This window comes from Clavelina lepadiformis, chromosome 3, assembly GCF_947623445.1.
Source record: "Clavelina lepadiformis chromosome 3, kaClaLepa1.1, whole genome shotgun sequence".
In the NCBI taxonomy this organism is placed as follows: domain Eukaryota; kingdom Metazoa; phylum Chordata; class Ascidiacea; order Aplousobranchia; family Clavelinidae; genus Clavelina; species Clavelina lepadiformis.
In genome coordinates, this window is record NC_135242.1 from 15002572 (window position 1) to 15074660 (window position 72089).

Sequence of the window (72089 nt, forward strand, 5' to 3'; positions counted from 1 at the left end):
ACCATATGTACGAATCCCATACATTTAAAATTATTTGTCATAAATTTGCAATGCCCGCCCCCTTTTTCAGTCGTTATGTGTTGTTTTGGTTTTACGTCGTTATATTAAATGGCGGATATTTCGGTTAAATCCATTTTAGCATTATTTGTTTCTTTAAAGGCACATATATTTTGATTAACGTTTTCAGGAAAATACCACAATTGAACAAGTATGACTCCGCGTGGTTGCAATGACGTTTTGTTGGTTTTGTCAATACCAATCTAGCAATATGTCATACTAAGCCATTATACTGTATGGTGTTGATATTTGCATAAGTTTCCTTGTATTTAATGTTAGGAAATGTCATCATTTTTAAAAATATTTCTTGAAGTTTCCGTGTAGCCTATAGAAATTGAGCTCTTAATGCGCGATGGCTTGTGCAACCTCTCATGACACTAGGCAAGCCTATGACGTCATCGATGACACCAAAAGATCTTGCCCAGTTCAAATATATTTTATGCTTACGCGCATGAGTTTGGCTGTCACTATTTCACCGGTAAAAATCTCTCATTCAAAGTTATTTTTTATGATTTCTTGTTAACCTAACTTAAATGCTACAACATGGTGATCTAAATCCAAATTTTCCTTCTAAACTAAATCTAACTTTAATTCAACTCTAAATAGCTTAAATCTATTTTTGCATACCCATTTCTAACCGTCTATCTTTAACCATAGTCAATAGGCCTACATACCCATGTACAATACCCATACAATACAATACCTACTTAGGATGAAATAGCCACTCTCTATAAATTTAGGCCACTCTGCAATCATGTCAATATTTCACATGCATTGCATCTGGATATTATGCAGTTCCATAATAAACGAATCTGTGTTACAAGCACATTGAAGAAAACATATTACCGCAAAAACATTATGAGTCTAGTATGTAGGAATGGGCCGGTATGAACCCAAACCCGAATAGAATTGCCGAATATCGTCTTTGTCAAAGATTCGGGCGAACAGGAAAGTAACAATGGCGAAACCGAATACAAGATTAGTTATAAATTTACTGACTTTGGGAGAAAGTGATGATCTAGTTTCCCGGCGAAGCTAAAATAGCAGTACTTACAATGAAAGTCATTTTCCTAACGATTTTACTTCTGCAATCGTTTTCCAAACATTATTTTTTGAAACAAAGCGATATTTGTTTAACGATTACATCATGCTACAAACAAGACTTGACAATTTTTGGATGAAATTTTATTGTTTGGTCTTAATACAAACAGATTCATGATTCATTCATGTCGAATTTCATGATATTCGGGTTCGCACGAACCCAAATAATCTTCCTCGCAGCACATCCCTACTAGTATGCAAGTGCACAACCAGATGACGTCAAAATTTGGGTAGCTGAGGTCAAGTGTAGTGTTCACCATCCTGCTCGTTAGGTAGCGGCAGGACTCCATGTTTATTTGTCTGAAGAATTATTGCGTTTTTTCTCTTAATTCCCTGTTCGAATTTCCCATTCAGTTGTCTTTTTGACATAGAGGCAAAGAAACCTTCTTTTGAGACTATCTCCTCGTCAAGTTATGCCTGTGCTTCGGCACATGTTATTTGCTAATAAAATAATACCAATTTAGCCGCAGTCGTGTATCAGTAACAGCGCAACAGCACTGTGTAATGACATTCGTTGCGCTTTACTAGTAGCCTATTAATAGGCTTTCTGTGGTTGTGCACTTGAATTAGTTATATACAAATAGAAATATTATAGTAGTATGCATGAATGTATTACTTCCCTTCATTGATGAGGCTAATAAAACGGTATGCCGGAAAAGGAGATGAAAAAACTCTGCATTTAGAATTGGTTTAGACTACAGTATTGTGAAAAATAAGGACATAAGTCAAAACTAATGAGCTTTCTTAGAAATAAGGACAGTATTGAAGCCCTGCCTATAACCTTTGCCGAACTTGTCAGCAGACAGACGGGTTACGTGCCTGCGCCGCATCACTATTTGTCGTGAAGTTTTTATTGAAACTGTCAAAACAAGCAAGCAGATAGGAATTTTATGAAATCTTGAATAACGCAAAAATACTTTTCGAGTTAACACATGGCATTATTAAGAAACCAGGGACTACCTATAACATTACATGCGACTCTAACAGCTAGGCTGTTAGCTTGAAAAGGCTTTTGAAAGGATTGAGGACTGCAGTAACGCAGCAGCATGTGCAAAAAGTTAAGTTTGGCGGTAAGATGTGTTCCCATCGATTACCCTCACACCCATTTTAAAAGACAAAACTATGAAGACCTTGGCTATCAAGGCACTCAGCAATTTTTGGGAAAACTAGACACGGAATAATTAAGATGAAAGATGAACTAATGCAAGTAAACACAAAAAGAATAATCCTGAAAACCTACAATTGCCTTCATATATTTATTTTAAAAGCCTCCGCTTTAAGATTGAATATGAAGGACAAATGATTTCATGTTTATACTGTTCACATCACTCTACTCAAAGTTTAAAGATTGCCCCGAAAGTCTGTAATGAAATGGTTGTATGTCGTACCTTATCCTGTAAAGGCGACCAAATCACTACAACGTTTGTCGGTTGAAATGTTTATTGTCCTCGATGGTAAATGAGCCTCAAGGTCGTTGTTCTGCTTTTCTTAATCTTAGTAAATTAATTGTACACCTTGACAATTGTATATTCTGATTATATTGAAGCTTCTTTGAACAAATACATCAAGATAAAACATTGTCACAGCAACAGCATAAAGACATGTTGCGGCGTTGAACGTAATAGCAAGAAGAGACTGATAAGTGATAACTCGTAATGCACGCACAATAACAGGCAAGCAATCGATTACGTCACGCAGTGTTATGCTTCGCTGATTCGATAGATGAGAATTCTATGTCGTACATAATCTTATATTACATTAATTCATAATATTATCACAAGTCCATTAGGACACTGCAAAACCTAAAATGAATTAATCAATCTGAGATGCAAGCAAATCAAAGGGCAGAACATGAAGAACCTACAAGTTCAACCAGAGAAAACAAAAAAAAGAAGCGACAAGATGCAAGGGCTTAAATGCCAAACAAAACCCTTGAGCACCAAGAAAACAGATGAAAAAACAACCAACACAACCATAAGAACATCCTCTGAGTTGCACACTTAACCAAATCTCAGATAGATACAAGAAAGAAACATTAAGGAACAGCTGAAAACTGAAATCACTTTGGTATGTTGAGATATAAAGAAGACTGATACCAAAGAGACAAGTTTAAATTCAGTAGTTGAAAAATATGGAAGCATCTCAATAACAAATAAACTTTTTATAGGTTTTGGCGTAGGAAATGGAAATGTCAGTATGTTGAGATCTGAAAGACAAAAAAATGGATTTGATTTGATTATATGCTTTCTTTGTTAATCTTAGACTGTCAAGATAAGTTATGCACCAAAATGTGACGGTGGCAGTCGGTGGCTATGGCAGGAAATAAATCTTTGCAACAAATTGTGGAGCTTGTTAACCTTATTTACATAATGTTCATGGTGAAGTTTTTATCTCTATTTTTGTGTATTTATTTAGAATTAAACCTGTAGGATTATTTTGTAGCTAGGAATGCCTGATTTGCAATGTTTCATATTTCAAGTGGTATTTTGGCATCACGAAGAAAGTTTATTTTATGTTTGATTTTGTGTGTGTTGATGATGGTATCACTGAGAACATACTACAGTTCTTCTTTCAGAACACTTCCAAAATATACCAACTATAAAGATACAGCTTTAAGAAAACAGTATTCATCATTTCATTACACTGCTCCGTTCTTTCAACCCACTGTAAACTATTCTTCTACAAAAATTTCCAAATCTCAACCAATCGGAAAGTATAAAAAGAATGGAAAGGAGACTATACCGTATGAAAAAAATTTTGACATAAATGGTACTGATATCATTGTATTTTTGCATATGCAAAAGACTGGTGGGTCAACTTTTGGAAGACATTTAGTGTTTGACTTGCAACTAGAACGGAGATGTGAGAAGAAACTAATAAAGAAAAATAAAAAAACTAAAAAACGTACTTGCTTACGACCAAGTGATGATTCAGAATGGTTATTCAGTCGATTTACTACAGGTATATTTCAAACTTTATAAATTCACATAATTCTATGTCACATACAGTGGAACCTCAGCAAAAAAACCGTCCTTGGGACTAACAAAACTCGTCCCATTACTTGGATGGTCACTTTACCAGGATTATGTTTAAAGCAGGGTCGGTCATCTTGTCTCCAGGTGCGGTCGTTTACTATTAATTTTGTTTCGTATATTACACTTGCAAACTACACCTTGGGCAGCATGTTTGATATTTTTTGTCTTAATTACCTCCCAAAGCTTCTGTTTTCTTGATCAGTATTTAATAACAATTAAATTGATTGGTCATGTAAAAGATTAGGCAAGGTAAAACAATGTTTGGGACCGAGAATCAAGTAATTGCAGTCAGGACACTGAGGCTTTATTGAGATCAAATTGCATGAAAAAGTTGGAAAAATGGTGGGCCAAAAATAGTGATTTTGTAATATAATCATAGGGATTTTGTTATTAGGGCAGTCATAATGATCTGAGGCTTCACTGTGTTTTTTTATTCACATGTTTTTTATGTGCAAAGAAAAAATCTTTTGTAATTATAATAACTATTCTAGCTTTGTTGTTTTCTAGGTTGGGCTTGTGGTTTGCATGCTGATTGGACATCTTTAACAGAATGTGTGCCACAGTACTTTCCACTCACAAATATAACTAGGAGGTGATTAGTAAAGTTATTTTTTCAAACAACTGTTTGCATTGTTTTATACTTGTTAAATGATTCATACGATACCATTATGTCATGGTGCGGTATCGGAAACCTTTTAGCACTGAGAAAAGTTTTTGCAAGACTTGGCCATGAATCCTCATTGCTCAAACCGACTCGCTTGTCTATGCACAAGTTCAGGTTGACACACACCAACAATAGTATTGGGTTACGAACCCGGGTAGAGTAATTGTAAGCCTGGCACCCTTACCGCTCTACCACCCAACTTGGCTTCAATATTCTTTATTTATAATAATCAATATCACTTAGTTTAGTAGAGTTTGTTTTCAGTTCAGAAAGTTGTTTACAAACTTTTACAAAACTGTTTGATTTGTAACATAATATGAATTATGTTGTAATTAGTTCAGTTGGGTTATTAGAACGGTTGATTGTTAGATCTGTTAGTTGCTCTTTTTTCAAAGTAGAAGCAGAACCACGAGCGCTTAAAAGTTATTTGCTTCTCTCTGTTTATTTTGCACAGGCAATGCTGTAAAAGCACAAACCGGATACAAATGGTTGGATTAAAAAAACTATTACGTGTTTAGACTGCTGTAAGACTATAATTATATGGAGTGAATAAAATATGACTACTTTGAGACTAATTTCACTCACAATTTTGTTTTAGTAATGGCAAAAAATAAACAATACAATACGCAACACTAAGCACGTCAGAGCCATGTGAAGGCGATTGGGTATCCACGCTTTGTTTTTTTAGCTGATAGCAATGGTTAATGAGACTGTTGGCTTCTTTATATAAATTCTGTACTCTATGAAATAGGCTAATGCTGTAAAAACTATAAAATCATGCTTTGTTTGTCTTGGCATAAGTGAAACACAAGAGTGCCAACTTTTCAAAATTGTTGGGGTGTTGAGAAATTATTGAACATTTGCAGACGTGTTGTCAATAAAATCAAAGGGTTAAAAATAGCATCAGCTTGTGCACCAAAATAGTCTAGAGTAAAAAGAAACCGCAAAGTGCTGTACATGGCTACAAATTTAGTTACCCAATTTTTGTAACCTACTTAGATAAATAATTTTGTGAAAGTTTTTACTAAGGTCCACCTTATTTGATGCAATTAAATTTATTGTATCAATGTTGTTTTACGGCAGAAAATATTGACATCATAAAGATATGCTATCTATGTTGATTAGTATTCGTGTTACAAAATGTTCATCAAAACCACAAAAGCCGCTAGAACTTGTTCAGAGAAAAGTGGGCTGTTGTAAGCAATGTTCTGGTTAGATCTTGTTATGATTTTTAGTTAAGGTCTAGCAGTGGTTGCCAAACTTTTTTCAGTTGCAGAATCCTACCAGAATTTTTAACTCGAAACCCTTACCTGAACCCTGAACAGACCATAAAATTATACAGCAAAGTTGTTCATTAAAAATTCCAATTATATGTGATTTTTTGATTCGTAGAAAGTATTAACTAAATGCAAAAAAAAAAGTGCTCAAATATTTTGGCGTCACCAGGTTTGTCAAATCGAGATATAAGTTGTGTGGAATCGAAATACCCAGCGCAATCGTTGATTAAGCGAAAATGAGTCAGCAATCTTTGTCTTATAATTGTAGATGACCTAAGTATGACAAAACCAAAATTAAAAAATACAATTTAAAAGTGATAATACATAAGCTGACACCTCAAAACTAGTCTCTCTCTCTATAGTTGTGTATCGAGTATGGTGGGTGATAACTAATTTGACCTATATTTAACTGGTAAATAAGTGCAATATTATGCATCAAGTTTTGTTGGGATGTATCAGTCATTTTTTAACCTAATCTACGTTTCTATCTGGGTATAACTTTACAATGTGGACTGTGACTTACTTGCTTGCGAGACTTCATACAATATAATTTAATTAAGACAGTGGCTGTTTCATCTTAAGTTGGTCGTGTAATCCTTTCAGTTAGGTTAGGAGAATGGACTTTCAAACACAAGATTTTAGGTATTTAGGGTTTAATAGATGTTAGATTAGAAGGAATATTTATGCTACCAATATTATGAAAACCAAGTTAGGTTAACAAGAAACTGAAAGATGACATCAATTTTAAGATTTATGTACCATGAAGTGGTTACAGCTTCAATGAAATTGTGTGTAACCGTGTTATTCTTCATACTAGACATATTGTGGGAGATCACTGTGACAATGAATCTACTTCAGGTAGAATCATGCCATCAACTTTTACTTAAAATTTAATGCAACCACATGATGTACAGTCAAACCACAATTGTTCTGCCCTCATTTATCTGATCAGACAGCATATTGTTTTATCATAAGATGATAATTATGTTACACTGCAAAGTGCAGATGTTGTTTTTTGAAACACATAATTTCAGTAAGCTGCGCCAATGCAAGTCATATGCCCAGTGCAGATGCATTGTACATTTCAAACACATTACCATCCAGTGTAGATGGACTTAAGTGTTAGATTGTTAGTGTATTGTATGAGGATATATGTATGCAGAAACATGTTGTGTTGTAAACTTGGTTGACATGTTTGTATGCAAACTATTAATCAATTACTTGTAATACTATTCATTCTCTGGAAAAGCGATTTTGCAAAGACGCATAGCTTCAGTTTTGTTCCACCTGTTGTCTTTAACATAACCAATTGCATAAAGCTAAGCAAAAACTTACACTGTCCTCTTTTTATTAAAGATATTTTTATATTACAATGCTACGAGAACCTGTTGCTCGATATCTAAGTGAGTGGAAACATGTTGCTCGTGGGGCTACATGGGACACGTCGTATTTATTATGCAACGGAAAGAAGTATGATTACACCTTTTGCTGGGCAGGTAAGCAGCAGCATAACCTAGAAATGTTAAAGGGTTGCGTACACAGGATATGTTGTGCTAGTGTGTAGTTGTCACATTCTTTAATCTTCAGCATTATACACAGGTTAGAATCTATAAAGTTTTGTTTTCGTTATTGCATTATCATTTCACAATATTAAAAAACTTGTGTGGTGTGTTAACATATATTATGTTACATTCCAAAATTAGATATTTATTGTTACTACAGTATTACACTTTATCGTAAATAAGGTAATATATTTAATATCATACATTAATAATTAATATATATTTCACTGCTTGATACTGTAGCTTTTGCCTAAAATAAAATAGACTAATTAAAAGTAATAGCATGTTATTTCACATGCATTTAGTGTTCATTTACTACACTTATATGAAAATTGCTTTCTCATGATTCTTGAAGACACGTTTTATAGCTTTGCTTCTGGCTTTAATTCAATGTATTAAGATTTTGTTTGTTATTTTTTTAGGGGAGAATTGGTCTGGTGTACCTTTAAGTGAGTTTATGAATTGTTCTACAAATATGGCAAACAATAGGCAAACATACATGCTGGCTGACTTGAAAAAAATTGGTTGTGATGGCAGTGGAATGTCCTTTGCAACAGCTGGAAAGGTAATGCTGGAAAGTGCAAAGAAGAATCTTCAGGTAGTACAAGCAAAGGTGTAATTTTTATGGAAGATTATAAACTTGTTGTTTGACATTTACAGCGGAAGGTTATCAACTACAAGCTAAGGGCACTTATTAAAGCCTTTTCACTTATACATACTTGTTAAAATAAAACCATTGCTAAACAAATTTTACTGGGACCAGTTAAGTTACTTAAGGGTTATGTTAATGAGTTATCATTGTATTTTTATATTTATTAAACTTCTTTTCAATCTTGTATTCAAGTGCATTTTTAACTATCATTGCAGGAAATGGTATTTTTTGGATTGACCGAAAGGCAAAAAGCGACACAGTTTCTTTTCGAAAACTCTTTTAATTTGAAGTTCAACATAGATTTCTTCGACAGAAATGATACTTATGCTTCATCAGTGAATGAAACTGAAGACATTATACACAAAATAAGGCAGCTAAATGCTTTGGTGAGTAGAAAATAAATTTTTACTTTTCACACATAGCTAGATAATGCTATGTGAGACACGTAGCAACACCCCATACAAACAAAAAATGAAATGCTTCCAAATTTAAAGAATTTGGAATGTAAATATTTTGTCCTTTAGTTTGTCGTTATGAGATGAACAAATTAATTACGAGGAACACATTAATGCTGTAGTTTGTAAATGAGTTTAAGTGTACATTGTACAAGTCACGGCTATTCTAGGTACTGAAAAGCCAGTTCCTCTAAACCAGGGGTTCCCAACCTTTTTATGTTCTCGTACCACTTAGCCGCCACGGATTGTCAACACGTACCACTATTTTCAAATTAATTAATAACAATTAATAATAGTTAATTAATAATAGTGCATTGTATTAATAACAATGACAGCAGGGAGCAAGATCGACAAAAGTAGCTTACTGAGTGCAGAGAATTTAGTACGGAAAGAAATAAAAGTGTAGTTCGCATATTTTAGCAACTCAAAATTAAATTGTTATATTACTATACTATATATCGCATGCAACGGAGAGCTGCTCACGTACCACCTGAAAAGCTCTCGCGCACCACTAGTGGTACGCGTACCACCGGTTGGGAACCCCTGCTCTAAACCATAGGTCGGCAACCCGCTGCTCTCGAGCCGCGTGCGGCTCTTTCATCTCTGTAATTCGACTCCCGCGACTCAAAGCCAACGAGCTCATTTAGGAAAACTTAATGTGAATAAATCATGGTGTTTATTAGTGTCACTGTGTAAAATGCGTTTTTTCTGATTAATTATTATTCAGAATGTTTTATTCGGACGTGGAAAATCTTATATAAATACTACACAGTGATTTTCGCGGGCATAATCGTGGGTGGGTTTAAAGGTCCGAAGGTTGAATCGTCCGTGGGTTGAATCGTCATGGGTTGAATGGTCCATGGGTTGAATCGTCCGGGGTTGAATCGTTCTGGGTTGAATCGTTCTGGGTTGAATCGTCCGTGGGTTGAATCTCCTGTGGGTTGAATCGTTCTAGGTCGAAAGGTCCTGGGTTGAACCGTCCGCGGTTGAATCGTCCAACCACCACGCATGACTGCTTGCCACTCACTAAATCCTAAGCTTGTTTTTTTCGAGTTCGCATGTCTTGGATATTGGTCCTTGTTTGGTGACTATGTGGATTGTCATCGTTGTATTAAGAATTTTGTGAGGGTAACTACTGAAGTTTTTACATGTACTGTAAATGTAAAGCATTAGTTCGAATTATATATGTAGCGTTAGGTTTTTTGTTTTAAGTAGTCAATTAAGTGTTGTGGCTCAGAGTAGGTTTTAGTTTGGCGGAAACGAGACCAAAGGGATCTTTCAATGCTAAATGTTGCCGACCCGTGGTATAGAGACTCGGATTTTGTTGGGTTTTCAGGGCTCCCTGAAGCAAAGATTTTTCAAATGTTTTTGTTGAGCATGCAATTTTTTATCATTAAGTTCAAGAAATGTAAGAAAATATATGAAATCTAAGAAAAAACAATGAAACCAAGTGAACTCAGGGAATCCAAAGTACTTACGTGTACCCCTGAAAACCTACCCAGATATAATAGTTTTTTCTCAAAAAAGTATACCTGATAATTGCAAAAAAAAATGGAACTTTGTTATAGTTACATTACTTGCAAAAGTGCAAGTTCAACACGAAATTAAGTTAAGAGTTTATAAAGAAACGTAATTTAAATGTATATATATAGTACACCCACACATATTTCACCTCAAAGTTCATGTCGTTGGCAATTAAGTATGGAATTGCCAACCTTCTATCATTATAGCAACACTGTAGTGTAACACCCTGTTTGTTTTAAGCTCTCCAGGCTTAGCCACTTTTTGGATTTCATTGATTGTTTGTGAGCATTTTATCGTTTTATTATACTATAACATGAATAGTTATCACTACATTTTTTGCTTCAAACAGTCAATAGTGAAAAGTAAACGATTGGACGTTACGAACTTCACGTTACATATATTTTGTAATACTGTAGTAAGACTAATTTTAATGTTTTACTTGCACTTTAATCCCATACTTTTTTCAAGTTGTTGTATTTTCATCCTGCTTTTTTGAGATTTGTTTACTAAATTATATTATGGTATTTGGATATTGTGGAGGTATTCAATGTTTCCTGTGGTCTGACATGTAAGACACCGTTTATCCATTCAAATGTATTGGCTTAATCAAATGTATTAGCTTTCTGACTTCCTGTTTTAACAATTATAAAGTTTAAACTAATATGGAGTGGAAACTTGTCAGTTCAATTTTACTTAGCTTAGATTTCTTATTTCTTAAATTAGCCTGAATGGTTCAGGGAAGATGTGTAGATAGTAGAATCAGAATAGAAATTTTTAATAACAGAAATTTGAAGTGACAGAATAGGCCCCTTCAGCTTCGCATTAATGAGGCAAATGAGCTGCCACTGAACCATCAAATAGTTTGTAGTGTATGTTGTTTCTGTGTTTGTTTGTATTTTTTTGCAAATTTAGCTGATTGCAACCTTCTTACTATATATGAAAATAACTCTTTGATCAAGATTTTAGCTTTCTGTTTTTTTTTCTGTTATAATCGAAGTGGTAAATAAACGCAACAAATCCATTAACAGATATTTTTGTAGATGGTATTACTCTAATCATCTTTGGAGTTTTTAGTGGTTTTTATTTTTTAAATTTTATATTATAATTTATCCGCTTCATATGATTGTGTGCTGTTCACTTCAACTAACTACAACAAGACCTTGTATTAATATGTATACACACCCAATACAAAAGTTCTAAAGTTATCCACTTTTTAATAGAACCTATTCCTACTTACAATTGTTGTATATTAAAGAAATTGTGTAAAAATGATTTAAACTACTTATCTTAATTTTTTATTTTTAAAATGTCTTTTCTTTTCAAGGATGTGGATCTTTATGAATATGCCGTGAAATTATTTAATGAACGATTGAACCAAACGCTCAGATTCTCGAAGTCTTAAGATTTTTACCTTGGATTCTTGCACTGTCTGCCAGCAATGAATGTATATACGAATATGGACGCAACCATGACATGCCACTGGCCAAGCTGATGAGAACATTGTTGGTAGTTCTTGCAGAGCTCTATACATACGTCAATTGCAGTTTGATATAAGGGTATCAAATGCATTCCACCAGATGTTGGTCAACGGATTTGGCTAAACTTTGTGAAAGCAACAGAATTTTTCAGCTATCCTTTACATGATAATACATTGTATAATATTCTGGATGAATTAAAATTTGCGCTCAATAGTCACATACAATTGCCACCTTAACGAACAAGTGGAAATAAGCCGATGGTTTTACTATTGTTCTTTTTTTATTTTACATTTTTACTTGAACCTCAATAATTACATACAATTGCCATCGGAACGAATAAGTAGAAACATGTTGGTGGTTCCCGATTGCTTTGTTTTTCTTAAGTTACAATACATTTTTTCTTAACAATTTTGTACAAGTGTTGTAACCAAAGCATTTCTTTGACCCAAGTCAACTCAATTTTAATTGTGAATCAAATGACTTTGAGTTGTGATTCAAGTTAAGTTGTGGCTTGAGTCAATCTAAACTAAGTCCAGTCAGTTTTCCTGACGACTCACTATACAAGCACAGAGGTGGGCAGTCGGTACTTTGAAAGTACCGTCGGTAACGGTACCGGTACTTTTTGTGAAAAAGATGCTGCTGCAAGTGCATTGTTTGCCGCTATTATGCCCCCGGTAAAGGTTATTCCAGGTCAAAACATATCTGACGTTATTCGTTTGAAATTTTACTTGACATTTCTAAATTAATAAAGATCAACATGCTGCTAAACTTGCTATTAAGGATTAATTTTGAAAACATACTTGTTAAAAGTTTGAAATAATCACGCGAAAAGTACCAGGATCGACGGAAATTTCTTGAAAAGAGTTCTGCAGTACAGTAACTCGGTACTACAGTACCGCGGTATTGCCCACCTATGTACATGCGTCACATTGTTTATCATAACATCGACACTCATTGTGCAACGCCATTTTTCATGCTGTATGGTTTATTGGAGTTGCCATTCGGTGTGTGGAGAACGAATGATCTAGAGCAGGGGTGTTCAAATGATTTCTGCCATGATCCACCACAGTCAAACCTGGCAACATGATGATCCACTAAATACGAATAGTAAACATATTGGACATACTTTAATTTTGATGGTGCTTTATTTATGTAAATGTACCCTACATTGTAGGGCTTACAACTTATTTATAACTTTGTAAAAGTCAAAAGTGAAGTGTGCCACAGCTGCAAGATTGTTTCAAGACTACATTGGAAGATCCACACAAAAAGTTTAAAAGATCCGGATCGAGATCTGCCATTTGAACACCCCCGATCTAGAGTCTAGACTCTAGAGCAAGGGGGCAATTGTGACAATTTTTGAAGTTGGAGGGAGATTTTAGTCTTTAAGGAGTGGAAGACGCTGTTATCATTGCCTTCCAAGTTATGATTTTATAAATATGTATCTTTTATTCACCGCGCTATTATTGCATAAGGTCATACTTGCTTGTTTCTGATTGTTCTATTTTTTTTGTGATAATTTCAAAGCATATTGTTCATCGCAAGAAGCAAATACATTCGTAGAAAAATAATCATAGGGGCGATTTTGACCCAGAACGCCGAAAAGGGGGTTTTCAAAAAGTTGTAATTTCACAAAAAAGGTAGAAGACCACTGATCTAAAGTATAGGTATAAGGTTCATGATATTGATACAGGTAGATATCTTGTATGCCAAGCAGGGTCGGATTTTCAGGTGTCTCGGACTCTCGGTGCCATGGCAACCAAATTTTGTTTTCAACATTCATAATTGAGCTGAATGATTGCCCACTAGGCACCCATTGTTTTCATAATAACAAAGAGTTGAGCATCCAATTATTTCGAGCGGCATTTATTTAAGTCCATGACCTCCTCTTTACCTTCCTGACTTATGAATTGTCTCACGGAGACGGGGGTTTCATCCCCATAACAACCTTTCAGGTTGCTCTGTATCTCGTACCCTAGGCTATCTATTGCAGTAAACAAAAAGTTGCTTTGACTAAGTAGGGTTAATGTTGCCTTTGGAGGGATGCGGATTTCTGAATTTGTTTCAGTTAGCTTTCCGGTAGTTTCAGCCAGTATAATGGGTGCTGAAGTAATATATGAAATGGTGGTACCAGCACAGTTTTAAAATTTGAGGTTTTGAACCAGGACAGTTTAGGATTTTGGAGTGATTATGATATTTTAAAAATGTTAGGAATATCTTAAAGTAATTTTTAAATTTCAAGTACTAGGATATAATTTAGAAATTTGAGGTCATGCAAGTTTAAGGGGTTAAATGATATTTTTATATGTTTTATCTAGAATCAGTTTTTTAACCTTAAGAACTTTACGAAATAATCAATTTTATTTTATCATCTTCTATAGACTTTACTTTTATCACAATTCCATTTTCATCAAATATTTTCACTTTAGGTCTACCATTTGTATTCTTGCAATATCATCTTTTGATAATAGGCTATATTATGGGATAGTTTAGAATCTAAACTTTAGATCACTCAGTTTTATAAGTTGAAAAATAACTGAATCAAAATTGAAAGAGAATGTGTTAAACCTAAGCAGTGTCTATTTCCAAGAGGTGTCTCTTCATCAGTCCTATTTTTATCCTCATCAAAATGTAAGTCACCATCAATACCAGGACCTGGATCAAAGCGTGTGGAAAAACACGACCTGAGCCATTAAATTAAATGGACATCTGTCACCATGTTCTTTTTGACAAAAACTAATTTTAATATCTACAGGTTCTCGCTCAATCTTTTTAAATTTAAGTTTAAAATGTTTACTCCAAACTTAAAAAGCAGAATCGATTTGCTGATTTATTGATTCTTCGGTAAGTTTTGATGTGTAATTCATAATACTATAGGTTAAGACCCCCTTATTCCATTTTCGTGTATCAATATTTTTAGGAATTGATAAAGTTATCTGATGTAAGAAATCCGCAAAACATCTTTTATATGTAATGTAGATAACACCAAACGGTTTAAATACGTTTCCCAGTAGCGACGGCTTAAAGTGAAAACTTAAAAGCGCAAGAATAAGCTATGTCGTCACGCATGTCTGGTTACGTCCTGCTAAACGTCATCAGGTGAAGAAAAAATATAGGTCTACTGATCAAATGCCTAAATTTAAAGTCGTTTTAAATTTTCAAGTTGAGCCCAAGTATTAAACTTATCATTATAACCTTTCAAATTAACTAATGCTAGTTTTTTCTTTAGTATTTTCGAATAACCTTTTCAGTTATAACATATATTTTTTTGTCCAATTTGATGTATAGCCTTCGTCAAAGTTTTCCGCTTGTATTTTAAAATTCGAACTGTATCACCAACTTTGAACTTTGGTTTTGCTTTCATTGCTTTGATACCACCATACAAATTAAAATAAATAATAGATTCGTTTTTATTTGTGCTTGCTTTTACAGGAGACATTTTTATGGACTTATGATAACTGTTATTATACTCATTAAGAATGACAGGTAATATTTTTAAGTATTGAGTTGAATTTTGTTCGGTGAACTTCCTTCACATTTTGGTCTTAATTGTTCGACTCCATCTTTTCTTCATTTTCGATTAAATATAATTTAATATTATGATGTTCTAAAAGTTCATCCATGTACTTATTATAAAGTTCTTTTCCCTTATCAATCCATAAAAGTTTAGGGTTTCTATTTTACATGAATATTTTCTTAAAAGCATTAGCGACCGTTTCACCTTTTTTATCTTTCGAAGGAACTATCCAACTAAACTTAGAAATCACATCAATCACCATAAGTAAATACCTTTAACCTTTATTCCATTTGCTAATCGCTGCATTTCAACCAAATCAGCTGTCCAAATTTCATCAATAAATTTAGCTACATCTCGGTGCCATGGAATTTTCTTTTTCACCGGATTATGCAGTTCATTAGCTAGTTCAGTTTGCCACGACGCCTTCTCTCGTTTTTTGCACCCAAACCAAATTTATATTTAGTCTTAATTGCGGCTTGTACAAGCTTCTTGTCGAAGGATTCCCGAATACCTTTTGTTTTGGTTTGAGAAAGCTTATTATTTCACATCCCTTTATCGGATTTGGTTTTCCCTTTCTTCGTATTATTATCTCTGTGACAGATATCATGTTTCAAAGCAATAGCATCTATTTGGTTATAAGTAGGGCAACCAAAAGTCAACATGGTCAATTTTTTTTACCTGCTCAGAATGCTATGAAACAAGCACAAAACAAATTTCAGCTTTGTACGACGTGCGGTATAGAAGTTATTAGGTCAGATAAAGTCAAAATGTTACGAATGAGCCAGCCAGCCACAAATGAGTTTATTGATCGTCAGTTCTCATGCTTATTTGGCTCTTTATTTGGTGACGCCAATTAGACCGCTGGTGTATAGTTTTGCTGCATCTAAAGTGTGTTATGGCTTCTTTTGCGATGTTGTATTATTTTTTCATGCTGTATAATTCCATTACTACAGAATACACTGCATCTGCTTAAAACTCAAAAAATGCCTTACTTAAGTTTACATCCTATACGACCTGCTATCAAGCTCGTTTTGGTTACAGTATATACAATCAAATAACGTTGCACCACTACCACGTAATCACAGAACGAAAGAAGTTGTGCACGGTATACTAATTGAAGGCGCGAACCTGATTTCTTTTTCGACTTATAGAGCTTATGGAGCAGATATAACCTGTCAAAATCTCATTGCTTTATTCCATAAGGACAAAAAATCACAATAGAGAGATGACGCCTTCTAAACCCAGACAAAAAGTTTCAAGCACACTAAGTAACATGCAATGTATGTGTGATGTGTCTATGCAGTGTGTACGTTTAGATTAGCATATATAAATTTGGGTCTTCTTTGTTTCTATTCTGAGTCATAATTTGAGACTACAAAAACAATGTCATTGATGCGATGTTAAGTCGCTGAATTGTTTCGAAACAAGCAAAATGACTTAACCAGACTTAAACATTACGAGGCGCATTATGTTTTCTATTAAAATAATAACTGAAAGAATTGCTGCTATAGTTATCCATTAGTGGTAGCGTGATATGCATGGTAACGTAATACAGAATAACAACAACTTGAACTATTCATTTCAATTAGACATTACGTATTTTTTCGTTGTTTCTGCGTTCGTAATCTACTTTCCAAAAAAGTCCAATGTTTTCTTGCAGTTTTTGATCTAGCAGTTCAAAAGCGTTCGGGACATCATTGTGACACAACCTAAGCAAAGCCAGGGCTCGTCTGATGACGTGATCTGCTTCCACAGTATCGTTGACAGGAACTTCGGGTATCATTTGCTGCAGAAAAACTTTGTACTGGCCGGAAACAGACATTTGTCTTAGTTGCCTGTCCTGCGACCTTCAGCCAAATCACTCTTCGCGTACAGAGCACTAAAAATTTGTGCTGGTGCCTCTAGAAAAAACTTCGCTGTAGCCTATATGCTAAAAATCTGCTGCGAAGTAACCAACCGATACAATAGTCCGTTATCCGTCGTTAAACACATAAGAGACGTTGTAAAGCCACGGCGTAAGAACTATTTACTTTATTCCAGGTAAACTATTGTTCACTCAAGCACGGAGTTAACATTCCTCCCTCAGAGGACGTCATTCATTGTCAGGGTACAGATTTTGTTTGTTTTATTAGTATGTTGAATTACAACTGCGTCCATTTTCTCGAAAAGACCTACATACATTATTATTTTAAATGTTCCAATATAAGCAACTGTAGTTATTATCAAGATCTACGAATAGCAAACTCATTGTAAAATTGTAAAAGAAAGCCTTATATTGCAGAAAGTTAACTTTTGTTATCAAAGCCGGGTTAACGCCGATAGTCCTGAGACCTGAGCCTAAATGGTAGATGGGCCCGAGGCTAAAAGGTACCAAGGGTCCTATACGGAATTTCATCTGTACTATTTATTACAAAACAAATTGCAGACTTACAAACAGTCTTCCCCCAAACATGTAATAAATTATTTTTTTCAATTAATCAATCATTCATTCATTCAATCAATTATTATAGATCATAATAAAAAATTTCCATTGTTTATTAGGGCAAATATAAACTATATCTGCGACGAAGGAAAATGACAGTAGGCTACTGGAAAATGACGGCAAACAGTGTTTCCTTTCAAAATTGTCAAATATACTATATTTGAGATTAGAAAATTTAGTTAGCTGGCGATCAACTTTTTAACGCTCTTTGTTGCTAACCTATATGCAACAAACTCGGTCTAATTTATAAGTTTAAAGACTGGCAGAAAATAGCAAACGCTATGACTCAAATAGGAGTATCGTATTAGGTGTATGTGTCACGGGATTATTTGTACACATTTGTTTTATTAAGAAGCACTGCATTTTAATGTTATTATATAGTATATAGTCCAATTTTTAAGGCACTGGTTTGCCGTGTAGTTTGTGATTGTGAAGTGATGTTTTACCGTTGTGACACTTGTGACCCTTTTTATCGTTTTTAGGAAATTGTAGTTATAGATACACGTACACGTTTTTCTTTGTTCCCTGCAACTCTTCCCCGAAGCGTGTCACGCTACTGACGAATCCTTTTTCTCGTTGATTGTTTCGTTTTCTCGAATGATGGTTTTGATGACAGAGTGTTAAGGCAGTTACCTTTTGGTTTTAATACAAGAAAGACGCTTGTTTTTATAAAAAGAATGCTCGTAAAAATAGGTGAGCAGAAACTGGCTAAGTGACTAGCTGTTAAGCGGGGAGCTTTCCTGGCCAAGGAAAATCTTGGTTACATATGTATAGAACCGAAATGTGTTATTTGTACGATTAAATAACGTAAACTACGTACATATTTGTGTCACCACATTACTGTATAACGTTGCATATCATCATTTGCTTAAGTCTATTAGCTAAGTGTCAATAATAACGACAGTTTACGAACAATAAACTAATAGTTTTGAGGATCGATAATAACAGAAACGCAACAAATTTATATAATATATTATATCACATATGGCTTAAACATATTTTGCAATTTGGAAAGGAAACACTGATTTCTGTCATTTTCCAGTCCCGCCTTTTTCGGCGTCTCCCTATATCTCTATTATTGAATTACGAATTTGAACTGCGAGGTGCGTTAGGGGAATTACCTGCCAACACAATTTTTCAGTGTTTCTTCGTTAATTAGAATCGACTAATTAGTAATAACTGGACAACATAAAAAGTTTTTAACAAAAACCAAGGTGTTTATTTGCTAAATGTCTGGTATGTTACTCATCACTTTATTTTGGAGTGAGCGCATATGTAGAAATTTTTTCTGCAGTTTATTTCTTGTATCAGTAAATTAGCGGCTCCTTTAAATCAATGTGGTGCCACTTAGACTAACTTCATCGCGCAGCGCGCTACAGATGAAACCATGAGCCAAGTTTGATGTACCAAAAAAGTTATTTTAAAGAGATTATTAAGTTCAGTTATTAAGAGTTTATTAAGTTCATCGCTATACTCATTATCGGTTAAAGGTAATGTAAGCATAGTCCTGCCATACATAAGCTGGTGTTTGTGTCAATCTTCTCATCTTCTGAAGGCACGATAGCAAGTAACAGCGTGTAGAGCAATACCGATTCGTAGCTATAGCTTACTTCTTGTACCATTTTCGATGACAATTTCAAGGAAAACCACAAAATGGAAACGGAAATACGTAATCGATCAGAAAATACACGCTCTGTGCACAGAGCGGTACAGCAATGTCTCGAAAACATAAGACGTGAATTATCGCCGAGTTTAAGTCTTGCGAAAACAGTCCAAAGATGACAAACGTGGATAGGCAGGAATAAATAAATCACAGACATTCCAACACCAGTACAAAACGTACTACTGTAAAGTTTAAAAAAATCTTGTTTTAAATACTGCGACCTTCATTTACAGTAGATTACGATATTTATCTAAAAGCTTTGAAAACGGCGGTTCTTTTTATGCTCATAAGTAACGTTTGACAACTAACATAACCTTGCAGGCCTACATAGGACTGTAATGAAATAGGTGAGTCAAGCCAAAGTAAGCTATAGGTGAAGAATCAAAAAAATCAACAGTCAATTACTCATTTTTGCTTGGGACAAAGTTTTTGAAAAGTCGCTTTAGAGTTTAGATACATCAAAATTAGGCTATGAATTTTTTTTGCGATATTAATTTAATTTATTACCATGTCATTGTTGTTGTATTAGTTGTATTCCCAGGGACACGGAACGGTTTCCTGTAAAGTTACGAATGGAAAATCAACTGAAAAACCTTATATGTCCCATATATAGTGGCACTATTGTTGAAAACACAATCACTTCGTCCAACACCAGAATATGATTAAGGCATGCGAAAATTTCACACACATGTATTTTATATATAGTTTTACCTGAAGAAGCAAGCTCGAGCTTGCAAAAGTTGATAGAAATAAATGAACGTTAACCTTTGAGGTTCTGCGTTATTGTACTTTTGTTTTTATACTGCATGCTGTAAACTACATATTTTGTCTGCGTTTGTATTTCGTCATAAAAGAGTTGTCCGACAGTATGTCAATCAAGTGAAGGTTTGACAAACAAACTACGTACCAACAGGCTTCTTTGGTAAACATGCTTATTATTTTTATATTGGCGTACGTGTTTCATGGGCCTACTTTTGCCAGTGGGCCTGGGGATGCGGCCCCATCAGCCCCTGTTTTAATCGGCTAGTGTTCGTTATCTTAGTATTCGTAAGAGCCTAACTCATAGAAATTCTTACAGCTAGTATACAGGTTAAAGCTCCTTATTAATCGCATTCACCAACTAGCTGCTTTGTCATAAAATTTCAAAAATTTAATGGCTAACTTTCAAACACAAGTAGCTTACTTACTGTCAGTTTACAACGAGTAGTTTACAAAATGAATTTTATTGAGACAAAACCGGTTACCAAATTTCTGTTTAGCCCAAAAGTTAGTAGTCGAGAAAGAAGCTTTGATTTCAATAACTTGGCTCTTTCTTAAGATTCTTAGAACATACAACGCAAGTGCAATTGAGTATGAGGCGGTCTTGAGAAGAATATGGTTTGGCGGCGTTTTTTTCTGTTTCTGACAAGTGTTTATTGTTAGGCCTACGAATTTCAATAAATTTGAAAAAAATACAGAATAATGTATGTGAAACCTTAATGCACTGAACAGTTGATTCCATGTTAATTAAGCATTCGCTTAGTGGTGTAAAATACAACATTTGATTTATATATAATTATATATATATACTATATATTATATATAAAAATTATATATATTTGTATATTAGGTATACCAAATGGTACGTCTATCTTTTTTAACAAAGCTTTCTCTTTCGTGCATATAATACGTAATCCGAGCGTATAGTAATAGTATGGCGAGGTACTTTGATTCCTAACTCCAGAGGTTGCTATTGTTGACCCCCTCCTATATAGAATAAATAAAGGTCTTCTTGGCTCATTCAGCCATAAAACGAATGGGAATAATTTCAAACCGATATCCGCTACAAACAACAATTATTTAATAAACAAGTAACGCAAAGTTGACTGAGTTTAACTCCACGCTTTGGGTTCACTTCAAATGTACACAACAAATAACGCAAATGTATTTATTGGTCAAACATTCATAATGCAAATACAGCGCAACAACTAAGAAATAAATGAAAAATACCTTTCTTGCCATTGCGATGCCTCAGTCGTGCGTATTTTTATGGCATCTACGATAGGTTTGTGATCAACAAATAAGAAAAATTCACGACCTTCAACAAAACAGCGGAAATGCTTTAAAGCTAAATAACAAGCGCAAACTTTTTGTCAAAGACGCTGTACTTTAACTGAGTGTCTGAAAAATGTTGCGAAAAAACGCAAGTGGCTTCCAAATTCCTTTTATTTGTTGTTGTAACACAGCGTTACAAGCAACCGAAGATATATCTGAAACGATTTGCATAGGACCATAGGTGCATCAGGAACAGGGTGCGCCAATGCCGCAACCTGCGTCCATTGTTCTTTGATTGTATTGAATGATTTGGAAGCAGTTTTCGTTCATTTAATTACAGTAATTTGATTCTGTTTTTGTTGGGAACCAGAAGTTTATGCAATGGACGCAATGTTTGAGGGGCTGTAGGCCCATCCGAAAGCTCTATCTAAAACAATGCAAAGTACCATTTTTCAATTTGAATTTGCTTCTAAACAAGCCCGGTCACCCCGCTGAGTTTTTGTATCCGCCGAGATGTAAGACAAAAGGACTTAATGCAGTATTTTGAGCAAATTCTCATATCTGGAATTCTCACACCAAATGCTTCAACTTTTTAACAACCTTTTTCCTTGTCTTTTTCCAAAAAATCAACCAAAAAGCCTTAACTTTGAACCAACACAAAACGTCAACTTTAGCCTGAACCTACACTCAGCAACCGCCTTGAAAACAACAAACCATCACAAATTAAGGTCACGTGCGCACTGGACCGGAACCATTGATACTTTTTCTATAATGACGTCTTGCATAAGACCTTCGTAACAATCGCCGGGTTGCCGTTTTAAAACTGCTCAAAATGATACTACAGGCCCTTGAGCGCTATTCCTCAAGAAGCGTCTGTAAAACGTAACCATATCCAGAAAACGTTTCAACTGACGTACCACGGTAGGTCGTTTGAAATCTATTATCACATGTAGGGGTAGGGTGCCATCCTAGCTGACCTTATGGTCCAAAAACAAAAGTGAATCAACCACAAATTGACATTTGTCTGGATTAACTGACAACACGCGCATGCTCATATAGACACATTAACAAAATGTGCACATGCTGTAAAACCTCTTCCATATCACGAGAGAAGATCCCCCAAATAAACAGAACAGAATTTTAGATCTCTTGTTATCGAATCCATAAATCTCTGAAAACTTTGTGCAGAGCACTTTAAATCCAGTGGTATTTTTGTGTATTGGTATAATCTAAATGGATATTGGAATGCAGTCTTCTCTTTGTCTTTCGGGGCAATAGGAATTTGAAAATATGCTTTCAGCAAATCCAATGTGGAAAACACTTTTGCGCTATGCAATTCACTTGTAAAATCCCGTAAGTTTGGAATTTTGTAACGGTCTAACTTTGTCACTAAATTAACAGAACAAAAATCTCCTACGATTCGCACACGGCCATTTGCTTTCTTCACCAAATGCACAGGACGGGATCATGCTGAGTTACTGGGCTCCATAATACCTTGATCAATTAACTTTATGAGTTCCTCTTTGGCAAACCGAAGTTTTTCAGGTGAGAGACGTCTGGCGGGCGAGGGAACTGGCTGACAGGTAGTTTTAATCTTATGTTGCAGGTTATATTTAATGACTTGTGATCTTAAAGATGCATTGAATACCTCAGGATAAACTTTATGAAATTTCTCCAATATTTCGGCAGACTGTGCGCCAAGCGCTTGGGCGGAGAACGTCGAGGTTTCAAGGGGTTCTAACGTGGTTTGCGAGGCTTAATGTAATTTAACAAGACGTCTTCCCCAACATCAACCAGTAAATAAAAATTTTGCCAAAAATCAGCTCCAAGCAAAGGGTGCGGAAGGTCCGCTAAAGCAAAATCAAAATAAAACTTACGAAAAAATTGAAGGCAAACTTCAATTGTCTAGTGACCAAAAACAGGAATGCGAGAACTATTTCTTCAACGTGGAAAGAAATCCGGTCTGACGGTGATCCAAACTAGAAGTCATTGTGTGCTTGTGTATCTTGTTTCCTTTCAAAGGAAACAAGCTAATCTAGCGGCCACTGTCGACCAAATATTTCACTTTTGAAATCGTGTTACAACAAAAATTATCATTGATTTCAGCAGTGTGGTGAAATTGTAAGTTACTTGTGTTGCCGAAGTAATGGAACATGAGCGAATTCCGTCCTAGCAGTTTTTAAATTTCCATCGCAGGTACTGGGCGTGTACGAAGAACACGGTGGGCTACATCTGAAAGCCCGATTTCCATACTTGTTCTGACAAAAGCAAAGGTTGCTCCGTGACTGATAGGAGAATTGTTGCAACGAGTCAATACTAGGCGATTGCAATAACGACCTGTCTGATGAAAACCGTCGGGTACATCCAGCTGTGAGAGAATGCCCGGGATCCCAGCTTTGTATTGACGTCGATTTTCAAACGTTCCTCGTTTTGTTACCATCTTATGAGCTTTATTGTGTGATCTTTGGTCACAGGCTTTTTTGGAATTATATGTTTGTTTCTAGCGTGTTCTCCAGTTTATTTAATTGGTTGGCAAGCGCGTCCATTTTTGACTCTGTTACTTAAAGAGTAAGTGTCTAAGCCAGGTCTGTAGCTCCTTTCGCGGCGAACCGCCACACCAGAATCACACACACTTGAGTGCTGGTGAGATATTTAAAAACTGCACACAAAATAGGCATCGACTTAAATGAACTATTTAAGAGAGGAACAATCACTAAAAGCATAGAGTTGAGAAAACGCGCTGTCACAAACGCTCACTAATCAAACTGACTTGAGATAGCTAAAGGTCTAGATTAGGAAAACGCCAAGAATTCAACATAATCAGCAAGGACAAGAGAAGCTGGCAGCATAATTGGGAGGCGTGGGGAACAAAATGGAACCAAAACAAAAACAATCCAGTACAATATATAAGAAACGCAACAAACCATACAAAAAAGGGTATACAGCAAAAACGTATAAACCATAAAACGTGCAAACAAGTTAAACCCATGATACACAAACGAAATAAAATGATGCACGCAAAACAATAAACTGAATGTAATAACTCAGAAGTGCTGAAACTTGTACAATTTTCGTGTAGTGTGGCCACATTTGTTACAATCGAAACAATTCATAAAGCACATTAATAAATTACATTGATTCGCTATAAAAATACATTTAACTTGCCTGCAACTAAAATTCCGAGAACATGAAGTTGATGCATGCGACGTCATTGGAAAGTCCCGATTTTGAGGATACATTTTGGGCGTCAATCATAGAGGTGGCGCCCCAGGGTAAAAATATTCTAATGCAAGCAAACTACGCTTTTAAAAGTTAAGTTAGTGGTACAGGATACTTCAAAAAAGCTCGCATTTATCTATTTGCAAAAACATTATGGGATAAAATTCCGTCGCAGGGGTCGTTTACATAAAAATTGTGAAAAAATACTTCTAATTTTCAGGGAATTCCCAAAATGTTGATCACGTACACATTACCACAAAAAATAGGCTTTGTTTACTTACCATACATTACAAAGTTTGAAGAAAAGGATGTTAAAATTTAAAGGAATTATCGTTGACAATAGGCATTGACTGAGGAATACATTTGTAGAAAATACGGGAGGTAAAACATTCCAATAACTTTAAGCCTAAATTAATAAATTATAAAGGATGTATTAAAAATCGGAAAATCTTCTTCATGCTAAGATTTGAAACATAAATTTGTTGGTAAAGTAGGCCTTACCGCACCTTAGCTGCCATAGCAAATAGTGTTTTATAAGAAATGAAGTACATAAAAATGATTTTTTTAAAGCAAATGAACATCGAAGACTGATAACAACAGCACGCTTCGTCGTCCTTGCACGAGAAAGCACAAATGCGTCAACAACCAACCCATTGCTTGCCGCTTTTGGCTAGACGGTCGGAACCTGGCATCATACTGGTTGCGTCAGGGAAAAAAAGCAGAGATAAAATACACCGCCAAACTAGAGCGTGACGACAGCGCAATGTGCGAGCGCAGCGCATACCACACGTGATGAACCGTTTTAGAAACAAAAAGGTTCGAGAGAGTACCGCGTGACACCAGGGTATGAGGTAGTATGACCAAACGGGAAATAGTAGTCAGGAAGATGTCGAGTTTGTCTAGGCGTGGTCGTAATAGCTTAGTAGTTAAGTAACTGATATATAGTTTGGGATAGAGTTTGCATAGTTTAACATTAACAACTGAATGTCATGTACCTAGGAATTTAATGATCAGTAACGCTCCACTGGTGCGACGACTGAAAATAAATCAGACGCTACATTAGTATACAGTAGACCTGATTAAAATAGCTCATTTAAGTGTGCTATAGTATACAACAGTAATACATTAGAATGGATGTAGATAGCTACGTATAGACTATATTGTCATGGAATTCTGTCTTTTTCAAATATTGTTATTTTTAAACGTGCTATGTGTATTAATTGTTATTGGGTATAGTTCACTTGTGCAGGACTTCATTGAATGCCTGTATGGGAAGAGGTTATGTAATGGTAAACTCTCAAGATTCAGTCGTGATACTGACGTTTTTAGTAAACTGAAGTCAACTAGACCAAGCATGTTAAGGCATTTGAGAGTATGAAGATTTAGCTTTTAATGATAAACCTTTAATCATTTTAAACTAGCCTATTCAAAGCAATCCTTGCATAATTATTAGCATGTACTTTTTATTCAGGTAAATCCAAAATTTAGGGTCTTTTGCTTTTCTGCGTACTACATAAGTCAAACGAAGTGTTACCACCCAACTGTATAGACATCGTAGAAACCTTGAAATTTCTGCCGAGTTAGGAAGAGGTATATACTGCTGAAGTTACTTTCAAAAGTTTGGTATCAATCAGGATTATCAGTTGTCTGTTGGATAGAGTATGCTTTCTTTTTCGAAAAAAATCCACGTTACCAACAACCATCAACAACTACATACCACAGTAAAACCGGGTATGCTACGTTTGTGTGTTTCATAGTAATGACAAATTTTTAAAAATTCTTTCAGCTTATGCCGTTTGCCGAATACGTCGACTGTACTTTCCTGCTATAAATATAATTTAATAATTTAATTTGATAATAAATAATTTTTGTAAATATGCAGTACGTGAGCCGTTTGAGAAGTGCTATCAAGTTGGAAAAGTCTTAGGATCTGGGGGCTTTGGTACTGTGTACGCAGGTGTTCGCATTGCTGATAATTTACCTGTAGCCATAAAGCACATCGGAAGGTCCAGAGTGAAGACATGGGGACAAGTAAATTTTCTGAGCTTAGTCATATAAACGTATAAAATATTTCTATTACTTACTCTTATACAGTAGTACATCTTCAAATCTATTGCTAGATTGATGGCAAAGTTGTACCCAACGAAATTATGCTGATGCAACGTATAACTCCATGTAATGAAATAATTCAAATGCTTGACTGGTATGAGAGACCAGACAGTTACATTATTATAATGGAAAGGCCGGTACCTTGTCAAGATCTATTTGATTATATTACGGAAAAGAAATATCTTGATGAAGATACTGCAAGAACATTCTTCTGGCAGGTAAAGGCTAAAATGTTTAATTTTTAATTTGGAGGATGTTTGTACTAATTAACAAGTTTATATAAGCTAACGATAACTGTACTGCTGTAGGTACTTTTGGCCGTGGACCATTGTCACAAATGTGGTGTAGTTCATCGAGACATTAAAGATGAAAATCTACTGGTTGACTTCAAAAATAAAATGTTGAAATTGATCGACTTTGGCTCCGGGGCGATATTGCGGGATACAGTTTACGTTGAATTTGACGGTAAGCTTTTATAACGTAGTTAAACACTACTTTAAACTTCAGGTGGTACGCTCGAAAGCTTGTTCAGTTCTTTGCAATTATGATTTGAACCATATGCTGTGTAATGAAGCGGCGAAATATATGGTAGGGTTTTAAAGAAAACTAGCGCGAAAAAGAGTACGATGTTAATAATTGCGCTAGAAATATTGCCCTTTGCAAAGGGGTAATGATATAATTAGTGGGTCATAAACCACATGGAATTTCTCGGCGTGGTACTATTGGAGATGAGATCATATGCCAATACGCCATACATAAAAAATCCCTTGGGAAGGAAAGTGCGACTATAGTTCTCCGTACAGATTAGCAAAGTTACTTTGACTGAACGCTGACAGTTATAATAAACTTGCTTTGAGATAATTCGCTTGCTTCAGCTGTCGCATTTCTAACACGTAAAGATGATTGTTGTTATCATGTCTGCCTCCCATCTTGCTGTATAATTTATTGTTTCGAAACTGAAGTTTGACTGTGAAACAGCCCGAGTCGCTAAATCAAAATCAAAACTTCCTTCGATTAGTAGTTGGGAAATTGCTTCACAAATATAAATAGAAAGAGAAAAATTCCCGTTTTACAAAAGCGCATTCTCGTGATGAATATCATTGCGAGTCTTGTACTCTGAATCAAGTATATGATAACTTTTTATAGCAAGCTTAATTTATGAAACGTTCGTCGATGATTACTCTATATACATGTACTGTATATAGGCAGATAAGTTTCTCCGTAATATGGTTTTGTTTTTCGTCGTAGTTTGTCTTTATGGGTTTATTCCGGTGTAGGTATATTTTCGCGTTCCCTTTTTTGTCTAGTTTGTATAACACAAATATTGTTACTGTCAATGTTGTAGCTTTAGAATATTTGAATATGTTTGTATAGATTCTGTATAATGGCGTATAAACTGATGGCGCGAAACGGATTTCCGTTTTTTGCTTCAGCTGGTGATATAATTCCATTACAAAAGAGGACAGTACATCAGTTGGCTTTTTGTCGTTGTCGTTTACAAAGCAACGTAATTTTACACCGCGGTATAGATTTCAATTGCGCTTTGGCGTACAATTATTTACATTATAACGTGATGTTTTTACGGGTTTGCAATTTGTTTTCTGTTCCTTGTTGAGGGATTGCCCAAAATGATGTCATTGGCGTTGAATTAAGATCGACTTTTAAAGATGTTTGGTGACATTCGATTTTAGCCAAGGCACCTTTAATGACTGCCATACGGGAACCAGACTGGAGTTTAAGCATCCTGCGAGTTAATAAAGCTGGAAATTTGCTATTTAGCTGTAACTGTAACAGTATACACTATACAGTACTAGCTTACTAGTGTTGGCTGATCTTGAATTGGTTGGCTTGATCACGTGTGTACGCGTAAAATGTCATATAGGTTAATACAGTACACTGTAGTATTCATGGAAATTATTTGTACAAAACCTGAACTCGTAATTGTAGTCGCCAGGAGTAGCCAAATCATGCATAATAATGAATCTTTGGTTATGTTAAAATATTTAACGTCACCATACGTTGAGACTAAAAGTACCTGTGCCTATTCGATCCTTTGGCGCGTTTTTCTTTTCGTATCATAGCAACACACGCCCCCCTCTTTGTTATAGCCGGATTAAGTTTCTCGTCATAATAAAGTCGTCTCTAACATGATCCTTTAACATGGTTCATACAATATATGGAGTTTTATATGTTGAAGCGCGGAACTGGACCCAATCGTACTACGCCGCACATAAATATGTTTCTATTGTTGCGTCCTGATGTACAAAAAGGCGAATGCTGCGTAGTAACGATTGTGAAAACAATCCTACTGGTTGCTGTCACGTGACTGTAACAAAGGGGAGAGTAGTCGATTGACGTTGCTGGAATGGCGTGGTGCTTCGCTAATAAAGTTGATGAAAGTGCGTGTGGTTGTAAGCTTGTAGCAATTGGTGACGAATCATTTCACGGGCATGTATACCAGACGCTTAATCAATGACATAAAATTAATGCTCATCACAGCTAAATGTAATGGGCGATGCACAAGGAATACCAACTGGAAGCCAAGCATATTTTTTAGATATTTTTGAAACAATCTCATTCGATTCCTAACAGGATGCGTGGACTGATTTGGTATATTATCGTTAGTCCATATTCTGTATACCAATACAATTGCTATTGTATATTAATGGTAATAAAGTAAATCAACCCTCCAGCAAGGATTAATTATCTACACTGGTGAAAGCGTTCTTTGTGCTGTTGCGTAAGATTGTTTTGTCTTCGTTAATCGTGATTTGTCATTGTAGTGCTATATTTAGAAACGTATTGCGTCATACGCTTGAAATGCCACGATAGTTTGTCAACAGTTTTGCCTGGGGATATAACCATGATGGGAGCATCTCTCGTTTGTCCTACATTCGACCTATATTTGTCTTGGTTATCGTTTGCAGATGTCATCGTTCTGACGTAGCTAGTTTTTTCCTTATCTTCATTGGACACGGGACAGGCAATTTAACATTGCTAATTCATTCTGTAATTGTTACGTTGAGCTATAATATCACATTTCTACCCGGATGCAATATGTGAAAGCATTCACTGCATTAACTGTGTTGGTCTACTCAAAAGACTCAAAGCAATGTTAGGCATAGCAACGTCCAATGGTATTGTATATACAACCGCAAATAATCTCAGTGCTGTTTAGCCACTAGACAAAACACGGAAATAGTTACTTATAGAAACGTTGGCTCATGTTATTACAAGGGTTGTTAACGTTGTTCTGTTTTCGTTAGTACCACCAAATTGTGGAGAACAGTGTGATATTTAACAGCGTTTTATTTCTTTGCCGTATTACAAATTAGATGTTATGTTTAATTTGTTCATTTCAGTACTTAGAAATAGCATATGTCGTATTAGTAATAGTAAGTAAAATCATCGTTTGCATTGATGCAGTAGGTGACAATACTAAACGTACAATATTGGATGATTTGAAATTGAGTTGTGTGTGTGCGGCGCGATTTGATGCGGGGTTTTTCTGTTAAGTGCTTTGCGGTTGCCAGGCACGCACATCCATTGCTCTGACACCGCTCCTAAGTTCTTAGTCATCTCTGTGTAGTCAAATGAGTCATTCCTTGAAGGTCGCCGCTTTCTAGCTAAATTATTGATCTTTACTTTTATGAGGCGATGGATCAGTTTGGTATTTTTCATGCTCGGACACGTTAGAAATCCTTTGGCAATTCATATTTCAACCAAGTAGTATGTCTTTAAAATTTTCATATTCTCTGTTGGGGCACGTATTGTTGCTTGATAGTAATCCTTTTCGAGAAGTTACCTCTTAGATGAAAAAATTTACAGAAACGAATAATGATCAAGAGTTTGTTGTACTCTTTTTAACCTGTAGCACAGGCAAAGTTTGTCACTGAAGTGTACCTTGCTATATCGATTTTACCGACCTAGTACTACTTAATGCCGACATCTTATTGGACCTTATTGAAGTCACTTGCTGCGTAGTAGATTCTTAGAACTGGGCCGGATGTATTTACGGATGTGTTTCGTCCTGGGTTGGTTATGCAAAATGCGTCATGCCTTGTTTCTGAAGTGACTTGTTCCAAGAAACTGGCAGGAGATGAATTAATTCATTCATACATTTTCTTGCCTCGATCAGCTGTGTATCATGACAAACCACCATGCGTGGATAAGTCGTAACTAAGCAAACCCGTAAGTATTGCTTATATATCGAATAGAATGCCGTAGCAGTGTTCCAGTGTACCGTGGGCGGGTTTTAGTTTAAACATTTTTTACATAGCAGTAAGGTTTTTTTCAGTTTCGTGGTAGGCTTATAAAACAACTCGAGCCTCACATCAACATTCCATTCGTTCTTTTCTCTTGGCATTCTTCATGCGTCGCGCTTACCCTTTGTCTGTTGTCGAAATTCATTTGTGACTAACACGTGGTGTAAACCGTTGACAACCACTTTACGTTTTTTGTTCACTCTTGGCGGGATGAAGTATAACACCTTTTAAGGTGTTTTATTTCCTTCGCGCTTTCGCCTTTTTTGCGCGCTCTTTTGCTGTTTTCAGTGATTGCTTCTTGTCCTAGCTTCCCTCTTGAATCGTGTGTAAATGACGTAACGCTCCACTCATCGCTTAATCGTTTTGTAGGAATAAAAGATTAATTTTGACCTGTATTTTTTACCGGATTTGCGACTTTAATAAGTGTTGAACGCTTTCTGAGAAAGAACTACTGTAATTGCTTATGTATGTGTTCCTGTCGTGATTCCACTTGTAATACAGACATTATCTGGCGTTGCCATAAACCGAAGACACTCTCACTAGAATTATTTTCACGCCTCACGAAGTTGGTTACATGGAAAATTTTTACTGGATTTGTGGAGTGTAATTTATGATATTAAAACACAACATTTTTCAACGTAGTGGTCAGACAGGTTCCCTTTCCCATGTTCGATAAATCTAGCAAAATTTTCTCATAGAACCAACTCCGTGGGGCGTCAAACAAATACCAGTGACGAGTTTTCCTTTTCGCCGGGAAAGGAAACTTGTTTGTTCGACTGACATCGATGACATTCAAGTTTTGCGTTGTATGTCGTTGTATTCATAGAGGGCTACGTATTCATATTCATACCATGCACATATGAAAACAAAACTTGTTTCTTTGGTAAATAGCAACTTGCTTGTATCCACCATAGTGCACATAAATATGCAAACATAAATTAAAATTTGTTTTTCATATGAGTCGTTTCCATTCAACCTACTCGTGGTTGCCAAACTGGAAGTCAGTTAAAAATAGGTGCTTCCTATATCAACAGTTCATGCGCAACAGTGGCAAGCTGTGGGTTGGAGACAAATTTGGAAACCACCTACATTTTAGCGATCCGGCCATCTTCAAGGCAACCTTTTTAACTGCGCATTGCTATAATTGTCATCATAGTTATGCTATGTGGCGGCTGATATAATAATAATTAATCGATTCTATATAATCAGTTTGATAACCAACCTAGAAAACTGTGGGACACTGCAAGACAGCGCGAACACTGGCAAAATTTACAAATGTGACATGAAGTTTGTCATCAGTTATGACACTTTTAATGTTGATGAGTCTAAAATTTAAATTAACATTACCAAAAATTCAAAACATAACTTTGCGATTATTGTGCTATTTATTCTGATCACAAACAATACTGATTTACTTCAGTAAATCGAATTTTGAAATTATCACGTTACCTAAAATTTAATGTCGCCATGAAGTATCCTCTATTAATGGTAGTTAAATTATGAACAGCAGTGTTTTAATTGCTTGAACCGTTTAGTGACGGAAATACCCGACTCGGTTCCTGATAGAACGTTGTCAAAATCGTAAACAAGAATATGATACGTTTGAAGTTTTTTATTATTATTCACAAGTTATTATTATATAAGTTATTCGCAACAGTATTTCATTTTGGCATATGCTGTAAAAACCTTTCAATGACGTATCTTGGGCTTAACCAACAAACGATCTGAAATCAGTTTCTCACGAAAATCATTCAGATGGCGCAGGGCTTGGTCAGCAACCGTAGTATTACGTTTGACGTGTAATCTTAAGCTTCATTTCAATTCTGTTTGAAAGGAAACCCGCCATCAGAATGTACTTTTACGGTTCTCCCGTGGATATGTGGCATTCCTAACATTCTTCGCTTGGTAATTACAGTACGTAATGGTTAAACACTCTCGATTGTTTTCGCAATATTGCGTAAATGGTTTCGATAAGCCTATTGTATGTAGATGATTTGGACCAAAATACCTGTGGTCCTCGGATTCGATTGGTTCAAAACACCTACCTGGCTATGAGACCATATGTAACAAACATAGTATAGGCGTTATAAGGAAGCCCGTTGAAAAGAATGACCGTCTGTTAATGATTGACTTCGTGTAGCGTTTATAGTTTCTCAGAACCAGTACAAATCTATATATGTTGGGAAAACATTGACTACAAAACCGACCTTTTGTTTCGTAGCTCGCTGTCAATGCGATGTTCATCGTTGACCTGCTCCCTTTTGCTGGGTTATAATAACCACCTGATATATTATAAAAGGTGAAGCAGATCTACAGCGAAGTGCGTAAAATAGCTATCTTGGTCGGCTGATAGTGAGATGTTCTGTTCACCCTGACGTCATGTTATTGATTCTCTCCCTTTTAGGTTGATCACGTTCAGTGCGATAAATGCTATGTTTTGGCAGTATTTATGTCAGTGATATTCCCGTGATTGCCCATAAATTTAGTAATTCACGATTTAATTTGTGGTATTTACACAATTTGAACGAAAACGTGTTTACTGTTTGTAATTTTATTTTTCTAAGTCGACGAGAACATGCTTTGAGCGTCTTAGGTCCACGAAAAATTGTTAGGTTGTGAAGAAAGCTGGGCATAGAGGTAACCTTAAAAAACGTAGAAAACGCCAGAACAATTCCTAGTCCTGCATTATCCTCAGGGAACATGACGTAATATCAAATAGTACAAACATGTGTGCCGCGTAACAGCTGGTTTGTTTCCCCTCGGCGGCATTTCATACAAGTACTTAGTCAACCGGCTGGTCAACTCTTGAATTATTAATAAGTATAAGGAAAACGTAGTTCCGTAAGTAAAGTGGCGCTGCACCTATGCTCTTTGTACGCTATTCCGTTGCCTCAGCAATAGGAATGTTTAGGTAGCAACATAGCTATGAGTCATCGAATGATCTACAAAGCGCTTGACGTGGCACAGGATATTGGATGTGGCGAATTCGGTGTTAAGCCCATGACGAACTCAAATCACATCGGAAATGTTTTTTTTACGCCAGTCTACTAGGGCTAAAACGACAAAATAGTATACTTGATACGTACGCTATGCAGTGAATAGCAACTTCACTGTTGAAACATAAATGTGTGCAGGAGTGCATGAATTTTTGACTCCACTTGAGAAATCGTTGCTGGTACATAATTCGGTAATCTGTCTGCAGGTCGTACTGAAAAGACCTCACGGTTGCCCGAGGCTGTTAGGCTGAGACCTCTACAGTTTTACTGACCAAATCGTGCAGACTTGGCTGCGCTTAGGTGCGCAAGTACTTGCACAATTACGAATGATTTTATTGCTGTCGAACTCATTGCCGTGCTCAATGTTTGTCCGTGTGCCTTGCACAGCAATTCACGATGTTTTTTTAACTTAACGTGTTTTTTATGTCTATATGACGCTGCAGACAAATGTACGAATACGCATGTATACCCCAGTTAAAGCTACAATAGCATCATTTTTGTGGGGATTGTATTGGGATTTTCGTTTTGCTTGACAAGATTATTTGGCCGCTCCCGACACATAACGCGCTAGTATTGTACGAAGATTCCGTGCTGGGTAAAATGAGCGCTGGTCTGCGAAAAAGATTGTTGTACTTACGTATGTAAGTTATCACAACACGCAGCTAAAGAACCATTTGTTACTCAACGTATCCAAATATACAAATAAAATCAATAACCGGATATATTAAGTAGTTTGATAGCTATTTATTACCATCCATTTGTGCTGCTCACAACAATCAATTGTAGCTTTAGAGTTGCGTACCACTTGAGAGTACATAGAGTCATAGACCATACGTATGTGTTCTGTTCAAGACGTCGCTTCAGTGTATTCTTTTTCTTTAAATATTTAAATGCGTATTAATTATGATCTTCTCTCAATTTACATTTAACACAAATTTTATATAGGAACGCGAGTTTATTCCCCGCCAGAGTGGATCAGCAAGCATCGTTATCTCGGTCGCTCAGCTGCTGTTTGGTCACTTGGTGTATTGCTTTATGACATGGTGTGCGGTGATATTCCTTTCGAACGAGATGAAGAAATTGAAAGAGCTCAAGTACACTTTTCGAGACCAGTTTCTCCAGGTTAGTTTTCAGTCAACTATTTTCAGTATAAGTTACAATAATAACTTACCAAATGGTTCAAACATTTTTTCGAGTAAGTTAAACAAGTATATATGTGCTGAACATACCGGCATAAACATGAGGTGGTAATGTAGGTCTGTATAACTATATAAAAACCGTATTATATATATATATATACCTACACTCCATTTGTGAAAATAAAAGCATACACAATGAACCATAGTAATAGCGCGAACTGTTTCGAACAGGCCAACGATTTTTTGGCGTATTTTTTCTTTCACCTATATACTAACAAGATACAAAAACATCAAAAATAACGATAAAAAATTATCCTTTTCGGCACGTCTAACCTAACCCGTTTTAGCAACATCATAATTAAATAGTATCCGCAGAACGTCGATAACTCGTATCGCCCGATTGGTATATAATTCTCCATTTTCAACCCGACTTAAGCCCGGTGTTAGCTAGCGTCATAATCACTAAACGTTGTGTAGGTTAATTACTTGCACATCCGGCACCTACTTATTATTTTCTATTTTGTTGGTGTAGTTGTGTAAACTAGTCAGTTTTATCTAATATTTTTTTAACCTTGCATAAACTCTCTCTTAATGTACAGAGTGTGAAAGCCTAATTCGATCGTTATTATCACTACGGCCAGCTGACCGTCCTACTTTAGAACAGATCATGGTTCATCCATGGATACTCAAAGGAGACTTTATTTCAAGGTAAACGAAGTTTGTGCTTGGCTGTATGAATGGTAATATTTGGTAAATGAGCGCTTTGGAGCAGCATTAACATCGGGACGTATTATTGTTATAGGCATTGTGGTACTGTCGGCAACCACATACGGACAAGTTCAGAATGTTCCGACAGTGGATGTTCAACAGATAGCACGGAAAGCTTCAACTAAACAAAAAAGCCAAGAACTGCCGTCAAACCACCGTAAAGTTAATCGAGCCAAGGATGCATGATTGTCAACAATGGAAACGAAAAAGGAACAGAAGCGCCCTTCATACGCAGTGATGTCGGCCATTGTGAATCTGCCCCACAGCTGTTCAAGCAAGGTAGAACTAGAGAAATGTTGGTCAAGGATTCAAAAGTTGGCGTCGTATTTGAATTTTGTTGCCGCGTCAAGAGCCTGTTATGGCTTAATTTCTGGCATGACACAAATATTTATTTTGATATTTATTTAATGCTTTTTTTCCCGCTGTGCCGCGTCACCTTATAGGTTGTAATAATTTAGTATAGTTTTCTTTCATATTTAATTTATTATTTATTGTTTTTAAAGTTTTTTTTCTTCACCCGCTTTGATTTCCTAAATTTTCTTCGACTATGTCAAAATTTGGCGATGTCGAACGTTACTATTTATCCTGCGCAATTCATTTTTGCTGTTGTTGTTTGTCTGTTTATTTATTTATTTGTGATGTAAAGCGTTCTTGCGGTGGAATTTGCGGCCATGTAATTAATTGCCGTGCATAAGGCAAACCAAATTCTGGTGCTTATAATCTTATTGATGGTTACGGTATATGTAAATTTTTGTCACATTGTCCTTCAAACTTCGCAACCCTGCGATTGGTAGATTTTAGTACTTAGTGCTGACTGTAGGTGCCACTTTCTTAGAATCAGGTAAAATAAGCACAACGGCAACAAAAATGCTTTATTTTTACTATAATCCCGTCATGCTCATAAAAATGAACTTTTGAAAATGATTTTAATTTTTCTGGAATCGTTTTGCTACGAATTAAATACTTCATAGCATTTCGAATTACAGTTTATCTTCTGTCATTATTTATTATTTGTGCTTTTAACTCGGCTTTTTGTTGTATTTATTGTTTGGAATACAAAAAGGCCATTGATCAGTTGAATAGCTTGAATAACAGTGGTTTGCTATAGCTGCAGTGTGGATGTTATGGTAAGATTAGCGAAGTTGTGAAAGCTCAAAATCACAGACCAGTTATACCGGTTTAGGAACAATGAAGAATGGAGAGCGGTAAAAGATTATTTAGTTATTATAACTACCAACATGACAGCATCATTAGGTGTAAGTAGTACTCGCTTGCCAATTGATTTCGGGCTCAATTCACTTCTGATCTCATTGGAGTCATAAATATGTTATGTCGTGTATATACATAGCCTATTTTTCTCGAAATTCAAAAGCTAAAATGGTTTGTAAACTTCGTGTGATACAACAAGATTGCTTACAAGATGAATAGGTAACATAAAGTATAGAGCACATTGACCTATAAAGTTTAACTGACGTTAATATCGGAGATTTAACCCGAGACTTTCTAAACAACTATTTTCGACGAAGTTCTGAAAACACCCTTTTCTGAAATCACAAATAACTACACTACTCTACTTATAAGTTTCTACTGCTCATCTTAAAAGTTTGGCATGTTGCAAAAATTGTTGACGCATTTTCCAAATTGGTGGATACCTTGCACTTTCTAAAGCCTCACACGATAAACCAATATTGTCAAAGTTTAGCAGAACCGATACTCGTAATCAAAAGCTAAACTTTTGAAATGCAGCCGTTATGGATGGCAATTGAACTTCGCGAAGTATACTTATGTGAAATGCAGGAATCTCATGCCTCTCACATCAAAAATATTACACTGCACATTGCGCTCCTCGTACTAACTTAAAGTGAGGTTAAAGTCCAAACACAAGTTGATTTTATATGAAAGAACACTATTAACTGAACGTTTTGTGAAATACTTTTGAAAAATAATTCGTGGTTAGGTAGTTATCGGCAAAAGAAAATTGCAAGTCTCGGTGTGTGGCCTTTATTGTGACGTATATCAAGGCTCTGGTTATGTCATAGATTAGTCAGGCTGCTTGACAACATGCTGGTTTTGCTTTCCATGCGGGGAAGTCAACTGAAGTCATAAGGTGTAGGACGTGGAAGTTTAACCTATGTCCAATTAGGCGTCATGTGAAAAAAATTAGCAGCACGAAGCACTGTAAGTGAATAACTTAGGATTGCTTTAACCATAAAAGATCCGGTAGCCCAATCATTTGCATCCGTGAAGTTATAGTATCCTTTGGGCTACATTGGCTATCCGTCAAACCGGTACCTTACTGGTGGTCGTGGTTAGGCTATTGACAGTTAGAGCAATCTATACAGATGTAATATATACATACGGGATATACAGTAGGTATTGCTAAATTTGCAAATGTTATGTGCGACTATCTATGACATCACAACAGTCTTCATCTACGTCACCATTAAGGTCAATTTTTCGATTTTCTTTTGCTAAGAACTACCTAACCAAGAATTACTTTTCAAAACTATTTTACCAGAATATTCAGTAAGTAGTGTTCTTTGATATAATATCAACTTATTTTTGGACCCCCCACTTTAAGCTACCTTCCGCATCGAAATATGATCGCTAGTCGTTAATTGCAGAAGGTTAATAAAAGACTGTGATAAATATATCACTTAATATAATATAAAATTGTGTACTACATAGAATTCTCATCTATGGAATCAGTGAAGCATAACACTGCGTGACGTAGTCAACTGCTTCTCCTGTGCGTGCATTTTGATTCATTCAGTCCTTTTGGTTTCTACGTTCAACGCCGCAACATGTCTTTGTGCTGTTGCTGTCACAATGTTCTATCTTGATTTATTCGTTCAATGAAACTTCAATATAACCAGATTATACAGTTGTCGAGGTGTACAATTAATTCTAAGATTAAGAGAAGCGAAACAACGACCTGAGACTCATTTATCATCGAGGACAGACAACAATTCTACAGACAGACTTTGTAATTGAAGTGGTCGTCCTTACAGGCTAAGGAACGATAAACAATCATTCCATTACAAGACCAAGGATTGGTCTAATGGTTAAGACAGAGCAAGATACGGGTAAAGAAATTAGTTTTAACCTATAGCCGGACTCACATACCCTGTATGAATAATGAAATGATAAATACCAATGTTACCGAAGATCTTGTAAGAGATTGGCAATGAATCCTGACAAAAGACAAACCCTGTCTTGATTCAATGAATCAAGGTGGATAAAACATTTTACGAAAGTCTAGAGAGTTTTTCTGACTTGCGTGAGAAATGTGTATAGGAAATATAGAAGTGCTCTATAGAGAACTTTTTCCAAGACATTTTATGTAGGCTATAGGCCTAACCGTATAAATGTGCATAATTATTCTCAGCCGAAATGAACTCTGATTTGTTCAAATTTAGGTTTAACCAAGTAAGAATTTATTAAAATAACCTGAAAACGTTTTGGAATAACCATAGAAATTCAAATAACAGGCTAAGAGATTTACTTGTCAAAGTAGTTATCCAAAAATGCTTCCAAAGTTTTTAAAACCTGTTCCATCCATGATATACTCATAAGCAAGACATCAACGTTAAATTTCTTGTTCAAACGGCCTTGTCAAAGTTGACAAGATTGAAATGTGTTTACGGTATAGAAATACTGTGATAGACCTAACTATAGTGATGTATGGTGTACTAAAGTGCCGCTTGAAATGATACAATAAAATTTAACAAAGAGTATTAAGAATACAAATTTAAAATAAGATAAAATGAAACCTTAAATGATTCTTGAAATAAAATTAATAATAAAATTAAAAAAAGGAAAAAGAGAAGAAAAAAATCGATAAAAATATAAATTAAATTTAAAAACAAAAATCAAATTAAATATAATAAAATCATGTTTAAATAAAAATTAAAATAACTTAAAACTAAAATAAAAGTTAAGTCAGAATTAACGTAAAATTAAATTTAAAAAAATAAAACTTAAAATCAAAACAAAACTAACATGAAAATCAAAGTTGTAATTAAAGTTAAAAACAAAATATAAATCAAAATCAAATTGAAAGTAAAATAAAAAGCAAAATGTAATTTCACGTCGTTGCCTATGGAGGCCAGAGCTAACGTTTCCAGCACTAGTTAGGAACTTTGAAAAGCTATTAATTTTACAACTAATTTTTCTCAAATTTGCATTATCAAAAAACATGTTATTCAGTTCTTGATTAGAATCTCTTTCACTTGATTGAAAAGCTATAAAAAAATGTCTCGGAAGTTCTCTTCCCGATTGAGTTGTAATTTTCCAAATCATACTAGTTTCTGTTGGTTAGTACATTGTTCTGTATACCCTCATTTGTTTGAAATATAGCACTTTTATTTGCCGTTTTACCGACATAGATTTGATTTTAGATTCAACTTTTAAACTTGGTTTTACTATCGTCATCCACATAGATATATGATTAATATTAAACTTTCCAACAGCAACACTATGAGCACAAATAATGAAATTATTAAGAATTTTTCTATCAACGATTAAATTATGTTGTACACCTTTAAATATCTTATCAATATCACTACAAAATCCAAAAATTTGAGAAAGAGGAAGTATTTATTTCTGGTAGTTATGCTTTGTCTTACGGAAAAATCCAAATTTCCTTGTTGATTGTTGTTAAGTACTTCTACATTATCTGTCAAAGCAGCTCTAAAAGCAAATGCATTTGCATCATTTGCTACATCAGTGAAGTTTTGTTCCTCCAATTCCAGTGTCTTTAAACCATAACATGCTTGATGCTGTTGAACGTGAATAATTAATCATCGCTAAAGCTAACTAACTTAAGAATTGTCGAAGCTCGTGGTAAATAAAGATTTATGTTTTCAATAATTTGATTACTCAATTGATATTGAGCACTTTGAAACAAAGAACAATCATTGTTTACCAATAAAATTACATCATCAGAATTGTAATTAACATTTGAATTCGTTTGAAGTTTTCCTCTGATTTCTAAATATGTTTTATGAAGTAAAAGAAAAACATCTTCATCTTTAGTTTCAATAATATGTTGTCCATCTTTGTTCATATTGTTAGAGTCTCTTGGTAAATAGTTAACAATTCAAACTCTATTATTGAATTATCAATTAAATTGCTTTTTTAATTTTCAAATATTGACTTGCTATTTCTTTTATTATTAGTAAATATATTTTTTTAAAGTTTCCTAAAACCAGAACCAGACATTAAATTACTCAAGATAGCTCTTGATCTATCATTCAGCTCAGAGTGCCCTTTGGGTAACGCAGACCGCCTTTCAGATAGCTTTTCTATATTCTGTGTAAGGTCTTCATTTTTCCCTATGGGTTTTTCTGTATTCTGTGTAAATACATTTTTTACAGCTTTCATTGCTGTATTTTACAGCTCAGATTTTCCACCAGTAGGTACTCTGTTGAGAATTTTTGAACCAACACTATAAAAAAATTTAACTTTATCATATACATTTTTAAGAAAACTTCCACCAATTATTTTCTTTCTTTTCAATCAAAATTCTGGTTGTGTTATAATCTTTTATAGTTAATCTATATAATTTTACGGATGACTATGCCTCACGACCGGAAATCGCTTCGTGAAGGTGAATATAATAAGTTACTCTTGCATTTTTCAAATCAACATCAATTGTTTAAATTCTGTTTTCATTCCATTGTATTGCACAAAATCCCAAGACTGTTCTTATAGGGTTTGGTGTGATGAAGTCAACTGTATAATTATTTTTATGTTCTAGCCTTGACTTTAATATATTGTAATTTGAAGTAATGGTAATACCATTTTCATCATCACCTTTGATTTTGATTAAATATTTTATTTTTTTATTACCAAATTTATTGTTATTATTTGTAATATTGTGCCAAAGATACCATATTTGAGAACTTATTAATGCTATTTCATAATTCTTTTTAATATCAAATTGTAATGGTGGATTGAAACTAGTTACAAAGTTTACTGATTTTCCTTGTCCTTTTCTAGCATCGAATAATAATGATACCGAATGCGCATTGATGTCATTTTATTATATTGTTGGACAATTGTTGAAACTCATAGTGTAAAATACAATCGTTTGATTTCAGTTTTTTTAATTTCTCTGTCTTAACCTTTGTTATTATTGCCAGCTTGCTTGGCTGCTACAAATAAGTTACGTTTTTCGCAAAGTTTATTTGGATTCACACGAATCCACTCCTGCTTTTAAAAGACATACCTCCTAACAATTTATTTAAATTTTCTCTGTGATTTCTGAAAGTATGAATTTGTTTGTCATTCATAATTTTAGCAACACCATGTTTTATTCTCATTCAACCTAAACTTTTACTAATTCTTGTAGTTCTATCTTTTAATCCAGTTATGTAACTTGGTCCACTTTTTAAAAGTTTAACTACTGTATATCGAAATCGTTTTCTGATACTAATCGTTCTTCATTGAAAATATTCTCAAAGTTTAAAGTATAAATTGATTTTGGCATTCTTTTAAAAATTTTCTATTGTTAAGATATTCTTTAAAAACATTATTTTTATTTTTTAATTCTTCTTCATTTACAAAAAGCATGTTTTGTAGTATACATAAACATAACAATAATCAAAGTATTTCCTGTAACGAAGAGGTTTATGCTTAGCTGTTTTATCGAATACCATAAAATTGTATGGTTCTTCTTTTGCTTCGTGATAAATTGATGTTAATTCTGCTCTTGTTATACCTTTTGCATGGTCATCAGTTATATGTCTGATATTTATATTATCTAAATTTCCAAAGAGTATAAAGCACTTAATATTTCTTCTGATTTCTTAAAATTACCTGTAGGTAAATCTTGACTCATTGTCCAACAATATAAATTTTTTGCACTTAAGTATGTCATGCAATTTGATGGTTTATTTGAATCATGATCTTTTAAGTATTTGTTATTTGCTTTGGCATATCTATAAATTGCAAAAGTCAAGTTCTTTTTGTAAGCCCCTTATAGCAGTGGTTCTCAAAAGACTGCAGAGACCTATATCTAGGATTCCAAAAGCTCCATAAATTTCTAACTTTTGTTTGACACAATACAGACGTGTTGCTACAGGCCTACCACAGTTTTGCATTTGACTATGTAATGCAATACATATCGTCTACCTGTACTGCCTCATAATGATGCAAACTATTTAACAATTACTTTAGTAATCAATTCTAGTCAACCTTGAATGTCCAGGTTCGTATGGGCCAAAATATCAAATCAAATAAAAAATGAATTTTTTGATTAATTATACCCAATGTTTATCATTACCTTTGTTTCTTCTGGGCTCTTGCATAGCACAGTTATTGCAAAAAATAAAGTAAGTGGTTTAAACTGATACAGAACTGAACTGTTGTGATAAAATATGAAGTTCTCAATCTTTCTTATACTGTATTAACTGTCCACAGCAAGTGCAGTAGATAAACAGTTAGCATTGTCTAGTTAACCTATAAACATTTATGTTCGAAGTCGCAATAGATTTGAAATACCACAACACAATAAATTTAGATTCAACAAGAGCAAACAGAAAAAAATTTCATGGTACAGTATCATCAAAACAAGAAAATAAACGTTTTTTTAAGGTTCACCAAAATCCCTTTCCCCAAGAATGATGTAACAGTGTAACATGACGCTTAATAGGATCTATGACAATGTAGGCAAAATTCTGTGGATGCTCCTCTGCCGATGGATAGAAAGTCCTATCCAAACCATCCTACAAGGTAAGGATGTTGTGAAAAAGCAAGAAACATACGCAACGCAACTTCGCATGAAACAAAATCATTATAACAGAAAATATGAACAAACTTCCTAAGTTGGATGTATCCACAATATAACATCACTGTTAACAACTTTAAATGTGCCGTCAATACCCTAAAATGAAATTTACATGAAAATGTCGCACACTTACTTAGGGTACAAAACAAGCGGTTAGTTTTAGATCAATTAAAGGCTGGTATGGTTTTTGTCGGCCAAGAAATTAACCTAGAAGATGGCATGATTAAAAGATCCAAGTTGCATGTAACCAAAAATGGTATTTTTACTACATTTAACAATTTTTTTTTGCCGAAATGGAAGTCTCATGAAGTGATAGCCAAGCAAGTCCAAAACAAGTTGGCCTTAAATCAAAGAGTAGTTAGCAGTCAGTATACTGGAGAAAGTATTTAGTGGTTGGGCAATTATTGCCACAAATAAGTGGCAAAAAACGCAAAATCATTGTTCATGATGATGGCTCTTAGTATGGCACAACGTAAGACGATGTGCATGACTCAAAAACGTACTTAAGCCCGAGCTAGCTTACCGTTGGTGTATTTGTGCTGGTGAATGTAGATGCTAAGCTACAGCTCACCAAGCTCAGTTTTGACTGTGGGTGCAAGCCTAATCCGGTACCAACCGTAACGAGAAGTTTGACCAGTACATGGTTCTTCATATTAACGTAATGTTTAACACACAATCCCATTCTGTATTAACCGAATTCAAAGTTGCAAACAAAGTTTTGAAAATTTTAACTTTCTGATCTCATTCTTGAGCCCCAAAGTTTTGACTTAAAAAAAATCGCTAAATTTGGGAATTTCTCGAAACCAAAAATTTTCAAAAACAGATTTATAGCGCTGTGAGAAATTTAAAAGACTTTTTATTTAATATTCTTGTAAATGTGACTTCAGTAAACATCTTTAAAAGCATTTTTCAGTCAACTTAGTTATAAAAGCAGGATACACTACAAAAGCACTTCACTAGCTAGTCTACTTCAGTTATCAAGCATGTAGTTTTGCACCGTGACGTCATAACCGCCATCTCGGGTCATAAAAAAGGCCAAATTTGCGACACATTTTTGGCAACAACTATTCTTTGATTTTTTGGATTTTCCCTTCACTTCAATGAGCTACATACTACCCTTAAATACGTGTTTTGACCGATCAAAGGGTAGCTTGGTTGGCGTTCGGTTTTAGCCTTGGAATTATCTCCGGTACTAACAGTTGACACATTCAAAATTTTGAGTCGTGTGCAAATGCAAAAATTGGCATAAAAATAAGTGAAATGTGTATTTTTAGCAACCAAAATCCACCTTTGATTTTGGTTTATGTAACGGGTGCTTAAGATATGTGACTAACGCCATTTTCCAATATGACATAATCTCAGGTATGCAGAGTTTGGGTGCAAAATTGCAGCAAGCACGTAGCGGTTTTTGAATAATTGTGTTTTTGATAACTTTAGTACTTACAAGATTAAGGTAAGTAAGTGGCCCCCTTTTCATACCCATACGCCTCCTTAATGCACGTACAAAATTTCAAAGGGCCCCATGGATTTTCTGAAAAATACACAATAAAACTAACAATTTGTAAGGTTGATAAAGACTTTGCCTGCCCGCTGTTACAAATGGAGCTACAAATGCAAGCATTGTTTTGGTACAGTATTTGATGTCCGCATACAAAGTGCTTTGAGTCAACCTACAATGGCCTACAAAATGCATTAAAAATTGAAAAACTATTACCAAGTTATTCAGATTTGTTTGAATATTCGAGAAATATCAATGATAGAAATGTAAATCCTGCACTGCTAGACTGTATCGTGGCCTCGCAAAAACATTGCAGAGAAGAAGCTCCTAAGATTAGATTTGCCATGAAGTTCGGATTTATTAGAAAATGAGCGTTAAGTGTTTGACAGATGGGTTGGTACCATGAAATTGTTATCATACACAAATTACAGATCAATAATGATAAAGCAAATAATGGGACAAACACAGTTACTGCTTGTGAATTTGTGGAACGAATTGCCAATAAAAAATTATGCTTCAGTTGTTTAATCGTAAATGTGGACATACATTCACGACTCTAGTTCAGTTATGTTAGAATAAAGTTAGCTGCTTAGGAGCTTAAGTGTCAATGAGAATATATATGTCCTTTTTACCTCAACTGGTAAAAGTCAAATATAAGAATCCAAGGTAATATCTATCCTCATCATGTTTCCCTGGATACTACCAGCAGACACTTCATTCTAAGGTCCTTACAAATGGGAAACATGTCTATGCGGCAATAATTTTTTGATTAATTGAAGTAGAGTTTTTCTTTGTTCAACTTAAGTAAGCATTTACCAAATTTTGCAGATCCAAACACCTACAACTTTTACGACATTTATGCTGAACATTCTTTATATCCATGTTCACAAAGCATGTCAAAAAATGCTGTAGCTTTTATAACAAGCTACATCAAATAATTGTTAAAACATTGAAACACTTGCTAGAGTTTATATAAATAATGTATAATGTTCGTTAATGAACTTTGCAGTTACTACAATATTTTTTTAATTTGTGACACAAGATACATTATAATTTCAGACTAGCTCTGCTGGCATACAAAAGGTATTAGGTTATATATTGACAAAAGCTGTCATTTATATGTTGTTAGGCCTACAAAAATAAGATTATTTGTGTAACTCAATGAAAGCTGAGGCCTGCATTAAATCATCTTGACTTAAGAAACATTTTTCCAAAAAAATGTCAAAAACTTCCTTTATCACGTCATGTTGTGTTGCACGTTATGCCACAGGAAAAATACAATTGTTTAACCTCACAATAATGATACAGTTCAATCAATTATTAAGTTCTTTACATTTAACATTTTAAAATAATATTAGAGTGTGGCATTGAAATTTTATGATTTCAAATTTGAAGTATTTCAAAAGCTGAATTACCATAAGTTATGTGGCACATTAATCTACTTTCCATGCTCTTTTATAGTATATTATTCAAGCGTCATTCTGTACCTGAGCAGATACTTGATAAGCCTTGGAGACAACATTTAATTCTTTTGTTTCTGGGTGCTTCAAAACACTGAACATATGAAGATCAAGTTGTACCTACTTGTCATTTCAATATCTTCTATGTGCACAACAATACATGTTATAGCTAGAAGCAAATCACAAGATATTAAACACGAATGAATAGTAATAAGGTACCTCACGATATCTTTATAAAGTGATTTTGTTACATCAAAATATGGCTGAATTGTATCTTCATATTGGCATAAAGAACCGCCAATCACTACATGCATGAACAGCTTAAAAAGCAGTTCAATTCGTTCACTGTCATTATAGCATTCAAAATTTTCAGAATCTTCAACCAACAACATCTGCAGAAAAGATAATGAGAAAAGTTTTAAACTTTAAATGACATAATTTTACGAGGGCACTTTGACCAGATAAAACAATATACAGGATACATGGTGGAAGCTCCTCAACTTGAAGAGACCAATTAAATTACTTCGAATAATCTGAAGTTAGTAAATTTGGCAGCAAACAACCAAGAAAATTTCTTCATATTGGGTTAGCAATTGCAGTTTTGATAATTAACATCTTTTTCTTGCTAATCCTTTTTAATAAAAAGATTTGAAGTGCTTCAAAGTCAAATGTTTGAAAAATGGATCCATCAAATACAGAGTAGAAAAAGGCAGCCTTTCTGTTGTTGTTGCAAGTTTTGATTGCATGAAGACCAATGGAATGAGTGAAGAGTTGAAAAGAAAAGACTTGTAGTTTGATTGTACAGTACAAAGTAGTATCAAACTTCCCGTGGTTAAGCTAAGTCATAGGATGTTTTACAAGCAAGATAGACAAAATTTGGAGAATTATCAGGTGAGTTACTACTGTATAACGACTCTGATTAATCAAAGGTCTTACTTACAAGACATGCACCCAACCAGTTGTGGTTTATAGCTTTGAGTCCATTAAGTACATCGTTATGGGATGGATGAATCAGTAAGGATGGAGAAAAAATAAGGTATATAATTAATATGGCGTAATATTTAGTTAAATTTTGTTAACAGGTTGGCATTAGTTGGTAGCTACCATAGTTGCTAACTGTCATGTCACATTGTCAATTGCAGGCAAAACTATATTTTATTCTTATGGATTGGGATGAAATTTGTTGTGTTAGCAAATTATGTCAGGCAAGAAGTTTATAAATGTAAAAAGAAATAAAATATTCAGGTCTACAACGCTTTCCCGAAAAAAAGTTTTCATAAATGACACTATCCTGAAGGCTATGAATCCCACCAAAATCCCGAATTTATGCAATGTTTATAATTGGGAGTATGAATTGACTCCATATATTGTTCACACATATATGTTTTCGTTTCGTGACTAACAAATTTCTTAAATGATGGGCTTTAACCAACATGTTTGAATTGAAAAGAACATGCTTAGACGGAGAGTGAGTAAGAAAATAGGTAAAGTGAAAGTCAGGAGAAAGCATAGTGTACAAGATGTAGCAATGTAATAAGGTAAAGCTGGTTAAAGTTATTATTCGTGTGGAGAAAACGGAAAATTTTTATGGTTGGAGAAGGTAAAAAAATTGAAAGTGAGAAGCAGCAGGCTGAAAGGGGACCTGGAATATCAAACAGCCAGGTGACTAAGACATATGACATATATCATATAGAGATTGAATGACTTAATGTGGGAGGTCAAACCCCAATTTAGGAGAAAATGACCTACTATGTATAACAAATGATTGCAAAATGTTATATGCAAATTAATACATGCCTTTCTCAGTTCATCTGAAATCGGTATCCCTTCATAGAATTCATCAAAGCATTTACAAATGTTTCCATTTTCTCTCACTATACCTTCTTCAGTTAGCTTATCAAAAAAATTCATTGATGTGACAGTAGTGCCCAATTCCTCAAATTGAATGGATTTTGGAGGCTCTACACAGAAAATTTGAAAAATCATGTTCATTGCTTTATTTACAGGAGAATAGGGATCTTAAACTGGGGGGGGGGGGGGGAGGGGGGCAAGGGAAGTTTCTGGTAGGATGGAGGTTTGTAAACTCATTATTAGTAGAACTCAACTAACAGCCAGCAGGTATTTTTATCTTTTATATACACATACATTTTTTTTGTTCCATACATCTATCTATAAAAACAATCACACATATTTCCCTTCTTAATTACACTAAAACATTAATACATTTAGAGCTGTTTAAAACTACTTTCTGCATTGTTTTTAATTCGATTCGAATACAAAGTAGCCCAAAATTCAATAAAGACGAATGCGTCAAGCAGCACCCGGATTAGCGCTTAAACAAACCACATATACCAACAAATAAGCGTGGAAAAACGACATCCCATGGTTTTGAAGGGCCGATAATTGCACCTATTGCAAAGTACTTGCAGCATTGAACAAGTCTTAAATGTATAACTTGCATCAAAAATGATGCACAACTGATCACAAGCATTATTATTATTAGTCATTAGCTATATATCCCACTATCAATTCAATATCACTTGCCTGCTAAATTTTGAAGTGATGCAATTTGTGACCTTCTTAAGACTGGCACATACAATTACTAAATCTTCCATTATTATGTAATAATGATGGAATCATTGACATTTATGTGTCTTGTTTATTTTTACGTTTTCGGTTCATTTTGGTTACAACCTGCTTGAAATAATTCTTATAAAGCTAATCTTATGACATGCAGCTAGATGTTTGGTTGTTCTTTCTTATTTTTATCTTCCTGTCGCTTATTACATTAGAGCAGAACAGGAAAAAAACTTTGGCTCAGACACTGGATCGAATACTTCGTGTCTGTGGTACCTGTTAAGCAATCACTACCTGGGCAACATTTCACTACCATTTAAATAAATTGAAACCGTAGTCAGCTGGTACATAAGGTGTTAAAAACAGAAATATATTTCACCCACAGTTGGACATGCTCAATTTGTCAAAATAAATAAAGAAGAAATAATAGGAAAAAAACGTTGATTAACAAAAGACCATTAAAAAGCGTGTTTAACTCAAAGATAACATAGTGTCTTGCTTTCAGCTAAAAAAAGACTGTGTTTTTGACGACAAGTCACCAACTGTAACTAGCTGTGCTCGCTATCCTACCAAGCCAATATATGTTGATGCTTGCCACAAAAGCAGTCAATAGTTTTGTCGACATGCTGCCTTTCTTAAACGAAGTGGTTTAATCTACACATATAGGCCTACATGTGCCTGTACATATCCAAACTATAAATTAGCACGACTTGGTAGATAAAATTTCGTTTTTTAATGCTAGTATTCTTTCACAATGATGAGTAGAAAGTAATCTCTTTTACATTTCTTAATTTGGAATACTCGGAGCACCTTAACTGGTCCAAGTAAAACACACAGTATTTTCCATCCCTAACTTGAAATTTCAGTTAACTCAAAGTGTTTTTAGAATATTATAAAAGCACATTATCTCAAAATAACCTCAAAAATCCCCTCGTCATGTATCAAAATTGTCCCTTCATGAACACAAAAGTAACACCCTGCTTCTGCCCAGCTTCTTTTGCGAGGATATTTCCTGCAAATGTAATTAAACTTTGGATACACTAAAGTAGTTCATTGGGTCACTTAAGCTTCAAACTTCCACTGTATTGCAAAAAAAAAAACATTTAGTGTTGCCAATGTAAGTGTATTTAAATTGTCATCTTAAAACAAAAATGAAAAAATTTCGCTTGTCATGAACGAATCACTCCAATTCTAAAATAATGTATTACCCTATAAATTGTGTATATGGTGTTATTTGTGAAGTTCCAAGCATTTTCATGTTAGTATGAAGTTTATGAACAAAGATTATTATGTATAATCACACAAGCACATGCTTGGTTTTAATATAAATGTAAACTGTTTACAAATCTATAACTTTTATGATCCTATGGGTCGGCATGTGTACAGCAAATGAACTTTTTAATACTTTAGGTGCCATGTATGTAATGTCACATTTTTACTTAAACGATTGGGAGTCGCAACACATCATTTTAGATGATCACAGGATAACTTAATATTATACGATGGAGGAGTTCATGGTTGGACAGGGTTGCGCGTTTGGTTGCGGTTGGTTGGTCAAGTCCAATGAATGAATGAATTGCAATGGTTGTTAGTAAAAAAATGAATTATGAATGAGTCAGATATATGAATAACCAACAAATGCCCACTCCTTCATTTGTAGAATTACTGATCATAATAATTGGGTTATTCAAGTACAACAGTTATCAAAATAATTGCATGCTCAACACAAAAAAAATGAAAAATTGGCGACAACTAACTGATAAATCATGGGTGCGTCATTCATAACAAGAGCATCTTTAGCAATTGGTTAATATTGTTTACTCTAAAATTCATTAAACGTAATGCTGTTAATGTATAATGGCCATTTAGACCTAGTACCCTTGGCATTACCTAAGCTAGCCTACTAATATTGAAACAGTCATAAAATAGTTTATCCTTTTTGGAGTAACCTTCTGCTTTTAACTACAAGATCATGACATCCACAACTCAAGTTGTTAAATGTCGTACAAAGGAGTTCGTGTGCGAGTTTTAAGCTGAAGAGATATTATATTATTATAGGTCATAAAATTAACATTTGACATTTCTAACCTATAACAAACCAATATACTTTACAATGAATAATTTTTCGATTAAATTTTTAATAACAGGCGCCATTTATCTTCTGGGGATCACAAAAACACTTCCAGTTGGCTAAAATTCGAGTTAAAAAGCTTTGATCTATATGTAATTGATTAAATGCATTTGAATTTGCTGCGATTGGCGGACTCATGTCCAAAATCCATTTATCCAAAATTTCAAATTAAGAGAAATTGCGTAAATGAATATTCGCTGTATAGCTGATTCACATGGGTAATGTATAAAAAAACTTTGGATCAGCCAGTAAGATAATTACGCAGAAATATACATTTTGCCGGGAAACGGCTTCATCAGTTTCTGGCTAAAATCATATCCTAAATTGTACAACAAAAAAGTGACTTCACCTAACTTTGTCCAACATCCTGAGGCATCATTTTGTTGAACTGCTGCAAGAACATCCGGATCATTGAAGAAGTTCTTGACATTGTAAACGAAAAATAAATAAATTAGTTACCATGACAAGAAGAAAAAGATAAATTGAGTTCAAAGCAATATCAAGATGAAGTATCTTGAGTTGAAAAAATCTGGATCTTTACATATAGTGATTTAAACACGGTAAACTCAACTTCTGTATTTTGGACTGAATGAAACTACAACATAAAATTCACACAATTTCCAGCATAGATACCAATGTGGTAAAATGTTTTCAGTTTGTAATGTAGCACAAAATTAGTAATTATGTATGAATGTGCTAGGACAGTCACACCAAAATATGTTCTTATAAATCTCATCTATGCGCAATTTGGTTATAAATGTAGGTTCTTTTCATTTTAGATGAGTCCCGAAAAATGCTTTATCGCTGATAACTGTAATTTATTCAATCTTGAGTAATGTCACGAGTCTCACAACTAGATATCCCTTTAACCTAACTAGCAGATGTAGAAAAAGATTGCAAACTGTTTAGGAAACTTCGAGAGCTGCTGCCCCATGATTCTCTTGAGAGGATGAAATAGGTTCCAAATAGAGAGAGAACAATGTGATTCAAATCACCTAACAGATGCTTGATATTTTTAACATAATTGATTGATGTAAGAAAAGAAAGACGATATGGTTATGCTTCTGGCTATACTCACAGTGTTCTTGTTTCTAATTCACCACTGTTGGCTCATTTATTAGGAGCAAAAACAAATACGTGAAAAACGATATCAAATGTCCACATCATTTATTTATAAATAAGTAGGCCATCATTAGAGTAGCACTTAGTAACTGCAACTAAGCTAGAACATTTGGAATAAACAGTTTTTGGTTAACATATGAAGGTGACAGAGTTGACGTTATGTCATACTGTACAAAGCAGAAGATGAATGTTGTTTGAGCCCCACTAACGTTGGTCACAGATTACCTCGTTAAAGATTCACAGTTACGTAAGAGAAAATATTTTTCAGAAAGAAAGCTGTTTAATACCAGTTATAGTAAATAATCTTAATCTGTTTTTCAGCTTGTCTCTGACATAAAACAAAAATAACAAAATTGCTTCCATGGTATAGACATTTTTCTGATAAAATACCAGTGACTGCCATCAAAAGAGTAAAACTTTGCAATACAAATGTCATGAACTTTGTTAAACCATGTATCTGTCATTATTGGGTTGTTTGTTTGCAACACTTTGCTAATTAATACTACCTTACACATGTTTTCAAATCAGGATTTACGATCGTTTTTACACTTTATCTTTCCCTTTTATCCATTAAAAACAATTTGTCACACACCTTTGGTGAATATAAATGTTGTGCCTATATCTTAAGAGTGGTGGTAGTAAGTTTTCAGCCGAGTTAGCAAATAAATGTTGCTTAATCAATGTTGGTTTGTGATAGTAGCATGTCAGCGCTATGACCTGATTTAATTGGTGATACAAAAATAGCTTTATATTGTAAGAATAGGAAGCTTGTTATAAGAATCTGCTTTGCAAAAAAACAAGGATGACAGCACAGTAATATTATACTAAACTATAGCAAATACTACAACTGGTGTAGTATTCAACCGATAAGATATGTATGTATGTAGGCCTACTGCTTTTTTGTTATTTTTTACCGTGATGATTTTTCAACTTTTAGATGTGTTTGAATTGTGGATTTAAAACAATTATGTGATTATTGCAAGTTTGTCTGAAATTTTATCTTTTCGATACTTTTGGCCGAAACCCACGTTACTTTATTTAACTCTAAAGATAATATTTTTTTTAAATGTTAACACCTCATCATTTATATTCTATACGTTTATGTGCAATTATAAATTTATGCAAACCCCAGCAAAAGATTGTTAAGTATCCAAATGAAGTCAGTTTTGAGAATACAGCATAACTTTACTGTATATGGCAATACCTGCTTAATCACTATGTATTAATAAAATCCTTTCTCCAGTAATTTTACTGATAAATACTTCGTGATTTCAAGCCAACTTATTTTTGGACTTGCCCCTCACTTTAATGGTAGCGAGAGCAAATGTGGCAGATTGCAAGAGGCAAACTTTAACCACACTTTAAAATTGAAACATGTTTGCACGAGCTTTTATTCCAAAAAATGTGTCCTACAATGTTAAACTTATTTTCTAAATCAAAAATTTGACATTTTATGTGCCAAGACTTAACAGAGAATAATTTTCATAAACCAGTGGCATGATAAAAATAAGTAAACCAGGTATTCTAAATTATGCAACTAGATTAAGAGTGGCATATATGAACTAACAAGTTAAAGCCATTGACCTTTTGCATCTATCACTTTGTGATTTTACCCCATCATCAGGTTTTGGCAAAAACCCCCTTAGAAAATTTTTAAAGCTGCCCTTGATTATGAGTGATTTTTAGGATTAATTTCAAGATAATATACAGGTTCTGTTCATGTCCTGGGGTCAACAAAAAAGATTTTCAGCTTTAAATAAATGTTAAGTTGTTGACTTGTAGAAAAGAGCTGTGTAATTTTTGAGTTTCCAACATGTTTACTTACGGGTAGGCATATCCAATAATAAATAAAGTGCTGCTACTGCACTTTAATAATAACAAAACCAAGCAAAACTGACCTTTATAAGCTTGTCCGCCATATAATGTTGAAATGGTTGATCAAAAGAAAACATCCATGCCTGAAGACTTTCGTTTAAAGACCTGATAATACAGAAATATATACATGGGCAACACATCAACAACACACTCATCTTAATTATTAATTAGGCACATTCAGTGCTAAAAAGTAAAGCATACATGTGTACTGTCAATTTATATAGGCGTACCAGTTAATGACTAAATTCTTTTATTATTAGACTATCGTCATGTTTTATATTGTGTTAACAATTTTGTTATTATCAATCAATGAATAGTTATCCCAAAGCAAACTGTTGAGTAGCATTACAGAAATTTCGTTGCCAGGTACAAACGTTCTTCTGCTGTGCAGGTTGTTAGTGCTTTGATTTTCCTTGTATAGGTTAGTCTTGGGTTTCCCTTCACTTTTATGAAGTGTTTTAGACATAAGCACTAGGTATAGACGGTATCAATAGTGTGGCATGACTGATAGCCTATCAATGGTAGTTGACAGTGTGTAATTGTAGTCGCTAATGGAACAGTACTTCAATTGTTTATAGATAAACTGTCAAGTTTGTAAACTAAAAGGTACATGGAAAGTAAATGTGTCCTTAGCTTTGTTCACCTTTTTTTGGATGAACGATACTGCATTTATATGGACTTCTTTTTCTCCCCGAATCTCTTTGACAAGCTTTGTATTAAAAGAACCGATGCTGTTGGAACATTGCAATCAAATGAAAACGATTTGTTTGATGGTTTTGGAAAAACAGTTCTTCATAAAAGTAAAGTTAAAGAAATTTTTCGAGGAAAACTCATGGCTCTTTGATTTAGGTGGAGGACATGAGGTATATCCATATGCTCAACATCATCGTACAATGCTGTTAAAAAATGAACAATATTACTGTATTACTGGTACATCAGTAAGGCCATCGTTCTCAATGAAAATGTCTGCAAATTTAAACTGTCGGAAGTTGATTTCTGAAATAGTTCAAAAGAAGTTTTTTTTCAGTCTTTTAAGTTAGGAAGTTTAAATCAGTAAGAAAAACAAATTTTGATCGCTAGTAACCAAAGTTTTCTTGTTAGACGCTGGAATTTAAATTACTCAGTAAAAGCAATAACTTAAAGAGGAACTGAAATCATTTTAAACTTATTTTCTAACAAAGAATAGAAATATACTGATTCCGAAAATATGAACAAAATTTCAATATTTTGTTTTTATAAACGAGGTATTGGAAAAACCGTTTTAAAAAAATTTTGTGGGGAGCGGATGTGACGTCACCAAGGTTGTTGGTGTTTGAGAATGGTCCAAGCACATATCAGATCAATGGAAAGTTGTTGTTGCAAGACTCATTTCCGCAAATTTAGTGGTCGTGTTGGACAGTTTTATTTTAATCTTTTTTTTCAGTAATGGATGATTGACCAATTACAGAAGGGTTTTTAATGGTACAAGTGTTATCTGTTCGGCATTTTGTAACTCGAGGTAGAGAAAGCCTAGCCTCAGAAACTAGATATAGTTTTATTAGGCTTATTTGTCTTTAAGCTTTTCAATAATGATCATAAATGCAAACCTTTAGATCCTATCAAATGTAAAAAAACATTGTTTCAGATAATTAATAGTTACCTGAGTGACTAAAATTGACTTGATTGCCAAGTAGAAGGACCATGAGTGAAAAGAAGCGAGCCACTAGCTAGAATAGTAGGCTGGTAGGATCAAAGTTACGTTCAAGTGCAGCACCATGTGTAGTATTAGTTACTTCGAATACTAGACCTCATCTATTGAATTTGTGACGTTAAGTTGTTCAACACTAGACCCAGCAGTTGAGTGGGAAAGTGTTTTGAATTGTAGGCTGTTTTGAATGTAAGAATACATGTCATACTCCAGGTTGGAAAGTTTGCAAAGTGAGGGGGTAATTTTTAATCTTCGGATTACTTTGTGTTGGTAGGATCTAAAAGGTTTATCATTTTTATCATTCATATCCATTTTTACATCAATAAAAATTTAATCCCCCCTTTGTGATGGGAATAGCATTATGATGGCTAATTATCATGCCATAACAGATTCCCTTTAACATGGGTGTGCAATTTTATATCTGACAAGAAAAAACAACTGTATGACGTCACCAATGCAAATTTGCCTAGTTGCAGTACCATGTCATATATTGAAACTGACGTCCAAGAGTTCATACAAGCCAAATTGCAAGATAGTATCATTTTTTGAATAATTATGTCACTTTTTTACCAGACTTCTTTGACTCAGGGCAATATGGAACACCTACCATAACTTCCTGCATCGACAAAACTTACCATTTTTCGAAGTACGTTTTGAATTGCTTGTTGCACAGTGTTGGTAGAGATCGCTGAAGTTGTTTAAACAGAAACGGGCTTTCATCCATTGCAGTATGACCAAATATTACTTGAGAACAAAGAATTACCAAAAAAACTTTTAATAAATAAACTTAAGCTACGTTGGACAACTGAATTAGTTAGTTAGTTAGTTGATGTAATGTTTATTTGGTCATTTTCATGCAAATTTTATAACAACAATATTATTACATTTCATTTCAAAGACAGATATAATACCTGTAACATAACAAGTAATATATATGCCTTAATGCAAAACAAAAACAGATGCTGATATGCAAGCATTAAAACTTTGTAATATCTTGTTTAAATTGTACTTTGTGAAAAGTTTTGGTTTTCTACGTATAATACTGTGGTTTTATGTTACTTGTTAAAGAAGGTTTTGGAATAATAGAAGCATAGGAAAAAAGTTTTGAGAGGTAATTTGAATACCTAAGTTGCGATTTTCTTTTAATGGAAAAACAATTGCTAAAATAGTACAAAATGCTTATAATACAAAAATAATTCTTAATTTAAAACATATTTGTTCAAGTATCTAACAACTTTTGTCAAGTACAAGTTTGAACCTAAAGTTACGTGGAAATGCATTACCAAGAAAACACAATAAAAAGTATCCAGTGGAGGCTTACAGTACGATAAAAAGTGTTCCATTTGCCATACAGTAAGACATAGTTAAAGCAAGAAGTTGTCACTAAAGTGTCAAATGGCTAGTCATTATCAGAACACATGGTAAATCTTTACAGTGAACAACTCACTGTGTACTTTTAAGAACAAAACAACACTTTAAAGAACGCCACACAAACTTCGGTACCATATAAACTGGTATGATCTGTATATATGCCAGCTTTGTAAAACAGAACTACCAAGGCCGAATCAGTAGAGGGCTTATGAACCAGACCTAATCTATGATCAAAATATTTTATCTCATCTTAATAGGAGAGAATGTTATGGTTTATTTATGACAACTTATTTTGAGAAAGATGCTCTTTTTCAAAGAAAGAACGGAACCACAAGCTCTTTTTAAGGGTTATTTGCTTGTCTCACTTTTTTTGCACAAAGAACGTTGAAACGCACAAAATGGATAAACTGGTTACATTTGAAAATATTTTGGATGGCCGTAAGATTATAATTTCATGTAGTGAAATAAAAAATGAATGCTTTTAAACCAGGGCTTTGGAGCCGGAGCCCCGGAGCCGTGCATTTTCACCGGAGCTGGAGCCGGAGCTCTTCGTGAAATTGAAATGGAGCCGGAGCAGGAGCTGGAGCCAGTTGTTTGAAACATAGCTCCGGCTCCGATGTATTTCATACGATGCTATGCTACTAGTCTACTACTATTGGCTGAATTCACATAATTAAAGAGCAACCCTTCACAAAATTAAGAATTACTGGGGATTTGACAGCAGAGCAGTCACATGTTCATAGTTGCAACCGATGGTACTGACTACTGACTGACCCATTGAGATAGATATTCCAAATTGAGCCTTCCTCCTTAAACCTCAGTTTGTGACGTAATGGAGCCGGAGCAGTGGTATCAATGAGCTCAGGAGCTGGAGCTGGAGCTAATTTATGATAAAAGAGAGCTCCGGAGCTGGAGCTGGAGCAATTTAAAATTTACGCCTGCTCCGAAGCCCTGTTTTAAACTAACTCCATGCACAATGTTGGCTATGCAAAGTAAAAATGAACAATATAATACACAACATTAAGCGTGTCAGAACCATGTGAAGACGGTTCGATTAAAACGCAATATAAACGCGGCAAAACGAGCGAACATAATAAAATACGAGTGTATAGATATGTGCATTCAATTAACTAAAATCAGAAGTTTCTTCCAATGTTTTTACAAGAGCACGTCGCAAGTTATCTGGACATCTCATCGAGAACTTAATCTTGGTATAAGTCGATTGTTTTACAACGTTTATGTCCAAAGTACCGCATAACGTTAGAGCAAAAAAATTTTGTTGAAGTAAAATTTCCATTGCCAAAGCACATGAAGAAAAAGACAAAAAACCAAAAAATGAAGGGAAAAGAAAGCAGAGTTCGGAGAAAAAGAGAAGAAATTCCAGTTAGCATTCCTGTTACTAACTGTTGGTACTGAAAAAAACTGCTCAGAAGCAGTAAATTGTGTGTGAGAAATTCTTTAATAGACTAACAAAAATTTAAAAGATAATTCCCTGGTCAACACAGTTTTTCCAGCAGATTGTGTTTGGGTCTTTTTTACCTAATTTGGGGGCGCTGAATTGGAATCTGGCGTTATTCTGTTTCTATCATGTTTTTGAGATAATATATATGTTCATTATAAAATAATACTGCAAATAAGAAACTGCCTTGAAATGTAGAGGTTGTTTTAATCAGAACTGCTGGAACGTTTAATCATGCAAAACACGAACACATAGCATCGAAATCATTTAAAAAACATCACTAGAAATCAACCGTTGAACAATCAATGTAATGATACAGAAATGCCACAATCTTGTAGCGGTGTAACCTTTTTACTTCAAGTTCCAGCAGTAATCTGCCATCATGTGGCAGTCCCATCGGCACTGGTAGCGCTCTTCCGTAACTCAATATCTTGGTCAAAGTGATTACCTTGTTCTTCACTGACGTCCCCAAGGTTTTCAGGAAAGTAATCTAAATGATTTTTCAGAAAATGTAGCTTTATGCTCATATTGCGTTTCATCTCTTGCATGCTGGACAACATTTCTTTTACGAGGTCTCGATAGTTCTCTGCCTTTCTGTTGCCAAAGAAGTTTTTAATAACTAAAGAAAAAGCATTCAAAGCCCTTGCTTCATTTTTGTTCATTGATGCCGCATAGTTTGGATCTCTGAGCAGCTGCCTTAGTTGTAGGCCACCAAAAACGCCAGCCATTTTCTTTTCTTCACTAAGACTTGGGAAGGCTAGGCAGATGTACTTAAAGCAATCTCCATTCTGATCTAGGGCTTTAATATATCGTTTCAGTGCCCCAAGTTTGATGTTAGGTGGCGACAGGATGATCTTCTTGGTATCCACTAATGGGTTATGAATGATATGTCTTTCTCCAGGTGTTAAACTGCTCCTTTCTGGCCACTTATCTTTTATCCAATGTTCCAATGATGTTTGGTAAACAGTGAGGGGCAAGTCCAAAAGAAAATTGGCTTTAAATCAAAGAATAGTTGTCAGTAAGTATCCATAGCTGAACATTTCAACTCATCTGGTCATTACATGGAAGACGTCACGGATCACAATATTACAAAAATTAATTTCCAACATTGACATAGGCATTGACCGCAGAATTGAGGAACAGCGAACTAATCACCTGTATAATGACGGCCTTTATCAGAGACGCCGATTTCATGGGACTTGTAAATAAATGATTACTTTTTGGCTAAGTTTTGCAGCAGTTAATTTTGTAATCGTTTTTTCCACACTCTGTTATATCATTAAGCACTTTGTGGTTATTTGGATGCCTGTATATATGTCACTATCATATGCGCCGACTTTTGGAAATCGTGGGGAGTGCGACAATGTATGATGCCATGATGTGAGTGACGTTGTTTCAATAACTTACGTACTCCTTGCCGCATCTTTTTCGTATTCTTGTTTTAATATTTTATAGCCTAGCACAAATTGTTTTGCAAAGAATTTCTGCCTGGTTGACTACTCACTTTCACACAGATCATAGGCTAAACGGCGACCAATTCATAATTCCCAAAATAAAACACATCACAGCCATTCACCTCAGGTTTACAAAACAACAGGGCATAATGTCATGCTATTTCCCGTAATCTACCTCATGCACAAATCTGAGCGTTTGTAATATTTATGTTTGCAAATTTCAGGTAAGCATAGTTGCCGTACTGTTAAATTTAAGTTTAACCAACGTTAGATTTGATTTACTAAAGACATGAAGAAATATTCAGTGAAAACTTGGTATATGTCAAGTATAAGTCGTATTTTTTGTGTGGATATCTAGTACAAAGCTATTTCGACAAATTCGAGTACGACCGCCCAGTCACTCCAAAGTAGGCTATTAATGCATATTAGAATGTCTACGCTCAACACAATTGTAAAATTCCTATGCTGACACTAGATGTAATATCGTTGAGCACATACCACACAAAATAGTTTCATCATCGCATCTGCAAAACAAGTTTGCTTCTATAATTCCTATAGCTTCAGCTTTGAATAAAATAATATACTTTTGCTGGTTTGAAACAAAATACCTAGTAATAAGTGTGCAAACCGCAGGCGCCACGACTTTTCTTGGCAATTTTTTAATGTGAATTCCATATACACTTGCCAAGGAGTTAAAGGAAACAAACAAGCTCGACAAGAGAAAGGTGAAGAGAGCAAGCCATGCTTTACATGCAGATAGCACTCCATATAGAAATAAGTTGGCACCCATGATCACAGCACATTTGTTATTGTTTTCACAGAAGGTCATGGATACACTGATCATGTTAAACACTGGTTTTCGAAATACATTTCCAAAAAATCCTTCTAATGCAAGTATATTTCAGGAATTAACACTACGAATAATTCATTCGTCTATTAAACAATATTCAAGGCATGACCGATGTTTCGTAACGGTTTTAGCTGGTTTTGTGAACTGGTTTCATTTTAAACGTATCAGTAAATTTGCCAGTTACAACTAATTATGCTAGCTTATGTAAAGTTAATGTATTGTCTGGACGCAAATATCTATAATTGATTGGTTTGGGGCACCGAAAAGACCTTACAGTCATCTGTCCCAGATTCTATTAAAAAAAAAAAAAACAAATAAAACGGATAGAAAAAACTGAAGCTCAATTAATTAAAACAACACTGCAAAACAGAGACACACTACACAACCAACATCAGAACAAAAAAAATCAAAAACAATATAATGCAAAAGAAATCAACCACCATACATACTTCACCCTATTCACAATTATCCGAACAGCACTTGGACTGTGGGGAGAAGAGCTAATTTTATCAAACAATTTTAACGGATTCATGAAGTGTCCGTTAAAAGGCTAATATTGCTAATAGTTTTGCAATATTCAAATGAAAACAGACTCTTTATACTAGATAAGACCGAAATGAAAAGTTAACAGAACAGTGCATATTTTTTCCCATCAAATAAGGAAATGTCAGTTCCTTAAAAGCTAAAACACAGACTACGGTTTTTCTTCTATTTTACATTTAACTTTATTTTAAATCCTAAGAAATGAAATCAACCTTTAACAAACCCTTTCTCCTCTTTAACAAGGGTGCATGTGACCTATTTATGGAGGCTTCTTTCATTTGAAGTGTGGGGTTAGTGCTCATAAAAAATTTCCACAAATTTGACAGGCAAAAGTGACAAGGCTTAGAGTGCAAAAACGAGTATTACGGATCAATACAAGAATGTAAAAAAGTTCTTAGATTCAGCACAGCCACCACATTCAAATTACAAAACACATTTAATATCAAACAAAAATTACGCTGATAGTTTGGCAGGACAAAAGAGTTTTGTCACCGTCAAGATGGAACCGATCTGTGTGTCTGGATGGAAGAAGAAAAAACACACTAAAATAAAGTCCATCCATGAGACCGGAGTCCCATTCAGGTGTCCTGTGGAGATCATACATTAAGAATCTTATACACAGGTAGGTTGTGAGATTAATTAGAAAATGGTCCGCTACTTTACTCATATCCAGCCATATGGTTTAATCGGTTTAACTGCGGTAGCTGCTAGTAAGGTTACAACTCTTTTTTTGCTAAGTCAAAACCATAGTAGGATTTGAATTCATGTCGTCACGATGGGGGGACAGGTTTTGGCACTACACAGGCGACCTTGCGGAAATCTTAAGAAATAACATCAAATCAAAAAAAGCCCGTTAATTGTTTGCGAGCATGTGTATCATTGTGCTATAACTAGGCTACAACGTTAGCTTCCTAACTTTCCCTACGCACAGTTAATGGCGAAAAATAAACAAAACAAGCAAGTAAAACTAATGTATTATAACGAACCTGGTTGTAGTTTTACCGCTAAGCACAAGTGACACTAAATAAAAAATGCATTGTAACATGAAATAATCCTGGAAATTGAATTCATTAAAGCCAAGCGCTAAATTGTATGCTTTTCCAAAAAAACTATGATCTATTCACAAGCTTTGCGGCGCCCCTGGCAACTTGCTATGGCGTAATCATAGTGTGCCGCAGCTCACCCTAGCGGTTAAATTGTCTAGGATCGTTAGTGGTATTACAGCACAACGAAAGACATTACGCAAAATATATGCGGTTGAGCTGTTCCTGGTACACCACTACGGTTAAATTGATATTATTTTATTGATAAATAACATGTGCCGTAGCACAGGCATAACTGCACGCAAAGAAACGTCTCAAAACAGCGTCTGTATGCCTCCTTGTCTAAAACACGACTTACTCAAAAAGCGAACAGAGAATACAGAGAAAAAACATTAATTCTTTGGGCAAATAAACGTGGTAACCTATCGCTATCTAGCGGAAAGTGTGGTGAATGGTACATTACACTTTCCTTCCTTCAAAAAAGTAGAATGGGGGGAAGCAATTTATCACTAGATAACTTAGGCCTATTACGTTGTGACGATTACGTCACGACTCACGAGTTGTTTTGAGATGTTTGGAATTTAATTTGGGATCTTGGAATTCAGTGTTTACCAGATTTGAGTTTTCCTTAATGACGTCAGATAATTTCCTCGCTTGAACTGGTGTGTCACATATAAATACTGATGTAATGTTTTCAATCTTTCCTTTTCATGTGATCGATTTCACTGGTTACTACAGCGCTATGTAACAAACAGAAAGCTTCGCCCGAAGGCGAAAGCCTTCGTGTCCTATAATAAACAAAATGAGACTTTATAATTTAGCAATATATATAGACAGAATTTAAGAAGCAAACAGCATTATCAAACCGTTCAAGAAATGACAACCATCTCATCGAGTGAGAAGAAAAACTATCTATCAATTCAACCATCCTCGCTTCTTTTTGTCATAAATTGGTGCCTCGAACAGTTCGAAATTGCTGCGTTAGTTGCATATTGAGCGAGAAGGAATGTTACCAGCTATTTATGAAGTTTTGATGATCAAGTTTCAACAGCAAGATCAGCCAACTACGAACGCTAGTCAACGAGGAAGTTTTCAAGACATTCCATCTACAATATCAGCAACCAGACTAATTCGGAAACAACAGAACTAATGGCATTGATACCTGGTTGATGTGATGAAGTTTTGATCGCCTAACTAACGTGTTATACATCTCCAAGAGCATGAGCAAACTATTGTATATATTTTTTACGCATCAAGAAACAAAGTCCATTGGACATCGCAACAAACTGCATCTCTCTACCGCGAACAAGGCTTGCTACAGCCGCGGAACGTCACACGCAGACGTGATCGCTCATTTTTTTACCTTCGACACGCAAGGGAAAGCGACACTTCTGTAAGCTTATGTCTCATGTTTTGTATTTCAAGTGAAACGGTGTATCGATATTTGTTATATTTGCCGAACTCTGTCATTGTACTGTACTAAATTCTTGTTTTAATGACCGTGATAAATATTTTAATCAAAGACATAATTTTGTCGAGTAAAGGTTGCCTTCCATTTCATTTCAGGCAAGCTTTACTCTGGGTAGGAAGGCTATGTGACGATTACGTCACGACTCACGAGTTGTTTTGAGATGTTTGGAATTTAATTTGGGATCTTGGAATTCAGTGTTTACCAGATTTGAGTTTTCCTTAATGACGTCAGATAATTTCCTCGCTTGAACTGGTGTGTCACATATAAATACTGATGTAATGTTTTCAATCTTTCCTTTTCATGTGATCGATTTCACTGGTTACTACAGCGCTATGTAACAATCCGTAAGCTTTGCCCGAAGGTGAAAACCTTTGTGTTATAATAAATAAAATGGGAACTTTATAAGTTAGTAATTTGTATAGACAGAATCAAGCAACTAACAGCATAGTCACGCAAATTTGAGAAATGAGAACTCATCAATCGAAGCAGAAGTAAAACAAGTTATCAACCATCAATCGTCCTCGCTCATATCCTAACAATAACCGCCAGCATACGCGGACATTATGAAAGATATGTTCCTTGTGTAATACTTCACACAAGTAGTGCACAAGCGAACTATTTCTTTGTCATAACGTGTCTGACAAATTTATTATCGGTAGTTTAGCAGAACCCAGATTGCAGAGTATGCCAGGAGAACAACCAAGATTTTTTGGCCGAAACGGCAACGCATACCGAGAGAAGAGCGATCTCTCTATACTAAACTGCTTTTTTTTCATTTTCTAAATATAACAGGCCGGACCTGCCTAACACAAATACCGGACCTGCTTGGACCACGAATTGTAATGCACACCAGCAGTTTGATGGACACCAGAATTTTGCTACTGCACCAACGAAACTCGGAGAAAACTGACTTTTCCCTATCCACTACACACACTACCGCCAAAATGATGGTTTCCTTCTTCAGCTTAAGTTGAGGCCAGTGGCGTAGCAAGAAAAAAAAATAGGGGGGGGGCAAATATTTCATAAGTTCAAGGGAACTACAAAGTGTTTGCTTTAAGACACCGACACCTAATGTAGAAGCCTATTGACACAAAAATTGGGGGGGGGCATGGCCTCTTTTTAATATTTTTGACCAATCATTTTCCATTTGTCCTCTCTTCTCAAGAGCATGAGCAACACTTCCTGAAAGAACTTGTGCAGCATAGTTTACCTTCATCTTGTCGTATGTGTTTGGGTTCATGTGACAAATCGTTAGTTTAAGCAATTCAGTAAGATGTTCTAGACCAGTGCTGGTTGATTCGTGATATAAATCAGCAATATTTGACCATACTATATCAGAGTTATTCCACAAGTTATTCCACGCCAAGGTGGCTGCTTAAGGTGTTATTTTTTGTTGTATTGATAAGGTGATTCGGATCACTCAAAAACAAAAGTTTTTCTGTAAACAATTTGGAAAGGTTTAAAATATTATAGCAGTAATTTTGGCTAGAGTAAAGTTTGGAAAAAGTCTTGCTTGTGTGGATTGAGTAGATGTGGAGCAAAATTAGACAGTTCATCAGATCCACCGACTAAACTAAACATTTGTCAGTTTATCTAGCACCCATCAACTTTGCACATTAAAGCAGCCGTAATACGTTGCTGTTCATGTGCGAAATTATAACAAATCACAATAAAAATATAAAACATACCTATTACCACACAACACCATGAGTTTGAAAGATGAAACAGCAAAGAAACAGCTTTCAAAACCAAACTGGATAATTGTGTTGCGGTAGATGGTGGATGTGCCAAAATTTCGAATCAGAGCCGAGATCTTGTTATTCGTAATACCTGCAAATCACCATGAAATACATTTTCGACAATAATAATTAACTACTGTACAATTAACTAAGTGGTATTCTACAGGTACTTTAGAATATTCAAATTAAATTTAGAATTTATTTTAAATCCTAATCTTGAACAATTTGGAAATTATGATCCTAAAGCAACATTTTTGTATTTAGTTATTAAAGAGTCTGTATTCTTATTTCTATTTCCATTTTATGGCGACTCCTATCATTTCTGTATCAACTATTTGATATAAATCGAGATTTTGGCTTCAGACTATTGGTATTTTTAGCGCCAAAATGTTTAACCCTACCTTTAACGTAAATTCCCAAGACTATGTGGCTAATGACTTAATTGCTGGGTGATGAAGAACTTGCATTGTCAGAATCAACAAATCTTAAAAAGTTGCATGATTGAAATAGGTCTACAAGATTCCTCTGCAAAACAAACATAACGCAGTTAATAGAAATTAAATAATTTGTTTGCTCTGAGAAATGGTGTAGATAAATTACAAAGAGCATTACTAGCCGTTTATTTTCATTTTGTCCACAATTACCATCACCATGTGTGAATTGTTAGTAACATAACCGGGCAAGTTTAATGACTCCAATAAAGCACAGTGATATCCTCTCTCCATTCAAAAAGCATTCCTTGATACAAAACAAAATAGTGTAAAGATTCTTAGACACTTGGTAAGAAAATTGATAGTGTTGTAACAATTGCTTAAATTGATAATAAGAATCATAAGTGAGAAGATTCAAATTAGAACTTACCGCACCTTTAACGCCGTAATGTACATTGTGAAGGCAAGACGAGAATTGAATCGTTTTGCAACATTTTATACCACTTAAGCCCTTTTGCATATAACAATATAACATATAACAATAGCTCACAGCACAATTTCACATTTATGGTCAATGATAATTTAATAAATTCTAGCCTAAAATATGTATTAGGACATACAGTATATACTTGTTTAAATGTGGATGATATCGTTTACGATTCTTTTCTTCTCGATTTAGCTGTTCCCAAAAAATTTCAGAGTACTTGTTCAGTTCGTTTAACTTCTTGGCTACACGTATAAATTTTAGCAATTTTGGATGGTATGTATTCGTAGAAGGAATAGAATCAATTTTGCGAAAGGTTGCGATAAAACAGTGTTAATTCAATGATCTCTAGAATCAAGTAACTACGAAGAAGGTATTTGCAAATTATAACACAAACAATGCTTATTATCATCTCTCAAACAACTTTTAATAACGGCCCCATCCTCTTGTTGAAGCACTATTTGCTGTTTTTGATCAGATAACAATTTCCGTATTTCTCCCTGCAGTTGCATTATCCTGGAAAAAATGCAACATATAAATATGAAAAAGAAAGTCAGTCTAATCATATCTTTAGGAATGACTAGTTTGTAATATTTAATATCCTTTTCCGTCAAGGTTTGCTCCATCCTAGATGACAATGAATGATTTAAATTGATTTTTGAAGACTTTTTTCGCCAACACTTTTCGCATATTTTTTCCGTTCATGTGTGTTTTTGATACATGCATTTTCAAGTTGTTGGCAGATGTCACATCTACTTTTCTACATAGAATAACCACAATAATATGTTCTTACTTGGATCTGTACCATGAATTAAGCCTCAATACCTCAACAGACAATAATAATAATTAATCATTACTTTGATTAAAGTGAGGAGACGGCGATCCCCAAGTTGCAAAACACCACTGTTAACAATTAATAGACATCTAGAAAGTTTGCATTCAACTTACAACAGTCAAGTTCAATTAACTAAAGATTAATTATAGGTTACCCACTATAACACTCGACTGGTCCTTTTCTTGACCTCAACAACTCTGCTTTTTGATATAGAAACGCTTACGTATACACAGGTTGGCAGATAATAAGAAAGCAATAAAATAACTAAACACAACAAAAATATAAATTGCACACAGGAAGTGGTGTAATTAAGGTATAAGTACAATGCACTTTGTAATTTAGCCAATGGGAATCAAGTAAATAAGTCTATTGTATCTTTTATAAGTTTTGAATTTATTGTTTCTCTAAGTCGTCTTCATAAGTCATAAACGGCATCTAAAGTTGCAACACCTTTATAAAAACATCAAGTTTGGTTAAACAGGTGCATTATTCCTTTTGGTTAATTTCTCTAACGTTTCTTCAAAAGTCATAAAACTTGTTACGTATTTGTCCAAAGCAAAGACATAAAATCATTAAGTGTTACTTCATATAGGGAAAAGAGAAACATTGCATTAACATAAATTTACTAAACAGGATTAACGCTTCAAGTAACAAAATTCTTTGTCTAAGTCCGACGTCACTTTGACGGCAGAAAGAAACAGTGCCTATTATCTCTTCCCCGCCTTCTGTGGTGAAAAGAAAGATATGGGTAAAATAAACGATCAGTTATAAGTTATACAGTCATAGGATTTCATTTAGCACGATAAAATAACAAAGTTTTGGGTTCTTACGAGAACAAATTGACACAAAAAATTGCCTGGGCCGAAGAATAATACTTCAGCATATAAGACGTAGATAAACGAGCTTCTTTGCTCGGAATGGCAGACTATACATCTTTGCGAGAAGATTTTAAGACTTTGGTAAATATTTCTTCCACGAAACAGTTTTGTGGCAGCGAAGCTCAAAATGACTGGGACTGGATTTAATGGAGCGTTGTCTTTATTAATGATGGCTAGCGCGTTGATGGGCCAGCAGATGGTTTTCCTCGCAAGTACACAAGTTATTTGCTGTCCTTGAACTTCCATGCATGATGCAAAATCTTGTCGTGAAAACCAGTTGTTGTCGTCGTTTTTATTCTACTTGTTATCTCTGAACATATTTTGGGTAGGGCTAATCACGTACAGATAGCCGAAAAAATACTCTAGTGCTGTATTGCTTGCAACTTCAATAGAAAAAACTGAAAGCGTCTGAGGTATGGGGCTTGGAGAACGAGGGCTCGCGTGTCGTATAGCGAGTCCACAAAATTAACGGGAAGATATCATTAACAAATGGCAAGTATAAACATTATTAAACTTACAATGCATAACACTGGTCAACAAAATTTTTGTTGCATTTCTACCAACACTTGTTCTTACCTAATTTGGGGGCGCTGAATCCGAATCTGACCTTAGTTTTTTTCTGCAAGGTCTAGATTTTTTGCAAATTGCGATTTTTTATTTTTTATTTACTCAATTCAAATTTTCTGAAAAATACATGATTTGTCAAATGACGTTCTTGCATATAGTCGAATAACCAACCTCAAAACAAAAATAGGTTCCCAGAAATTATTGTGTTACCACTAGCATTTGTATTTACAGACAATTAGGCACCAAATGTTTGAAAAAATGTAACAAAGAACATTTTTGCTGGTAAAATACATGTAATAAGCGATTTTTTTTTTGCAAAATGACATTAAAAAGAATGATGGCAATCCAATAACTTCTGAGTTTGTACGTTTTTTGAGTTTGCTGCTTTAATTTTATCATTTGCATAAAGCAGGGAAAGTGTAAAGAAGATGATGAAAGGAAAGGACTCGTTGTCAGGATTTACAACTTTAACAAACTGTGTTATGAGACCTAGTTTGATGTGCAAGGGCGGAAAAACAATTTTGTCTCTGCTTACGATTGGGTTGTGTGTTACATTAGGCATGCCAACTTGAAATGTTTCACGTAAGGGCCGCTCCTTCTGTGTCCAATGTTTTTCACGTGCTCTGCTGTCCCACATGCATAGATAACATAGAAATTTAGTGTATCCTTTTTGCTGACCTAGGAGAAAACTAACCATTTTGAGGTTAACACAAATGATCCAGTTGTGCTCATGTTATCTGAGCAAATCCATAACAATTCTGATGTCATCATGCCGTTTCTTTAAGACAGTGGAGTGACCAACTGGAACAGCTTCATAAACATTTCCATTGTGTAAAAGGACACACTTGATGCTGCGCTTGGAACTGTCCAAAAACAATCGCCATTGTTCTGTATCATACGAGGAGATACCCAGTTGTTCGAGAAGACCATGTATATCGTTACAATATACCAGCATATTTTCCTCTGAAAAATAGGGAAGAAAGAGTTCTTCTCTTTTTCGAAAAAAGGAAACCTTTACAGATTATTCTAGAACCTGCTTTTCCTTGAGTCTGGAGACTAAGAGCTGAGCCTCTTGCTTGGAAAAATCTAAATCACGTACTAAGTCATTCAGTTCTGATTGATTAAACTGCTGAACAGCTACTCTGGTTTCACCAGAAGAGTGTTCAGATTCTGTATCTGTTCTTTTATACTCCATTTCCATAACCTCTTCCCTTTCCGATTCAGTTTCTTCATCTTCAGAAAATGTAAAACCACTAAAGACTGGAGGAGGGAATCTATCAGAGTGCGGAACAGGTCGTATAGCTGATGGTATACTTGGATAAGAAAGCATTAGTCGGCTCTTCCTGCCAACACCTTTCATATTTACCATGCAAAAGTAGCAGTCAGTCGTGTGATCTTGGGGTTCATCACGCCACACCATTGGAATGCAAAAAGGCAGACTCTTCCGCTTTCCTTTTGTTCAGTCTCTGAGCATTTGTTCGCAATTATGGCACACAATATGTGGAGACCATTTCTTATCTTGATCGCCAAGATGGATGCCAAAGTAAGCTCTGTAGGCAGGCTTCACGAACGATGTTATATTTCATCTTTGACGAAAAAAGCGTGTACACAACACTGATATAACAAAATGAATCAGGTTTATTTTTGCATTTACGAGTGTAAAATAGAGCTTATAACCTATCCTACAGCATCTGTCCGCAATACCTCACTATAATCAAACTGCTTAGCTTCTTCAAACGCCCTTAAACAGCAATAGGCTACAACTTAAAAGAGCTGAAAGCTTCTATCTGAAACACTGGTACTGTACCATACAGACAGCGCACACTAAATATGAGCCAGAAACGAAAAAATTTGAATTTTCGATTGCATAAAAACTAGAGCATGCATAAAGAAACTGATTGCAGATTTGAAATCAGCATCCCAAGATTGTGTAGAATCAGTTAAAAAATCTCATGCAACAAAAAAAAAAAAAAAATTTGTTGACCAGTGTAATGCTTAACTGATAAACTCACGGCTAATGAGTTAACATATGGTGTCAAATCTTCTTGTTGATTGCAAATCTATAGTTTTGAAATATTACTCTAAAGTTGTTAGCTTTAACGTACTTTACATTAAATAAACTTCTCCAAGTTCCGTATAACCAATTTTATTTAACTTTTCGGATAAAGACATTAGCCTACGTACGAAAGACAAACATCACATATAAACTCTGCTCTAAATTCGCTTCGCTAAACATTCTAGCAGACATATGTTACCATTTAATAGACACTCAGTTATTAACCCTTAGAGTAAGCCGTACTGGCAGCTGAAATCGATATTAAGGGGTGCTGAAAAGGGCTTAATACAGTATACGACATGTAAATAGAAAAGTATGTTATTTTTTGCTTTTCTGTCCTTTCACGTTTTTTATCGTTTCTTCCACCATCAGTTAAGACTGTTACTTTTAGGCAAACTAACAAAATAATATTAGACTAATAAAGAGTATACTTTATTTACTATTATGGTAAGTTAGTAGTTGGACGCTGATGATGCTTATAGCATTGGTATATTGTTCGGTCCTGTTCGCAGGGGTGCTACCGTGATGGAATCGCAAAAGGCTGAGATACGCACTCTGTACAATGGCCGTTCTCGCATTTCTAATTCCCCCTGAGAGTGTTTATAAATTGTTTGTTTATTTTGTGATTGTTTCGTTTCAATTTTTTGCTGTATTTATGTCTTAAGTTTGTTCCAGATATGGCTCAAAACAAAAAATTGCAAAAATAAGTTAATTTAAAACGAAACAATCTTTCAAATATAACCTTATAAAATGTTAGATGTGGTTTTGT

At 34.8% G+C, this 72089-nt stretch overlaps 3 protein-coding genes and 2 long non-coding RNA genes across 7 annotated transcripts; 3 read left to right on the forward strand and 2 right to left on the reverse strand.

Moving 5' to 3' along the window:
* Positions 1–2872: 2872 nt before the first annotated feature.
* Positions 2873–15689, reverse strand: LOC143449301 (uncharacterized). Its single transcript, XR_013114547.1, has 2 exons — positions 15595–15689; positions 2873–3364 (listed from the first exon to the last, which is right to left on the reverse strand). It is a non-coding gene; the product is annotated as an uncharacterized LOC143449301 (long non-coding RNA).
* On the forward strand, positions 3553–13376 carry LOC143449300 (heparan-sulfate 6-O-sulfotransferase 1-like). Of its 3 annotated transcripts, none has more exons than XM_076949442.1 (6): positions 3553–4119; positions 4701–4785; positions 7491–7630; positions 8119–8294; positions 8564–8734; positions 11652–13376. In XM_076949442.1, exons 1-6 carry the CDS (start codon positions 3621–3623, stop codon positions 11727–11729), a joined length of 1149 nt encoding a protein of 382 aa, XP_076805557.1. In that variant the 5' UTR covers positions 3553–3620; the 3' UTR covers positions 11730–13376. The 3 variants fall into 3 exon arrangements, with proteins under 3 accessions (XP_076805557.1, XP_076805558.1, XP_076805559.1); XM_076949443.1 differs by having other exon boundaries at positions 8119–8261; XM_076949444.1 differs by lacking the exon at positions 3553–4119 and adding an exon at positions 4126–4277.
* A 10497-nt stretch (positions 15690–26186) lies between the features above and the next one.
* On the forward strand, positions 26187–37077 carry LOC143448871 (serine/threonine-protein kinase pim-3-like). The gene is made up of 7 exons (XM_076948790.1): positions 26187–26451; positions 26603–26751; positions 26841–27047; positions 27138–27294; positions 35036–35212; positions 35829–35937; positions 36032–37077. The coding sequence occupies exons 1-7, from the start codon at positions 26382–26384 to the stop codon at positions 36120–36122; spliced, it is 960 nt and encodes a 319-aa protein (XP_076804905.1). The 5' UTR covers positions 26187–26381; the 3' UTR covers positions 36123–37077.
* A 1009-nt stretch (positions 37078–38086) lies between these two features.
* LOC143449421 (uncharacterized) lies at positions 38087–38884 on the forward strand. The gene is made up of 2 exons (XR_013114564.1): positions 38087–38175; positions 38686–38884. It is a non-coding gene; the product is annotated as an uncharacterized LOC143449421 (long non-coding RNA).
* A 4501-nt stretch (positions 38885–43385) lies between these two features.
* Positions 43386–56962, reverse strand: LOC143449152 (cilia- and flagella-associated protein 300-like). Its single transcript, XM_076949245.1, has 7 exons — positions 56775–56962; positions 54476–54557; positions 51805–51877; positions 48545–48708; positions 46967–47139; positions 46775–46841; positions 43386–43727 (listed from the first exon to the last, which is right to left on the reverse strand). Exons 1-7 carry the CDS (start codon positions 56861–56863, stop codon positions 43599–43601), a joined length of 777 nt encoding a protein of 258 aa, XP_076805360.1. The 5' UTR covers positions 56864–56962; the 3' UTR covers positions 43386–43598.
* Positions 56963–72089: the final 15127 nt, after the last annotated feature.

What these genes read in the sequence shown, in the direction of transcription:
- LOC143449300 (XM_076949442.1), top strand. Translation starts at nt 3,621, where the DNA reads ATGTTTCATATTTCAAGTGGTATTTTGGCATCACGAAGAAAGTTTATT. An exon ending in ATTCAGTCGATTTACTACAG is followed by an intron (nt 4,120 to 4,700) that starts GTATATTTCAAA and finishes GTTGTTTTCTAG; the next exon opens with GTTGGGCTTGTGGTTTGCAT. An exon ending in CTCACAAATATAACTAGGAG is followed by an intron (nt 4,786 to 7,490) that starts GTGATTAGTAAA and finishes TTTTTATTAAAG; the next exon opens with ATATTTTTATATTACAATGC.
- LOC143448871 (XM_076948790.1), top strand. Translation starts at nt 26,382, where the DNA reads ATGCTTTCTTTTTCGAAAAAAATCCACGTTACCAACAACCATCAACAA. An exon ending in ACATACCACAGTAAAACCGG is followed by an intron (nt 26,452 to 26,602) that starts GTATGCTACGTT and finishes GTAAATATGCAG; the next exon opens with TACGTGAGCCGTTTGAGAAG. An exon ending in CAAGAACATTCTTCTGGCAG is followed by an intron (nt 27,048 to 27,137) that starts GTAAAGGCTAAA and finishes GTACTGCTGTAG; the next exon opens with GTACTTTTGGCCGTGGACCA.
- LOC143449152 (XM_076949245.1), bottom strand. Translation starts at nt 56,863, where the DNA reads ATGGATGAAAGCCCGTTTCTGTTTAAACAACTTCAGCGATCTCTACCA. An exon ending in AAAACGTACTTCGAAAAATG is followed by an intron (nt 54,558 to 56,774) that starts GTAAGTTTTGTC and finishes CTGTATTATCAG; the next exon opens with GTCTTTAAACGAAAGTCTTC. An exon ending in AGGATGTTGGACAAAGTTAG is followed by an intron (nt 48,709 to 51,804) that starts GTGAAGTCACTT and finishes TTTTCTGTGTAG; the next exon opens with AGCCTCCAAAATCCATTCAA.